Below are 70766 nucleotides of genomic sequence, written 5' to 3'. Positions count from 1 at the left end.
GACCTGCGGTGTGCCGTGTCGACTACTTTTCCTGAGTTCTTCCATGGGAACCCTTGGATTACCTGGTGGCCTTTGTTTTTAACCAAATTTGCATTAATCTTGACTGAAACCGGACATGTTCTTGGCTCTGCGGGCACCATTCTTCACAGACGCTGAGGTTAAACCATCCACTCCCGCACCTTCGGCCTCCAGTGTGCTTTCCAGTTGTCAGGAATGCTGAGGAATTAACACTTTGACTCTTAAATGTAATAATGTGGTTTGAAGACGCCTTTCAGAGTGAGAAAGGAGAGGGGCACGTTAATTTGTGTGAGTGGCTATCACTTCTCTTTGGTCTTATGTGTCCTAAGATTTGGAAGTGGCTCAGTTTTTTTTTAATGTTTGTTTATTTTGGAGAGAGAGAGACAGAGAGAGAGACAGAGCATGAGCAGAGAGAGGGAGACACAGAATCGGAAGCAGGCTCCAGGCTCCGAGCTGTCAGCACAGAGCCCGACGCGGGGCTGGAACTCGCGAACGGTGAGATCGTGACCTGAGATGAAGTCTGATGCTTAACGACTGAGCCACCCAGGCAGCCCAGAAGTGGTTCCGTTCTAATGCTGATGCTGGTATGAAGGTTTAGAATCCCTAGTAACTGAAACACTATCCTTCTGGCTCGTGTCACGATGGCTGCCGTGTACCTGCAAATGGCACTTGGGGTGTTGCGTTCGGTGACCCACGTTTGTGCTTGGACCACTCGCCAGACAAGGCGGTCCAGCGTTTGCGTGTGGCGGCCGTGAGCGGAGAGGACCCAGTAAGCCTCACATTTAAGTCTGGTCGCCAGGACTGGAGTGGGGGCCTCCCAGAGGCGGTGTTGTCTCGAGTGTCGTGATTTTTCCAGCGAAAGGTGGAAAATCTTACATAAATACGGAAAGGTTATGCTCCCCACATACTCTTGATGGGGAAAAGATTTTCTATGCTGACTCTGTCACGGCCATTACATCAGGTCCCTGTTCTAACCGTAGTTTGTGTTGTGAATGAAATGACAGCGTAATTACAGTAACAATCATAATAATAACACACAGTCCTATCAACACTGTGCTAAGTGTATTGCCATGTTAACCCAGTTAGTCTTTACAGGTCAGGGTGCATGCATTATCCCCATTTTATAGATGAGGACACTGAGGCATTAAGAAAATTGCTCACCGGAGCACGGTAAAGAGTGTGGTAGATTGATGTCTTATGCGTTACAGACAGGAAAACCCACAGATGTTTCCAGTTAATACATTGTGTCCACACTTAGAACAAAATGCAGGCAGAGTATCTTGGTGATGTTATTTTTTTAACTTGGAAACTTTCATTCACATGAATTTGGCCTCCATCAGGAAAGGGAGTAGGGTCTCTACAAGCTAGACTGCTGTCCAGATGAGCCTCGTGGGGGTCGCAGAGGGCCTTACGCTTAGAGGGACCCCAGCCAGTAGGGTCCACCCCAGTTTTAAGGCTCTGCCATTGGCCATCTTGAAATACTTAATTTTTGAATAAGAGGCCCCCACTTGTTGGGATGAGCACTGGGTGTTGTATGTCAACCAATTTGACAGTAAATTATATTTAAAAAAAAAGAATAAGAGGTCTTGGATTTTTACTTTGCACAGGACCCTGCAAATTATGTAACGGGTCCCGATCGTTATAATGACCATGCAGAAATTAAGTTTTATGTCTTTTATCCATGCATTAAGACTTGCTTTAGGGGCGCCTGGGTGGCGCAGTCGGTTAAGCGTCCGACTTCAGCCAGGTCACGATCTCGCGGTCCGTGAGTTCGAGCCCCGCGTCAGGCTCTGGGCTGATGGCTCAGAGCCTGGAGCCTGTTTCCGATTCTGTGTCTCCCTCTCTCTCTGCCCCTCCCCCGTTCATGCTCTGTCTCTCTCTGTCCCAAAAAAAAATAAACGTTGAAAAAAAAAAAAAAGACTTGCTTTAGCTTGGGAACATGATTTTATTAACAAACAAGATTTGCAAAAAAAAAAAAAAAAAAAAGTTCTGATTTGGAGGGAGTAATGCATGATGCCATTTACATTGTAAATATTCCAAAAATCAAGAGAGTTAAACTTGCCATCTTTTCAAATTGATGTGAGAGGAACCGGGATCCTCTTATCCCCGGCTCGTCCCTGTGTTCAGAAGAGAGATGGTTGTCATGGAAATGCATAATGGCATGTTTATTCAGGTTAAATATGAAGTCAGACTTTTTCTGACAGAAGAGAAGCTGATTTGGCTGATTAGTTTGACAATGAGTCGTGGTTTTGCTCATTACAAGAAGGTAAACATATGTCTCCGTGTGCCCAGGGCAGTGGTTCCTGATAATTAGCAACCCATCACCATCAGATTGTATGGTGGAGAACTTCCATAAATTGACGGAGTTAAATCTCCAGAGTTAGGATTATTTTTACTGCTCCCCCCCAGGAAGTACATAATAAATATATATCATCGAAACATTATATTAACAGTGGTGTATTAAAACTAATATTCAGAAACTTCTAAACCTTTCTAAGTATGTCGGGTTAAACAGAGACTTCTAAAAGGCAATCGACAAAATCCAGGGCCACTTGATGAGTCTTGATAAAGTCTTTTCAGTATAATTCAGAGAAACTGAAATTAGGGCAATAAATCCGTTTGCAAGTCAGACGGTTTTTAAATTTTTGTTTGTTTGTTTTCAACAACCTCAAGGAGGATCTAATCAGCTGATAGAGCATCATACCTAATTTTTGTGATGGAGAATTTGTGATGTGGGCCATGTAAGTTGGCAGGAGTTCAAAGAATTAAGTGTGAATGGGGGACAGGCGGGTGTGCTGTTGACCCCAGGGGTTTAGGAAGTCCAGCAAAACTGGCCGTCACATTTCATTAGATAAAGAGAGTAATCTCTGTGTACTTCCTGCCGTAAAATGCAATCCCCTCACTCAAAACTTGAAGTGAATTGCGTTTCCATTCCTTAAAATGTTCTGGAGCCCAGAAACTAAGGCAGTGCTCCAAACTGATAAATAATAACCCACAATGATAAGCGTATGTCAGAGAGACACAAGATCCAACCGAAAGAGCTAGAATAATTCAAGCAACAAAACAAAGAAGCATTGAATTACTGGAGAGCCTGCGTGGCTCAGTCAGCTAAGCATCCAACTTCAGCCCAAGTCATGATATATCGTGGTTCGTAGGTTCAAGCCCCACATCGGGCTCTACAAGGACAGTGCAGAGCCTGCTTGGGATTCTCTCTCTCTCCCTCTCTCTGCCCCTCCCCCATTTGCATGGGTGCTCTCTGTCTCTCAAAATAATAAATACATCAACTTTTTTTTAAAAAGCCTTGGATTAGAGCCCAAGGCATAAAATAAATACCTATGAATTCATATTGATATAAATAAAGGATTCGGTAAATAAATACGTAGGAGAAGAGACAAATATCTCACGCAGAAGAATTCCAAATGATTTTACACACACACTCCACGGCTGGGGCGGGGAGGGTTAGTGGGGTGGAGGAGTGTGACCCCCACCCCGGAGGTGTCACTCCCTTCCAGTGAGCATGGAGGAGTAGAGGCGAGGCGAGGAGGGCAAAGGCACAGTGATAAACTCAACGAACACCACCTCTGCCAGGTGGCAAAGTCAATAGACCAACAGTCACAAATCCCATCGCCGTCTGTACTCCTGAACTTGATGAAAATGGCATTTTTCCTCTGTGATCTTCCTCCCAAAACCCATAACCACAGTCTCATCACGAGAAAAATGTCCCAGGAATTCTAGCTGGTGAGGGCACTACCATCCATACACCAGACTGGCACTCTTCACAACTGGCCAAAAACCAGGAAGGTTTGGGGCGCCTGGGTGGCTCCGTCGGTCAAGCGTCTGACTTTGGCTCAGATCGTGACCTCGCAGTTCGTGAGTTTGAGCCCCGCGTCGGGCTCTGTGCTGACGGCTCAGAGCCTGGAGCCTGTTTCAGATTCTGTGTCTCCCTCTCTCTCTGTCCCTCCCCATTCATGTTCTGTCTCTCTCAAAAATAAATAAACATTAAAACATTAAAAGAAAAAAAAACAACAACACAGGAAGGTTTGTGAAACTGTCACAGCCCAGGGGAGCCTGAGGAGATAGGACGAGCAAATGTCATGTGATTCCTTGGACGCAGTCTTCCATTAGAAAAAGGACATTAAGTAAAAACTAAGAAAATCTGAATAAACCATGGACTTTAGGTAATAATAATGCATCAACATTCGCTCATTAACTGTAACAAATGTACCAGATTAAAGTAAGATGCTCATAATAAGGGAAGTTGGGAGTAGTCGGGGAATTCTTTGCATGGTCTTTCCCATTTTTCTGTAAACCTAAAACTCTTCTAAGATATAAAGTCTATTAGGAAAAAAATAGCAATAATAAAAATGAATGGAGCTTAACAATCAGAATATGTATCATTATTTTATTATCATTACTAAACAGGGACAAATTTGTACCTAACAATAACGTACAGGAAATACGGCATATGGAGGAACGTGGTGAATTATGTCACGGGGATTCAATCACTGAAGTAACCCAGTGTCTTCAGCAAACACATTGCAAGGCGGAAAGGTGACAAACAGGGAGACCACGGAGAGATTTAGGAGACAGGTAAACCAGGGACACGTGGGGGCCGTGTCTGGGTCCTGACGTAAACGGGACCTGCCCCCACTTTGCCGACCGTCTCGCCTGGGCCTCCCCATCCACCTGCCTGACACACTGCACCTGAGCCGGTGCCTCTGGACCTACGTTTGGAGAAGAAAACTCCTAAACACCATCGCTAAGTGTTCTACTCCCAGACATGTAGCCTCGGAAATAAGCCTGGGACCCCTTTCCCCAGCCCCTCAGTCAGCGAGGATCAAGACGCGGGAAATGTGCCTTCCTACTGTCTTCCTTTCTGGGCTTTCGAAAGAACCTTGTGTTTGTGCACAGGGAGGGGGAGGGGAGGAGGGGGAGGAGGGAGGAAGAAAAGGGGGAGGAAGAAGAGGAGGGGAAGGAGAAGGGAGAAGAAGGGAAGGGGAGGAAGGGGAGGAGGGAGAAGGGAAGAGGAAGGGAAGGGAGGAGGGAGAAGGGAAGGGGAGGAAGGGAGGGGAGAAGGGGGAGGAGGGGAAGGGAAAGAGGAGGAGGAAGAAGAGGGGGAGGGGGAGGAGGAGGGGAAGGGGAGGGGAAGAGGATGGGAAAGGGAGGAGGGAGAAGGACAGGGGAAGGGGAGGAGGGGGAGGGGGAGGAGAAAAGGAGGAGGAAGAGGAAGGAGGGGGAGGGGAAAGGCAGACATGTTCTAGAAGCTCCTACAGACGCCTCTTGTGCTTTTCGGTTTATGAAGACAGAGGACACTGGGAGTTGGAACCATAGACACAAGGAGAAATGAGGAGCCCTGGGAGACGTGGACGGGACATTACAATTTACTTGTGCGTGTCGGGGACCCTGACTGCTTCTTAAAGCTAACTCAGAGCCATTTCTCTTAGAGTGGCCACTGCGGCCAGACAATAAATCCGCCGATTCTCGCATCTGCCCTAACCCTCCTGGAGGTGTGCGTCAAAAGACTGTCTTCTTCCTGATTACAAAAAGATTGAGTAGAAACGATCATTTAATTAGAAACCAAGAAACCTGCACCATCATTGCCACATGGATGCTATCGCGCGGCAGACCCGGCAGTGAGTCACTGAGCCTCTCCGGACCCCAGGGTCCCCGTCTAGAAAACAGGGACTTTGCCCCGCAAGGCTTCCAAGACCCTCCTTTGTCTCAACCATCCTACAATTCTACCGTTTCTGGAGAGCAAACCCTCTCAAAGAAGCTGGTTCTTCTCAGGAGCGCACCTGTCCCCCCCGACACTTCCCGGGCAGGATGGACGGGGAGGGGCCGCCCTCGGTGTGGACGGCCATCCACACAGCCTGGGGGCCCCAGTGCAAGGAGCCGGCGCCCGGGCCACCACGGGACGTGGGGACACACCAGGGCCACCAGGCGACAGGACCACAGGCAGCCCGCGTGCATGGCGTTAGCTGCTTCTGGGACGAAGTGTCCACATCTCCATCACCTCCCTCCAGAGACTGGCTCTTGGCAAAGAGCCCGCGGAAGGGGCCCTGCTCCGCCTCCGGGATCAGCTCGCCTACGACTCCCCGCGACGGCCCCTCTTGAGGGGCTTCCTCACGGGAGGGTTTTCGGGCGCAGGGACCGCCACAGGGTCCAACCGAGCTTGGCTGCGAGCCACGTAGGTAGAAGACAGGGACACGGGATCTCTGTGACTCGTGAGAGGGACACACATGTACACACACATGCACGTGTATACATACTTACACATGCATGCACACACGTGCGCACACAGACACACGGTGCACACCCGCACACCCACACGCACTCACACGTGCACACACGTGTACACACAGAGACAGTGAACACCCCCACGCACTCACACATACACCTACGTGCACACGCAGACACACTGCACACCCACACACCCACACGCACTCACCTACACCCACATGCACACACAGTGCACACACACACACTCACACACACACCCACGTGCATGCACAGAGACAGTGCACACCCACACACGCTCACAGATACACCCACGTGCACACACCTGCACACGCACACAGTGCACACCCGCACACCCACACGCACTCACACATACACCCACGTGCACATGCAGACACACAGTGCACACCCACACGCACTCACGCCCACGTGCACATGCAGATACACATTACACACCCGCACACCCACATGCACTCATACATACACCCATGTGCACACACAGAGACAGTGCACACCTACACGCACTCACACGTACACCCACGTGCACCCACGTGCACACGCAGACACACAGTACACCCACACACCCACACGCACTCACACGTACACCCACGTGCACACACGTGTACACACAGAGACAGTGCACACTCACATGCACTCACACATACACCTATGTGCATGTACAGAGACAGTGCACACCCACACACACTCATACACCCATGTGCACACACATGCACACACAGACACACAGTGCACACCCACACACCTACATGCACTCACACATACACCCATGTGCACCCACGTGCACACGCAGACACACAGTACACTCCCGCACACCCACACGCACTCACACGTACACCCACGTGCACACGCAGACACAGTGCACACCCACATGCACTCATACACCCACGTGCACACACGTGCACACGCAGACACACACACACAAACACATAAACACGCGCATACACACGTGCCCACAGGTACCTCCACAGGCACACACACGTGCACCTGCACGCATACTAACACGCACATACGCACACATGCCCACGCGTACCTCCACACGCACACCCACACGCACACACATATAGACACGCACCGGCACGCACACAGTTCACCTAAGGGGTCAACACCGCGGTGCCTGGTGGCAGAGGACAGCGAACCAGCTTACGGTGAGGCCGCAGAAGACTCGCCCGCTGGAAAAGACCAGCAGAAGCTTTGTTAACTGTAGCTTGAGCCTCGTAAGTATCAGTTGATTCTTTAAAAAGCCCAGAAGCCACTCGCCTGAGGTTTGTGGGAGAAAGAAAGCAGCGAAGGAAAGTAACTTTCTCCCAGGGCTGAGGCCTCAGCCTGCGCCCCGGGGGTTGAGGAGCCTCAGTCCCCACCAACGATCGCACGGATCCCCCCGCCACCTTTCAGAACAGAAACCCTCTCCGCTCCTCGCCCCTTCCGACTTGCACGACAAGCTGTGAGTCATCGGCGCCACCAGAGAAGAAGCGAAGGGGCCCGGGACACCTGCGCAGGCCCCACTCCCCCTCGCGCTAGCAGGTGGCTTGCGTGGGTGGCCTGTCCTCAGGGCAAGTGTCGCTTCATTTTGCAAGGGAGGGAGGGAGCTGAGGCTCCGGTGGGATAAGTGACTGGTCTCTTCCAACAGGTCAGCGCCGGGAACAGACTGGAGGGAACAAGGGCCGGCAGCTGCGGCTTCTGCATCGCGGGCTGTGTCCCAACGTAAGAATGACGTCCAGAGGCCGAGGTGGGCCGCGTGGGCCAGACGGAGGGCTCCTGACGTGAAAACGACGGGAAATCCATCACTGAAAAATTAGGGCTTATTGTTTTCCCCTTGTTACGTTTTCAGAGAAATGACTCTGCGAATGCCAATGCCGACGGAATCGGCAAAGAGCAGAATCAACGCGTGACCGTGACTCACACGTGTGACTCCCCAGGACCCCAGGTCTCACAAACAACCTGAGGCCACCGAGGCGTCACGGGCCCCGCCTGCCAGTCGCCGCTGGCGGTGATGCGCCTCGTGAAGACGGTTGTGCAGACCCCCCCCCCCCCGCTTCTTCTAGGCCCTTCGACCACGTGAGAAGAGTAGAGGCCGAGCAGTGGGGGGTCCGGACACCCACGGGCGCCCCGTGTAACATCGTGTCTTTTCATTGTTCTCCCAGATCTGCTGCTTGCGAGCCTCGGGCCATGCCTCCTCGTTCTGCTGGGACCCTGAGGAGGTTTTGTGCCCTAGGTAACAACTTCCCACCTGCAGATTTCAGTCACGTCCTTCTCCGCCTTGCTCTCTGCAGCCTGAAGACTTCTCGGTGGAGGAATCGTTCACCATCACACGCGGCTTCTCGGAGGAGCCCCTCTCCCTGCCCCGCCGTGCTGGAGCCTGGGGAAGGGGCTTCTCCCAAGAGGCAAAGGAGGCCCTGGAACAGAGTAAGAGCTTGACCATAGCAAAGCCCCCAGGACCCTGCCGGCAGCTGAGCAGTGGGACCAGGCCAGCCCCCGGCTTTTCACCCCTCTGGGGAGCCACGCACATCAGGGCCCTGTGGTGGACAGCCCATCCCCCCCACTTCCTGCCTTCCAGGTGTAATATCCTTCAGTCTTATTTCTTCTGGATTTTCTAGGGGGAAAGATGCAAGACAAGGCAAAGACATGAATGTGTATTTTTTTTTTCCAAATATAGACTTTTGGGAAGTGTAGTGGGCGTGACTCAGCTTTACTCCAGGAAATGATAACGTTTGCCCCTGGTAACCCCGCCCCGTGAACATTTATAGAATGCGATTTGTGTACCTCAGAGAGTCTGATCTGTTCTCCTCTATACAACTGGAGAAGTCGAAAGGAAAATGCACAGACTCCTCTTGGCATTAAAAACAAAAAAAAGACGGTTGTTCCACTCACGCAACATCATGGTCGGATGATAGCATGCAGAGGACGCACATTGGCCAAGGAGGCTAGTGAGTGTGTGCACAGCGTGGGCTCAGAAGCACGGCGGGCACCGTGTCCGGAGAAATCACCTTCAGCTGTAATAACGGAGACCCGGATACAGCAGCCTAAGTGACACGAAGGGTTCGTTTTGTCACGTGAAAGCAATGAAAGACACAAGGTGCAGAGGAGGTATTCTAGTCCCACGACGTTATCAAGAACCCAAGTTCCCTCTAACCTGTGAACCAAGCGTTCGTATTTGCTGGCTTCTGTTCTCAAAAGCACAAGATGACTGACAAGATCTGAGCCATCATATCTGTTTTCAAAACTGGTGGGAAAAATATAAAGACTAAGGGCAGAAGTTTATGCCCCAGCCTTCTGCCCCCTTTCGAGGACCCTTCCCAGATGTCCCCCCTGAAGACTTCTGTCTAAATCCCATTGGCCAGACTTGGTTACATGGCCAAATGTAGCAGCAAGGGAGGCTGGGAAATAGAACCAGGGTTTAACTTCGAGGCAGAGTGGAAGAATAGATACTGAGTGGGCAAAACGCCAGTGGTTTCAAGGCAATACGTAATCTGTGTGGCGTCAGTGGGCTGGGTGGTGGGATCTGAACTGAGCCCAGGGGCAGCGAAACCGTCCAAGTGGCGAGGGGTGTGCGCTGTTGGAGGGAACTTCGTAGGACGGTGGGAAGCGTGCAGAGTCAGGTGCGAGATCGACAGAGTGAGGAGCGGTGCGTGATCTGGGTGGGTTCGGTGAGAGGGAAGGGTGTGCAAAGTCGGTGGGTGGTCAGACAGCTGACGTTGAGTCCCTTTGGCTCGTATGGAGGAACTTTCACAAAAGCCTTTCTACCCATCTTGCAGCTTTTTGAGACCATCGTCCTCAAGGACCACTCAGTAGCTGTGAGACAGGCCCAGCCGTCCTAGGGGGAGGCCACGCCCGCCCGTCCCCCTACAATAGCAGTTTGTAATCAAGGTCCGCCTTCCTCAGCGTGGATGTCACATTTGCAGGGCCAGGTGGCCCCTCTTGTCAGTCCCAAGCAGCCTCCACTTTGCTATTGTCCTTCTATGACCAAGTTCCTCAGGTTAGCAGGCTTCATACATCACAGCAGGCAGGTTTATGCACCTGACCCAAAGCCAGAACTGCCAGCAAATTACCCTGACATGTTGATTGCTTGCCTTATCTCACCCCGGAGGCCTCCAGAGTCCTCCTTCACATCACCAGAAACACTTCCAATTACCGCATTGGTTTATCAGGACTGTTCGCTCGCTGTTCCTGCTCTACTCCCTACAACCTTGGTTGTCTGAGTGATAGATCTTTTGAGCTGTTGCTACATCCTTCTTAGATTTGCCCCTGCTTATCTCTGCCTCTGTTCCTCTAGGATGAGTTTTATTGCCACACAGACTTGGCTAGTAGCCTCTGTTGCATCATCAGCGCCGACCATCACTGGGGTAACTCTCGAACACCTCTGGGTGGCCTCTGTGAGAGAGGTTTCCAGAAACAGAATGCCGAACACAACTCTCTGTCAGGCTTCTCGATTTACACAATGGGAGGAAACCTTTACTTAGGATTTGAAAGGACAACAGAGAATTTCAACACAGACCGGGAATAGGGCTCTGCTGTTGATCCAGTCGATGCCAGGCTGATTTCGGGAAGGAACCCTGGTGGTTCATACGATTGCCAAACCCTGTCCAGAGTCCTTCCCGAGGCCAGCATTCCAGCCCCATGGACCCTGCAGCTCAAAAACATGCTACAAGTGCAGTCGAGTGCGACATTGCGGAGATCGATGATTTTGAGAGCCACACCTAAAATAGCTTGATTTGAGTTAGAAATGTGGTCGATGGCATGCCCTTAAAGTCATCGCGAACTCAAAGAGTTGACTCATTGACCTCTCTGTCATAATGTTATAAGTTTAGAAACAAGCTCAATGTGAATTCTTAAGAACAGTAGTCTGAAAGAATCTATATTTGAGGACCCACCCTATCCTAATTTGCATCTGCCTCAATAGATTCCCAGAAAGTGGTAAGAAATTAATGCCCAAGAAATCAACCATGGTTATAAATTCTCAACAAACCTGTGAGACAAAGTGCCAGAGCTTTGCTGGGAATCAGATATTGAGTTTTGTTTTGTTTTGTTTTGATTTGTTTTTACTTATCCTGGATGGGAAATTTCCCTTCCTTTGATAATATCCTATCGAGATAAGTTGGGATTTCACACAGGTAAAGATACTTCAGAAATCTAGGCTCTGTGGGGACGCTGACTTTTGTTCGCTTTTAGAATGAGGAAGAAGCGATCGAAATTATCATTCATGAACCCGCATCACAGGAACATGTCTGGTCTTCTTTGGAGAGGTGGGCTGACCCCAATTTCAGGACACCGCAGGAACTCAATATAAATTTGGAACACTACGTTATAATTTATAGAGGCATAGCTAACTCAACAACTGGAAAGAATAACAATTACTGCTCCTTGATTACAAAACATTTCTCCTGTTCAAGCGTTCTGTGAACTCTTGTTACATATAAAATGGCTCCGTCATCAAAAAGGCCGTGATGATTCTGCCAGTTACGAGATGGTAACGTGAGGTTGTCGACTCTTCCGTGGTCCTCTTGTATACCTAGCTGTTCAATGATATCGAATCTCCCCACTGGGTCAGGATAGCTGCTGAGGAGGCATCCTGGACCAGGGTGGGAAGCCAGGCAGAAAAATAAAACAAATCTAAGAATTACAGGTAGGAGCTGGGCATCAGAAAAGCCAATAGGGCTTGGAAGCCAAATGACCACTCAGACATCCCGCGCCTATCAGGAGTCAAGATTAAGCGTGTAGGTTATAAACGAAGCCAGCAGTTAGGGACCAAGAAACCCACAGCCACCAGAGCCAGGCCACACAAGTCCAAGGGCCAGAAACCAAGTGAAAAGTCAACAGATTCAGAGTCATCCTCACGACGGTTTTGACGCTGAGATACCTGCCCCAGTTCTGTGGGAGCGGTCTAGGATGTGACCCTTCTGGGTTGTGCAGGTAAAGGCAGAGGGTCCGTGTGAAAAGGGATGGAGCGAAACGACAGAGGCACGTGTGTGGAATCACACTGAAAGATGCGTCGTGAACCCCCCCCCCTGCCCCCACCAGCGCAGTGCCTGGTGACGGTCAGGACTGTTAAGACAGTGTTCAGCTGACAATGTTGTATCGGGATTTGGGGGCACCCTGGCCAGGAACAGCCATGAGGGGTCGGGGCGGGGTGGGGGGTGTGGAATGGAAATTGAGAAATTTCACTCTGACACTGTCCCAACTCCCTCTCTACCGGTTCCGTGTCCCCACCTTCTGGCTCCCTTCCCTGCTGGTTCTGTGGTTCCAGTGAATCCATGCTGCCCATCTGTGGTTCCAAATTCTTCCTGGAAGGCATGGAAGTCACATCTCTCCATCCCTCAACATTGTCCAAGCTTAAAAAAAAAACAAAAGAACGCTTTTTTTTTTTTTAACTTGGAAGGCAAGTCACAGATGCTAAGAGGGAAGCAGGTGTGTCAGAGAAAACTCTAACTGAGGTATAAATGATGAATATGCTTAGTGCCCCTGAAGGTATTCGTACATGAAGGGAAGAACTAATTAATACAGAAGAGTCTCTGGGGCTCTGCCCCCAGCACTCTAGATGAATATGGGTTAAACAAAAAAGAAAAAAAAGTATCTCTTCTAAAAAAAGAAGAAGAATTACGTAAGCATATGACTTGAATTACAGCTTTTTTAAAACGTTGTTGGTTTTCCTTCACAATAAAAAGAAAAATCAAGACGTCTAAGGACTGTCTGAAAGCGATAACTGATTCGTCTCCCTTATCTCCCTTTTTAATCAAATATAGTTCTAGGACTAAACGCAGACAACTCGAATTTTAATGGTTTCCCCAAAATGATACTTGGCCATATAAAAAAAAAATCAAACATTTCTGTTTTCTAGAACAAGAGATAAATCATTACAGAGGCCACACTGCGCAGCAGAAAGAGCATGAACTCGGCCTTGTCCCCGCGAAGCCCCTCCTCCTCATCCCTGGCCTCATTTCGTCACAGGCACAAGGATGCACACTTTGCAGAGTTCTTGCGATGATTCCAAATCAGGCGTGTGCAAGTACTCGGCACACTCATGAATCCCAGCGATTGTTAATATGAGCTCACTTGCCTAAGGGGATGCCCAACTGCCTTCCACCGTAAACAGCTTTCTACCCGGTCCCAGGGAGACACTGTGGCAGGAAGGTGAAGCAGGAGAAAGTCCCACAGAAGATCCGCAAAACCGGGGAGCAATCCCAGCTTCTCACCACTTGGCTGTGGAAGTCTCTGCAAGATAGTTATGTTCTCTGGGGCCTCTGAGTCCATCCCTGAAAAACAGGATTTTGAACTACGTGATAACTTGTGTCACTTCCGGATCCGGGGGTCTGTGACCCCAGCACGTGACACTCCCAGGCAGAGAGAAAGCTGCCCATAGGCCCTTTCTGGAAACAGCGTAACCTTACGTGATCGGGTGTTTGCCCGGCGCACTTCTGCAGTCTCCCGTCTACACGCTCTTTCCAGCCCTGCCTTTCATCTTCAGACGCTGCTCAAGAACACAAACAGACTTCAACCCCAGAGACCAGCTAGAAACCCCTCCACTGACACTACCCTGAGATTTAGGACAATTTTCTTAAATCATCTGGTCCTCAGTTTTGTCCTCTGCAAAAGTAGAAGAGTACTATTCCCCTCCCCGGGCTGCGAACAGGATTACATGAGATACTGCGTGTGAAAATGATCTACTGGCCGTATGGCTCGGCGCAAAGTGAAGACAGCTTCTACGACTATTGATGCTTTAACACTGTTTCAAGCACTTTGTGGAAAGCGCCCCAAGAACTTGGATTCTGAGTCCAGACGCTTGTGGACCGCTGCCCTTTTAGGGTTTTGTGTGCCCAGAAGAGTCTGGCAGAATGGCATTGAACTTTGCCGTGATCAGACATTGGGGTTTTTTTTGCTGTTTCCCTACCCAAGAAAGGAAGTCTGTTTAAACTTTCACTTGTAGGCAGGGGGAAGGATCTCGGTTATAATGGCCGGGAGAAGTTTTCACACCATTAGTAATTTCCTACCCATCTGACCCCGGGGTTTTCCTATTTCAAAAGGCAATTGTGGAATTTCAGGAAAGCCGCCGATTACTAGTTGTAACACATCAATCAGGCACAGGAAAGGACTTCAGACTCATCCCCACGGAGCCCCACTGGGAACCTCGCTGGGCGTCCTGCCCACGGAACACCAGGCTCCCGTGGTCACAAGGAGGCTCCAAGAAACGAAGGGCAATCGAAGAAGCAGCCAAGCACACACCATTGGACTCCTCAGACGTGTCCTGAAATGTCCCGTTTGCAGGGTTACTCAATGCTGGAGGATCTCTTCCAGCCTCCTCTCCATTTTGAAGTCTACATGCTAGTTGTTGATAAAAGGTTTTAGGCAGTCCCCTCAGAACAAAGTCCCATGACTTTTGTTGGGTTTTCTGAGCACTCAGCTCTGGGGAAGCTTTAATTAGCATCTGTCTCTCGCCCTGAGTCCATCCCGTCCACGTGTGCAGGTCGCATGCCCTTGGACAGAGCTGGTTTCGTAAACACAAGAGTAAGCAAGTACTCACGTAGCATAATGTGAGATGTGTCACCGTCTCTGCCGCCCAAAATATCTTCCCTGCCAAATGCCGCAGTGCCTCGAATTCCCAGCATTAAACCCACCGCCGCTAGTCCTGTCTGCCCTTCACCCCACCCTCTCCCCGGGTATCTACACTTGAGTCACACCCCCCTTCCACGCCTGGCTCCTGGCGCTCTTTCGTGGAGCCTCCCATGGTCCTCTGCTTGCCAGTGATCTCTCACCACTCTGAATCCATACTTCCCTCACGATGCATGTCACTTTATGTCTACACATGTGTGCTACTTCCCACCAGGCACAATCTTGAGGGTCAATCCCTCAGGGAGGTCTTCTTTACCTTTGTACCGCTGTCCCAACTCCAGAGCGGGCCCTTGGTAAGGAACCAGCGTCTGACCGTGAGCGCCACGTGGGTGATGGGGTGGTAAGACAGCCTCACCTGAGCTGAGGCTTTGCTGCCCAGCAGCCCCGTACCCCTCAGCCATCAGGCCCTCATTTCCTTCCTAGGAACTAAGGCCGCCTGAGAGTTATAAACCGCCAAGGCCCTCCCCGCCATCATCACTAACCCATGGGCTGAGCTTGGAGCTCAGGTCGGTTCAACAAATGCCCAACACACTGAGGGGGGCACTTGTGGGGATGAGCACTGGGTGTTGTATGTAAGCGATGAACCACGGGAATCTACCCCCAAAACCAAGAGTACACTTTACATACTGTATGTTAGCCAATTTGACAATAAATTATATCAATCAATCAATCAATCAACTTTTTAAAAGAAACAAGGGGAAAGGGGATAATAAGATGAGGCCAAAGGAAAAGTAAATACACAGAAAGAAATTCTCTACAGCCCTACTTAGTTATAAAGGTGGGGCAAGAATTCACCTTTGAGCCTCCTAGCAACCAAAGCAAAAAGGTATTAAAGTAAAACTGTATTCGTTGTCCAAAAACGGGCAGCTCTCGCTGATATTGAGGTCTAAGAGAAAGTGATACAGCAGACTTTGTCCTCAAAACAAGCCAACAATGAATACGCCCAGGGCTTTAATAGAACAGTTCCCTGCTTCATTCTTTTGTGCAAGGGTGCTCCAGTGATCCAGTGCTATGCCACAACCCCCAAAAATAGCAGCTAGAAAACAGGTGAATAAAATGATAGCAATCATTTATTGTTATTATCTCACTGCGGACTGACTGGGCTCAGCCAAGCAGTGTTCACTCAAGGTCTCTTCCAGAGCCGCAGTCAGACGAAGCTGGGTCTGGAATCATCTGGAGCCTAAGAAGGAGCTAGAACAGCTGGGCCTCTTCAGATACTGTAGGTGGTGTCTCCACAAGACTTCAGCATGGTAGCCGTGGAGCAGCCAGAATTCCTGCAGGGAAGCTCAGGCTGAGAGGGAGAGGGCCAGACGCAAGTCGCTAGGGCCAGTCCCCACTCAAGGGAAGGGTGATGAGTCCCCATAGTTTGATGGAAGCGTGTCCAAGAATATGAGGACATGTTTTAAAACCACCATAAATTACACAGTAGAAATCTGCAGCCCAGGGGCACCTGGGTGGTTCAGTCAGTAAGCGTCCAACTCTTAATTTGGGCTCAGGTTGTGATCCCAGGGTCGTAGGATTGAGTCCCGAGTCTGGCTCCACGCAAGGAGTCTGCTTGGGATTCTCTTTCTCGCCCTCTGCCCCTCCCCCCCCACTCTCTCCCAAAAACAGAAATCTGCAGTCCGATAAATGCTTTTCTTTTGAAAGCCAAAGAAGAGACGGTCTGATTTAATCGAGGGATAAAATCTAGGCTATCGAGAGTTGCACTGTCCAATGGGGTAGTGGCATACCTGGTCATTTAAATTAATTAAGACGAAGTTAAAAAGCATAAATGCCATTCTTCTCTGTGTTAATGGCCACATTTCAAATGTTCGGTGACCACGGTGACTAGTGCTGTCATTCTTTATGGCACATTTATAGAGCATTCCCATCATTGAAGAAAGTTCTCCTGGTTATTGCTGGTCTGGAATAACAAAAGAACTGTATATCCTTTGGCCGCCAATCAGAATTGCTCATGCTTCTTATTAAGGGCCTCTAGACCTTGGGCAGCAGAAATGTCCAAATTTTAACATGTGACAGGCGCATGAACTGCATGAAATCTGTATTGCTAATGAAGGAGACTCCCATACAACTTGCAAGCCAATAGGACAAAAGATAGTTTCACTCCCTTTAAAGTAAATAAAAGCTCCTAGCCAAGACCCAGATTGCTAGCCATCCCTCCTTCAAGTGGGGGTTTTCAGGAGAGGCCAGCAAGACCAAAACGTTCCTCTAGACCGTTCCCAAAAACCGTCTCCTGAAGTCAGTGAGGAGAGAAAGATACAATCCAAGCTATAAGGGAGTTCCCTCACTCTCCCATTCAGCCAGCATTTACCAAGCACGTGTGGATGCTACCCTGTATACCTGAGAACATTTTCAAAACATTTTATTAATGTCCTAGGCCACACAAACAAACAAACGTCAATAACGCACCCAAGAAATATCTACTTTAAAATTCTTTTCTAATGTTTATTTATTTTTGAAAGAGACAGAGACAGAATGAGAGTGGGTAGGGGCAGAGAGAGAGGGAGACACAGAATCCGAAGCCGGCTCCAGGCTCCGAGCTGTCAGCCCAGAGCCTGACGCGGGGCTCGAACCCACGAGCTGTGAGATCATGACCTGAGCCGAAGTCAGACGCTCAACTGACCGAGCCACCCAGGCGCCCTGAAATATCTACTTTTAACAGCATAATTTTCTAGTGAAACCACCAGAGAAAAATGGCTGCAAAATATACCCCTTAGTAGCTGAAAGAGTTGGCCGGCTATATATAATCATCAGCGATAAGCCAATTAAATTGAAAATGCTAACTGCCAAAAACGATGATCTGGGATTTAGAAAAGTCGAAGTGAAGCCGCTCTGTCTTGCGGTAAGACGGAGGGGCCTTTTCTGGTTAGTGACAATAAAATTATTTCCCCAGCATCGAGAATAGTTATTTTTAGACTCTGCATAACAGGGGTATGCACAGCCAGATCATGCGCAAATTGTTAAAATCATTAAGAAACAAATTAGAAAGAAGCATCGGACGAAGCGGAACACTGTCCCATTTTTAAAGGCTGGAATTATTATCTGATCTTTTAGGAGGCCATTCTCAGGAAGGCTTTCGTTGGTCTAAAGCTCAGGTTGAACATGAGCATTAGTTGTTGGGTCTGGATCTTGCACCCCAGCTGTGCGGAAAGTCTTCTGTTTGGCCTCCCCATACCCCAGGCCCACCTCTGCTCTGTGCCCCAGGAGGCTGGCCCTGTGGGCTGTAGAAACAGGCTCCCTTGCCCCCAGGCTTCTGGAACTCAGCCAATGGGTGATACCCGCAGGAGACTGAAGATGGGAGGACAGAAAAGTTAGGTTCTCTGTCCGCCCAGCTCCCTCCCTGCCCGGCCACCAAGGCTGCAGCTCTTGTCTTCACAGAGTGGCACTCTTTGAATGCCACGTTTATCCCAAGCTGCAAGATGCAATGGCTTCCAAGGTTCCATACCAACCCCTGCGGGTCTTCCTCAACCTTGCTTACACCTTTGTAGAGAGCCCCTTTTATTAACCTCTCTTCATTTTTCCGGTTTGTGTGGGCTATTTCCTGACAAGCCCTGATATGCTAGTCCATTACTAGCTTTATGCACAAAGACCAGGGCAAGGTCGATTACATTTATAAGTAATCTTCAAGGTATTCCTGACAAAATTTTCCAACACATGATAGTGTAACATGGTTAATGATGGAATATTATACCTAAGTCCAACCCGTTCCTCATAGAAAATATCAGTCAGAAAAAAATCCGGGACTCTAATTTATGAAAGACAAAACCAGCACAACATTTAAGTGAGAAGTCCCCCAAAATAATGGTTCTATGATTTGATAGAACAATACTGTCCTTTACAAAAAAAAAAGGCAGAGCAAGGAAGGCTTCAACCAGATAACATTAATAAGAGTAAACAAATCGGCTCTGAATTAAAGCAGAACTTGAGCAGTTCTGGTAGTGAGAAGTCTCCAGAAGGCACTTTGCAATCAACAGGACTTATGTGACGAAGGAAAACCAGAATCCAATCAGTGAAGTGACCCATTCTCCCAGACATAAGTGCAGTCTTTCTTGAGTTAAAGGCAGTGCACCTCAGGGGCACCTGGGTGGTTCAGTTGGTTAAGCATGTAACGCCTGATTTCAGCTCAGGTCATGATCTTATGGTTCGTGAGTTTGATCCCTGCATCAGGCTCTGTGCTGACAGCATGGAGCCTGCTTGGGATTCTCTCTTTCTCATTCTCTCTCTGCCCTTTCCCCACTCATGCATGTGTGTGCGCTTGCTCTCTCTCTCTCTCTCTCTTAAAGTAAATAAACATTTAAAAAATGTAAAAGGCAGTGCACATGGAACTAATATAACACTATATGTTAACTATCCTGGAATTAAAATAAAAGACTTAAAAAAAAAGGCATTGCTATTGCCCTATGCCCCACCACCATGTTGCGGTGAATGAACAGGATCCCCAAAGTCAGGCAGATCTGCCCTCAAATCTCTCCAAGTCAATATCATTTATAAAGTGGAGAAAACCATACCTGCAATGTAGGGTAGGTATGGGGATTCAGGAAAAGAACACATGTAAAATGCCTAGTACAATATCTAACGCATTTAAGTTTGTTCAACAAATGGAAATTCAAAGACAAAACCAACAAAAGGAAACCAAAGAGTTATTTCCTGATACCAGTCTAAAAATCAGCAAGATCAGGGGGAAAAAAAGGTGGGGAGGAATAGGTTGACAATGTATCCCTCATCTACTGTTATGTACATTTTGAAGACCTTCCTGATAGATGATTTCCCTTCGCAAAGGGACTGTAAGGAATAGTAATCTAAGGGAATTTTCTCATTCCCTGCCCCAGAAGGGCTGCAACATTTTTCTTCTTCCACCATTTTATGTTTTGAAGTCAATCAACACTTTTTCCCCACTGCGCCAGAGTGATCATTTCTTGCTAGCACAAACTATCTTGGTGGCCAGCAGAGTCGAAAGGGGATTTAGACTGAAGTAGACAACCACTGGCAACCACAGTGTTCTTCCAGTTGGCCAGGGGTTCCCTTGGCACCTTATTCCAGAAATGTCCTGAATGCAGTGCCCAACTGAGTCTTCTGCTTGGTTTTTGGGGAGCATCTCATCTGAGATGGCAGCATTGCCCTTGCCTGGGTTGACCACATCCCAGACCCAGAAGTAAGGTCCTCATTGTCTCATATAAGGGATATCTTCCTTTATATGCCATGGGTTGTATCAGAGACATGTTACTGACTCTATTTCTAGATGGAATTCATATCTTGACAGTAATTTATAAGACAAAGAGGTACTTCAGCAGGACCCTAAGGAAGCAGGACTGAGGACAGAGTATTTTCACAGGTGAGAGAGGAATAGAGTTCCAGGGACTGAGCCAGTGCACAATGTCAAGAAGACTGAGAACATCACATGTGAGAGAATCCTGAAGACAACTCAGAAATTCTCCTCTGTCCCTAGATTGGCTTGCAGATCCCCAATCCCGCCATCATGGCCCAGTTACCCTCATCCTGGAGTTGCTGTTCCATCATCCCCAAGGACAAGGTCCCAGTGGACTCCACAATGAAATGCTGTGTGGTGAACAGAGAAAACTCAAGAAGAAAGAGATTGGCATACAGTGCACACCTTCCACGCCCAAGGCACTGCAAACATGTTTCTGTACATATTATCACAGTTAATCTTGATAGCGATCACCTACATTCCTGTTTCACAGGCACAGAAGCAAAGACTCAGAAATTCAGTAACCTGCCCAAAGTTAACTCACAGAACTACAATTGCACTGGGTCTCCCTGTTTCCTAGACCACTTCCATTCCCTTCTACCCTGTGTTCATCAGGCACTCTACCCATTATTCAGCGTCTTTACCTACAGCTGAGACTTTTAACACCTACCCTCACTCCATCACCAATCCTCCATTCTGTACACAAAGTTGCCAAGAGAACATCAATGACTTTCAGAAAGCCATGTGTCCCAAGTGGATAGCATCCTCCTATTCTACCATTTCCTAGGTGTAACTGGGTGCTTAAGAGGGGACACCTGTATCACTAATCTATTGCCACATGATACACCATCCCAAAGTGAGAGGCTTAAAACAACAATATTTGATATCTTGTGATGCTGTGAGTCGAAGCCACATTTAGCTGATGGGTTAGCCAGGTACTGGGCTAAACTAGGACTGTTTGGGGCGACAGGGCCTCTCTCCCCATGTGGTATTTCATCAGACTTCTTCACAGCATGGTGATCTCAGGGCAGTTTCAAGAGGACAAGGTCAGAATGAAAGCACTTTTCAAGCCTGTCTGCATCACAGGTGCTGAGGACCATTGACCAAAGCAAGACTTATGGCCATGCCCAGAGCCAGTGTGGGAGGGGGCTACACACAGCGTGGGTACCACAAGGCATAATTCATTGAGGGTTAGCACTGTAACATGTGCCATGGTCTCCCCTCTGGCCCCAGTGATTCATGTTTCCCTCATTTGAAAAATGCACTACCCCTCCCAAACCACCAAAGATCTCATCCAATCATGGTGTCAAGCTTCCAGTCCAGCATCTCCTTCTCCTGATCTGTCTCAGGTCCAGATGTGCCTGAGGCTCCTGAGGTGCATTTCTTCCTGCAGATTCTTGGGTGTGACTTCTCATCATTCAGAACACCTGGACTAAAAGAAATTTAATGTGTTCCAGACATATCAGCACACAATTTTAAGATGGAACACCCAATAGACACTCCCATTTTAAAGGGGGAGGAATGGGGAGCCACATAGCAGTCACTGTGGTCCATAGCGATTTTGAAATCTAGCCAGGCAATTGTTGCAGGACCTCCTACTCTGAGTGCAGGAAATCGTTCTTGCATAGAGCTGGTTCTGCTCCCTGGAGGTGTCTGACCTCGCCCTCTGAAATGGTCTTCCTTTGCAATAAGAGAGAGCCTGTAGCTTGCAGCTAACTGATTTTCTCTGCTGTCTCCCTGCACCATTTAGTCTAAGCTCATCCAATTCCCTTATAAACTGTGTGGGCTTTCTACATACCAAGCTCTGGTCCATTTCATTACACAAAGGCTATACCAACAACTATTTTTGGTCAGCATGTCAAGGTGCTATGAAAAAAAACAATGCCCTTAAGATTCTTAGAGGCCCTTTTGTCTTGCTAACAGAGTGCGATGGACATCACTTTACATCTTCCTGTGGTCCCCACAAAGTCTTACAGCCACTCTTGATTTGATCTATACCCTGAGGTCATTCCTCATTTTGAGAATCTTTTGCCAGTTGCAGAGACTGGAAACGTGAAGTGGTTTTATTTCCCAGCCCAGCATATCCTGGACCCTGCATATTGACTTAAATTCTGCTTTTGAACAAAGCAGTTCTTTCTTGAGTGCACATCTCTCTCTTCCCATACCCTATTAAATACAACTTTTTAAGTTAATTGACCTCTTCAGCCTTCCAAATGGAAAACTTAAGCAACAGCCACAACTTCATGGTGCGCATTTTCTATCTTACAGGTCCCTGGTGGTGAGCGTGCTGCTCTGGGCTCCACCAGAAGTCTGCTCGTGCTGCCCTTACGGCTTCTGCCAGCCACTCGGTCCCAGAGCCAATTCCACATAGTGTAGGTTTTTATTACAGCAACAAGCCACTTCTGGGTACCAATTTTTAGAGCTGCTTTCCATCTCTGTGTAATAAACCACCCCCAAACGCAGTGACCCAACAATTCATTACTTGTCATGATTCTGTGAGTTAGCTGGGTCACTCTTCCACAGGTCATGTCTTGGATGACTTGTGCAGCTGCATTCAGCTGAGGGACTCTTGGGGGCTGGACCCAACAGCCCTTTCCTGCCAGCTGGTATTGAATTCCGAGCTTCCTCATAGTACAGTGATCTCAGGGTTCCTGGCGGACAGGGTTCGTTGTGAAGGTGCTTATTAATCTTCTGCCTCCGTCACACTTGTCTATGTCTCACGGGCCAAACAAGTAGTGTGGCTGAGCCCAGTCTTAACACGGAAGAGGAATACATACGGGTGTGGCTACTGGGAGGTGAGTTTCACTGGACTTGTGGCTGTGATGCGCAGAGCACCAAAATGTAAGTTCTGTGTTTTTCTCTGTATCGTCATTTAAGTATATAGCCTAATATTTTGTGCACCTAGGCATATTTGGTATATATTTGTATAACTGAGTTGAAGAAGCACAGAGTTTTCAAAATGCAAGGACTAGAAAGGCTAGGGCTACTACAGCCTTGGAGGCCCACTTCAGCACTTCTAGCTGAAGGTCTTTGGGTATCATGAATTTCAAATAAATAACTCGTCGACCTTGTTTCTGTAATGGTCAGAGGCAAGCCTAGAAATAAATTCTATATGAATTTGAAAAATTTCTGATCCTACATAACTATTTGAACATCTCAATAATCACACAATGTCTATTCCTCCGTATTTGGACAAGAGAAAAGGAAGTGAATAGAATTACTGGCATTTCAAAGCCCGTATTTGAATTTTGCTAAGATCAGACATGAGACTTGATTTGTCTTTCTCATCTAAGGAAAAGGTATGTTTAGTTTTTCACTAAAATAAAGAGAATAGTGAACGTGTCTTAATGGCCTCACAAGCTCTCTTTCCATCAATCATTTTCTCTAGAATAGGTTGAGGTTTCCATCAACAGTAGTGGGTAATGATGAACACATTTTGAAACTGCCTCTTGATTAATGATGTCTTGCGTTCCTGGATTGATAGGTCATAAAATGCTGCTAAAAGACACATTCTTCCCTTGCTACCCGTTGTGATTCTAAGAATCTAAGTATGTTTGCACTGTTTTTCCCCATGAAGCAGAATAGCCCTTCAAAGTGTGACGAAGGGATTCATGAGAATTAGACTTGCCTGTGCTGGTTTTCTGTTCTGTTTTTTGTCGTTGTTGTTGTTTTGGGGTGGGTTTTTTTTGTTTGTTTTATTTGTGTGTGTGTGTTCATTTTTTGTCTGTGTCCTTGTTATGTAATTAACTCTCTGCCTACTTTTCCGACCCCAGCTCTGCAAACGATGCTCCTACGCCCACCTGGGGAACAACAGGGAGAGTGCCTGAACCTATTCTTTGGGACCAGATGGGGGCGGAGGGGAACGGACATCATTCCTACTACCAATTAGTCCTGGTAAATACCTAGAGCCTCCCGTGATGATGATGAGAACAAGAGCCGGCATTTATTGATTTCTCACTGTGCCCAACGCCGTTCAAAGCACTTTGCGTGGATTAACCTGTGTAATCCTCACAATCCTATGAGGTAGGTGCCATGATTATCTCCACCAAATAGAGGAGGGTGCTGCGGGGGGAAAGCAGTTTATGTCTCTAGCTTCAAATGGCAGCCCTAGGATTCGAACCCACCACCAGCTCCTCGGCTTCAAAGATGCTAGTCTTGTCAAGAATCCGAAATTCCTTCCCGCATCCATGACCTTGGGGACCGTCCCTTCGGCAGCAGGTCACATTTATACGCTTATGATGTTCGTGGACCCAACTTTCTGATTCGCACAAATGGTTGACAGAAAGGCGATTACAGAAGCTCTCACCGGTCGCGTTAGGCAGTGAATCTCAGGCTGGGTCCTTTTCCCTCGGGCTGTCTGGCCGTCTACAGTCTCCCGGGACTTGAATGGAGTTGCTACCCAGAGCTGGGACCCCAGTGCCAGGCGCCCTCCTCAATCAATCAAAATGTTTTTCTGAGGACTTCCTACAGGCCCCGCCCCAGAGCCAGCACAGACAGATAGACCTGCACTCTGGAAGCTCTCGGCCCCCACAGCCCTGACTCCCACTTGGAGAAACACGATTAATTGGAGGAAATACCAACCTGGAAGTAATTGGAGGGGATGTTTTAAGAAGATTCAAACTACACCACCTTTGTGGGCCCTTCCAACCCTACCCCCATCCTGCTGATTTCTCTCTAAGGCAAGCATTTATTAGTTTGATTTCAACACACACCCTGTACCTGTAATTACTATATAATGTCTGTTTACTTTTTTTAAATGAAAATGAATTTAAATTAATCTTGTTTTGTGAATTTCAAGGCACCCCCTGAGATAAATGAAGACACTCCAGGGTGTCATCAAAGCAGTGCTGGGAATCCTTGCTCTAAAAAGTAGAGAAGCAAGCTCATTAAACCTTCAAGGAGCCAGAGGGGAGAAATGTATAGAGATACACAGATAGAGCACAGTAAAGGAAGGGCTTTATATGTCTATTATTCACCTATATACACACACGCACACAAATACCTGTGAAAGGTGGTGCACCAAGATGTGGTTATCTTTAGGTGAACTGTCTGTTGTAAACCTCCCAGCAATGCCCCTCGTTATTAAAGCCTCTGCACCACAGAGGAGATGCTGGGAACAATGTTTCCAAAGGAGAGAAGAGGCCATTATTTTCCAGAGGTGGGCAGATGCATAGAGGGGTCCACACAGCATCCAGGTGAATCTCTTGAGACTCTCCACATTCAGTGCTGCAGACTGAGATCATCGGTGGGAATTTTCCAGACATTCTTCAGCTTCGTAGCAGAGTGGCTTCCAGGCAAGGTCTTTGAGAGCCTCTCACGCACACGTCCCAGGCTAAGATCAATCATGTGGGACCACATCCCATCCCACGGGTATGTAAACCTCTAGAGGCTTTGTATTGCTTCCCTTCATACTTGGAAAACGTACAGCGGCTTCTCCTTGAACGCCAACTCATATAATTAGGTAAGAGGTGATCAGTTCTTTTCTTTTTTGTGCATCTATATTTTTAATGCCTTTGGACTAAAAACACCTCATTTGTATGGTAAAGCAATAAATGCTTCAAGATGTTTTAGATAGGTAACGTAATAAAAGTTTTGATAGAGATAACTGCAGAAGCTCAAAGAGAGCTACAAAACCCGATCGTGTGGGTGTGGGGAAGGCGTCCTAGAGAGGGTGCTGTGTTCCAAAGTGGACCTTGAGGGAGGTGAGGAGTTGCAAGGTGAGCCCAGGACAGCTAACGGGAACAGCAGGTGCACAGACGGGCAGAGAGCTCTGCTTCTCCAACGACCCTTACTTTACGAAGTCTGACAGGGACACATTGCTGCAGAGAGTGAGGTTGAGGTGGGGCTGAAGAGAAAAGCAAGAGGCCTCATCCCAGAGAGCTTTCTAGGCCAGTCCACAATTGGGATTTGTCTTGAAGGCCGTCAGGCGTTCTCGGAGAACTGGAAACGTAAGATCTCTGTTCTGTGAAAGTCACTGTAGCTGCACAGAGGGGAAACGTGTAGAGGCTGGAATGGTGGAGGCCAGTCCAGACAGCCATGGGGCTGATGGGTCCTAAGAAGATGCCAGAGGGACGGGGTCTGGGTGGGAAGAGGTCTGTTGGAGGGCTGCAGGATGTGACAGATGGTGGTCCGTGGCTCTCTTCCCCTTTTCCCCAAATTGCAGGGAGGCTGGGGGCGGGGGGGGGGGATGATAAATCAGGCAATTTCTGTCATGCCTGGAATGTGCTGTTAAGGTGGAGAGAGTGGAAAATGATGTTTCAAGAATGCCTCCAGAAAGGAAATCTGAGAACCAAGCCCTTCCTTGAAACAAAACAGGAAAGCCACAATGTACATCTAAGCATATTTTTCTTGGACATCTGCCTAACTTGTAGAGAAAGCAATAGATTGTTTCCATCAGGGACTGTTCGGTGTTACTAAATGACCTCGGGCTCCTACCCAGGCCAGTCGGGCCTCTTCGAGGCCTCTGTCTGCACTGGTTGGTTCCTCTGCCCACAGACCCGCTCAGTCAAAGCTTCCCAGCTCCAGGGAGGAGACACCTAGAGATGTCCCCTCGTGACCAAGCCATGTTTTAGGTGCTATCAATGACTGTCAAGCAGAAGAGGTCCACAGAGCCGCAGAACAAAGCGGACTTACACCGGGACTTCTAGGCGAAGATGTGCATATGAACCACCTGGGGATCCCACAGGTCTGGGGCGGGACCTGGGTCTGTACTTCTCAAAGCCCCCCAGGTGACACGCAACTGTGGGCCCCACTCTGAGAAGGACTGATTCCAAAGCGTTCAGAAGAATGGCCAGGAGGTTGGTCAGGCGACCAGAGGGAAGAAGATATTGACTGGTCCTGAGTTCCATTGATTCACTATGTTTGCTGCCTCTGCACTGGGCAACGGACCTGTGCAGTTTACAGTTTTGGACACTGGGAGACTTAAAACAAGGGGACAAGACACAAGAAATAAGACAGCAATTCCGAAGCCTCAAAGATCTACTATTGCAGCCAGCATACTAACAATAAGAAAAGAAAGAAAGTCAATAGGGCATCTGCGTTCGTGGTCTATTGCTACATCACAAACCGCCACAAACTTGGGAGCTAAAGAGATATCCAATTACAGCCTAGCTAGATCCTCTGCCCAGGGTCTCATGGGGCTGAAATTGAGATGCCAGACGGGCTGTGACTGTCATTGGAGGCTCAGGGTCCTCTTCCAAGATCATTCAGACACAGGATTCACTTCCTTGCAACTGTAGGACTGAAGTCCCTGCTTTCTCGGTAGCCATCAGCCGAGACCTTGCCTCAGATCCTCAGGGCCACCTTGCCATGTGCGCCCCTCTGGCCGTGCAACGAACATAATCATGGGAGCCACATCCGCTCGCCAAAGGGTGTGGGCCTTTGGACCTGTCTTAGAACTCTGCCAACCACAGCATCTCACGAGTGTGTGTTCCACATTGGAGCTATTTCAGCATAAGTGTGATTACTTCACTTATTCTCATCAGGCTCTGAATCACCTGGGATAATGGTGGCATCACCCTCCATGCTGTGAGCACCAATGATGTGCAGGCACTTTGCTTAGGTACTTTACACGTTCCTAGCATGTTCAGCCCTCTCGATAATCCTTAATGATCAGTATTCTTGTAGACATCTATATTTTGTAGGCGAGGGGACTGAGACCTAGAAATGTTAAGTAACTTGGTCTAGCTACACAGTTTCATGACCCAGTGACTTCTGATAGAATGGATGGGGTCCCCAGTCTGGACCACCCATGAGTTTCCTCACCTAGAAATGGAGAGGTAAATCCAGGAGAGCTCTGAGTTTCCTTCCAGTTTTGACCTTTATGCCATGAAAACTGCAACGTGGAGATTTTCAGGAATCTCTTCCATTCAGATTCAAGGCAAAACCAAGGCTGTAGCAGCATGAACCGTAGATGTGAGAGAGCTCACCGAGAGGGTTTCCATCCCGCAGGTGGCTCTTACCTACGTGAGCGTTCCCACTCCTCTGACTCGGCTCTCTCACCTGCCTGGGTTGGTAGCTTTGCCAAGGACCAAAGCCCGATCCCCTGCCCTTGACCACCTCCAACGCTCCTGATCACAGCTTCTGGTATAAACACCGTGCCCCAACATCTCAACCTAGAGTCTCAGTGAACTCCTGGAATGCTCTAAAGGAAAAATTTACAGTGTCATGAAGGTGATGGAATTGTCGGGAATACAAGGCATCAACTGGTGAATTGGGAGGGTCCAGTCATGGAACGTTCTGTAACAGTATACGAGTCGGAAATTTTTCAACAAGACGACAAAGAAAAACAAGGAAAAGCTATCAGTGCCATCTTGTGGAAAGACCTGTATTGAAATGTCCAAGGTAATCTGGCCACACCCAGACCGTGTGGAAGCCTCCACACTCAGTGCTGATGAGCATCCAAGAGAGAGTAGGGTGGCTTCACTCTTTGTTTACAACCACGGAGCTGATTGGTGGAGGGTCTGTTCTGATAGCTTGCTTCCTTTGCCATGGGCAGTAATTAAATAATTTGTATATCATCCCTAACTATACGGATACCACATAAGCCCCCATACCTCCAACACCACACACACACACACACACACACACAACCCACACTCAAGCTGTTCAGCCTTGATCCTGTACCCAGCCCGGCTCTCTAAATGGGATATTGGCATTGATCTACCACGGCACCTTATCCCCAAGAAACATGCACATACCACACACTTATAGACCACAACTGTTTATGGTATAACTTTTTCTTGTAAAAACAAATCTGATTTTATTTTACATCTTGAGTTGATTCGATCTGATTCTATCTGGATATTCCCCCTCGTATTAGTTACCTGTTGCTGCAGAAAAATCACACCCAAATCTGATGGCATAAGAAATAGTTATTATCTCCCGGTTCCCATGGGTTAGGAATTCGAGAACAGTTTAGCTGGGTGGTTCTGGCTCAGGGAATCCATGAGGTTGTCAAGATGCTGGCCATCTAAAGTCTTGATGGGGTTGGAGGATCCACTTCCAACAGCTAGCTCCCTCGCGTGATATGACCATGAAGCCTCAGTTCCTCACCTCATCTCTCCATAAGGCTCATTGAGTGTCCTCACAACATGGCAGCTGGATTCTCCAAGGCAAAACCACAATGTCTTTCATGACTTAAGAAGTCACCCGCCATCATTTCCACAGAATCCTGCCGGCTACACTTCTGTCACTGTGGGAAAGGACGAGGCAAGGCAGGAGGTGGTTCACTGGGGCCACCTTGGAGGCCAGCATCACACCATCCCTTCTTAAGCCCAATCACCAAATCATCAGGTTCCAGGTATGAAATGTGTTTACACAAAGGAAGAGCAGCATACTTAAGATGCTGAGAATTCTGACTGCAATCCAGGGGCCCAGCCCAAGCAGTCCTTTGCCTTGAGGGGACACAGAGGCTTACTTGGAGCAAGGAACTCTCTGACTCTGGCTTCATTTCCAACTGCCACCGGCATGAAGCCAGTCAGGGAGCTGAGATCTCAACGTGTAAGAGTAGGTCAAAACATTTGTATGGACTGGGGAAGGGGGAGCTAGGGTACAGGATGCCCCCAAACTGTTCTGTTGAGCTTGTCAATGAAAAGTTACTTCTAATATATTTTTTATTTTTATTGTTTTTTTTTAATGTTTATTTATTTTTGAGAGAGAGGGATAGAGAGAGGGTGGGGGAGGGGCGGAGAGAGAGGGAGACAGAATCCCAAGGGGGCTTCCCAGTGTCAGCGCAGAGCCCAACATGGGGCTCGAACTCACAAACCTCGAGATCATGACCTGAGCCAAAACCAGGAGTCAGAGGCTCAACCGACTGAGCCACCCAGGTGGTCCAATGAAAAGTGACTTGTAGGATTTCGCAATGGAGGGAACAAAATGTAAGGTCACAGGACTTTCTGGTGATTCTAACCCAGGTTTATCTCCCCCCCCTCCCTGACTTCTTTGTGCTTGTTTTTACTACACAATTAACGTTTTAATATATATTATCTGATTATCTTTGATGAGGAATTTAGTGCTTCATTATACGAGAACAATGACATTTGAGTCTAAATCCTCGCAAGTATGTTGTAAATTCCTTCAAGTCGGGGAAATTAAGCTTCTTACTCAGCTCACCATCAGTGTCAACAGAACATTCTCCGGGAATATGTCCCCCCCCCCCAACACACTCACACACACACGCAATCACACACACGCGCGCACAACAGGAGAGGAGCTCTAAAAAAAACCAAGGGTTATTTATCCTCTTTAACAAAACTAGTAATTAGACTTAGCCAGGATCATACCGACACAGGTGTTCTTTCCTTAAAAGCACAGACACGTAAAAAACACACCGTAAGGAGGTGTTACAGGATACCCAATACGGTCCTCAAATCCGCGCGATTAAGAAGCGACACATCACGCGTTGTCACAAAGTCCCAGAGACTCACGTACGCTCCCAGAAGTGTGTCTTCTCAGTCTGGCCTATGCACTCTTTTTTTCTCCCCCATTCGTTGGTTCACTGCACACTTTTGAGCACTGCGTATCAGACTCCACGTTAGATCTGTGGAATTCAAAGACGAAATTCAAAGACGGAATGATGCAGCCTTGGCTTCAACACAAAGAGGTAACCACAATGCAATAAAATAACTGTTGCCTGGGAGTACATATTTATACAAGGTGAGAGGTGAGCCCAGAAAAAAGAAAAAAAAAAAGCCTAAATCTTCCTGAGCGTCAGGTAACACCTGAAGGAAAACCAGTATCATACGGGGCGTGCAAGGCGCTGACGTGGTTAGTGGCAAGGGTCTGGCCCAGGAAACCATCACAGAGGGGTCTTCCTTTCAGTCTGAGACTCCCGAGGCCCAAGACAAAAAGTTAAACAGCACCCCTGGCCATGGGACACAGCCCAAGGCAGGGACCCTGGGCCCTTTTCATGGGGGCTCTGTTGGAAGGGAAGGGCACAGTTGTAGAGAAGAAAGGAGTTCCTACAGGCTCTCCATAAGGGGGCCCAGGCAGGTGGGAGGATGCACAAGGGGAGAGTCACTGTTAGAGGCTCAAGGGAGAAGGGAATCTCTGTCTTCCCCAGAAATAGCTCCGGAGAAGATAGGCTTTGAGGTAGATCTCAAGGAGACAAGGAAGGGGCACCGGGTGGCGGGGAGGGATGTGGGAAGTTTTCCTCTGACGAGTGAGGGCTGCAAAGACAGGAGAGCAAGACAGGGGGACCAAGAAATGTTCAACCCCAGGAGCCCTGGAGACTTCTCTCCACAGTCAGTGCAGCCAGAAGCCCTGGGAAGCCACAGCTGGCAAGGAAGGGATGGATGGATGGGGATAGGCAAGAAGAGTGATCAGGAGTTGGTGGGAAATGTGAGTGCCAAAAGGAAGAGCCTCATCAAGGCTCGGGTTGCAGGGAAGGCGGGGAAAGGGGAAATGGCTCAGCTCGTGGCACCCAGCGAGCGAGGGGGAAGCAATGTTCAGCCTTGTCTGGGTGAACGGTAAGTGCATCTTCCGCAGGGTCAGCAGAGCCTCTGAACTTTGGGGGAAGAAAGTTCCTTTCCATATTGCTGGAACCAGAGCTTTCAATGGCCCAATGTGTGTATCAGGGGCTGGAGGGGACAGGGGGAGGAAAGCGCATCTTTATGGCTAAGTGTCCTGGGCTTGGGCTCAGGGAGGCCGGCTCAGCCAGCCCAGCCACATACTGGTTGAGTGTCCTTGACCAGGTTAACCAACTTGTCTAAGCCCCAGATTACTCCCGTACAAGAGGGACATAAAAATACCGTCCGCGTGTTGTTCTTCCAGAAAACGCCTGGCACAGGGCCTGGCACATGAGCAAATTCAAGGAGGGTTAACTATTTTCACGATTATAATTAGTCTGCATCACTAGCAAGCGCATTGTCCAAAAGAGGATGTGGGCGGGTCAGATCACAGGGAAGGCGCTGTGCTCAGAGCTGGGTCCCCACCTTCTCCGAGCAAGGCTGATGAACTCTGGTCTCCCCACCGGAGGGTGACTCAGCCTGGAAGTCATGAAATATGAAAAGAAATTAAGAAGTGCTGCACTTGCTTCACGCAGATGATTTGGGAGTGTGGGGATGGTTATGTGAAGAGGCAGCATCCTTTCATTTAACTTGAGCAAACAAAACTGGGGCGTTAAAGATGCCGGCGCCAGGATGTCTGGTTTCAAATCCCCGGACATTAGTCATATCGGTGGCATTCCTGAACCTCTCTGGAGCCTCAGTTTTCTCACCTGTAAAGCAGGGTGCATTAGATTACCCACGTCATAAGATTATGGTGGCAATTAAATCAGTTCCACAGGTAAAGTGCTTAGAACACTGTCTGACATGTAGCAAATGCTCAATAAACGGTAATTCTTATGCTGTGGGTTGTTATTATCATTGGACTCTAATTCCTACCCGGGTAAGATTTCAGGGCACCAGGTGGCAGCCCCGTAGTTTTTTGAAGAATTCCAGCAATAGAAAATGATAAGAGTCCCCGCAGCGTTGATCGCCCCAGCTGGACGGGTTCACCAAGTCACTGAAGAGACCAGTCGGTCATCATAGAAGGGGTTCCTCCCCGGAGGCGGAAGATCTGCTAGGCGTCCACTGTGAAGAAAGACTCCCTGAGGCCAGGCCCTGGGGTTGCAGGGGCAGGGGACACTGGTGTAATAACTGCCACCGGCCGCCAGGGAGCAGCAGAGCCCGACCCCGGGTGGCGTCGTGCGCAGAAAGCAATTCATCCCGGGCTCTAGGTTTGCCTCCGGCTGTTTGAGTAGCTGCACCAATCCCCGTGAGCACCGCTGCGGCAATCCCGCCCATTACCGGCTACCCAACCAATCAACGAGCGCGCTGCTCCGGACTGCGGCCGGCTCGCGGCGCCCGTCTTCTCGGTCCGGCGCCCCGGCCCCGCCCCCGAGGCGGGTGGGCCAATCCCCGCGGCGGGACGGGGCGTCGCCGGGCGGGGCGCGGAGCCCACGTGGTACCAGGGCGCGGGTGGGTGGTGCCGGGCCCCGGGGGCGGGCGGGGGACAAGGGGCTGGCGCTGTCGCGTGCCCTGCCGCCGCCATGGGGGTGCAGCCCCCCAACTTTTCGTGGGTGCTCCCGGGCCGGCTGGCGGGTCTGGCGCTGCCGCGGCTGCCCGCGCACTACCAGTTCCTGCTGGACCGGGGCGTGCGGCACTTGGTGTCCCTGACGGAGCGCGGGCCCCCGCACAGCGACACCTGCCCCGGCCTCACGCTGCACCGGCTGCGCATCCCGGACTTCTGTCCACCAGCCCCCGAGCAGATCGACCGCTTCGTGCGGATAGTGGACGAGGCCAACGCGCGCGGGGAGGTCAGCGGGCGGGGAGGGGCCTGCGGGGGTCAGCGGGGGGCTGGGAGGGGCCTGCGCGGGGCGGGGCGGGGCGGGGCCGGGCACCGAGGAGCCTGCAAGCGTCAGCGGGGAGCAGGGCGGGGCCGGGCAGGGAGGAGCTCGCGGGGGACTGGGCGGGGACAGGGCGGGGCTAGGGCAGGGAGGGGCCTACAGGGGGTGAGCGGTGGGGGGGACAGGGAGGAGCCTGCGGGGGGGCTGGGCGGGGCCGGGCAGGGAGGGACTTCGCTGGACTCCGGGAGCAGAGGGAGCGCCCAGGGGCCAGGACGCGAAGACTGGCGGAGGCGCGCAGTGCGGGGTAGGGCCCGCAGGGAAGCAACGAGTGTTGTGAGCTGAGAGGCAGAAGGGTGGCCGCTCTGGGGCGACATGCGGGTGGAAGTCAGTGGCTCGTGAGCGCTCTCCGGAGCCACACTTAGTCCAAATATAACGGAGCCACATTTGCAATTTTAAAGTTTCTAGCAGCCACATTTTGAAAAGGTAAAGAAGAATGAGGGGAAACTCGTTTTGATGATGTAGGTTAACCCAGTAAGTCAAAAATATTACCATTTCAGCATATAATCAATATAAATTCTTCATGAGATATTTTAATACTTTTTTGTACCACGTCTTCAAAACCTGGTTGTACTTTATGTCATATCTCAATCCGGATGAGCAGCGGCTCGGCGCTCCGCGGGGGGTGGGACAGGGGGGAGGCGGGCGGGGGGTGGGGGTATCACTGGACAGCGCAGGTAGAGGGTTGTGGGCGGGCAGGCCAGGAACCCGGCTCTTGAACCAGCTACTTGGGGTGTGATTGGCAGCCTCCAAACCACGAGGGACGGGACAGCCCTCCCTGACTTTGATGTCACTTCTCCGGCCCCTGAGAGCCTGAGCCAGGGGCCTGAGCCGGCCTGTGAGGTCCTGGGCCTCACCCAGAAGCAGCAGCTGCAGGGAGAGGGAGGGGTGTAAGGGAAGGGCGAGGGTGGTGGGGGAGGGCACCAGGCTCCACCCGACCAAGCTGCTTCTTCGCAGGCTGTGGGAGTGCACTGTGCCCTGGGCTTTGGCCGCACTGGCACCATGCTGGCCTGTTACCTGGTGAAAGAGAGGGGCCTGGCCGCGGGAGATGCCATTGCTGAAATCCGGCGCCTTCGACCCGGCTCCATCGAGACCTACGAACAGGAGAAAGCCGTCTTCCAGTTCTACCAGCGGACTAAATAAGGGCCCCCGGCACCCGTCTGCCTGGCCCATGCCCTGACCTGCACTGGAAGCACCAGGCCCTCCCGCTGGCTCGAGAGACTGAGTGGCCCTTCCCTGCAGGCAGGCCTTGACCAAAGAGAGGGCTGGGGCTGCACTGCAGGGGGGACAGGGGGGCCTCCGCTGCTTCCCCGAATAAATAACTTCAAAGAGCCAGCTCGCAGTGCATAGCCCCGTGCAGTTTACAAAGCATTCCCACATGCCAACTAACTGGAGCCTCACGCTAGCCCTGTGACCCAGGAATGACAGCAGGGCCATCGCTGTTCTTTGGGTGAGGTAGCTCAGGCCCAGGCCCAAGGCCAGGCTTCTAGAAAGTGGAAGAGTGGGCCGGGACCACAGCACACATCTTCAGCCCCTGAAAGATGCTGAGACGCTATGTGTCTGTTCCCTGACAATCTTTGATGTCTCTCCTGGGGAGCCGGTCAGCGAAAAGGTCACAGATCCCCAGGGGCCCGGGGTCTCTGATGCTCACAGGCCGGAAGCGTCCTGTGGACACAACCCCTCAGTCTGGGCCCGCATGCCCCTCCTATGTCATCCTGTCCACCCTCTCGAGACAGAGAAGGCCTGGGTGTTGTGCACACAGATAACTACTATCGCCAGTTCCCCAGGACCAGGCGTCTCTCACCAGCCGTGGGCTTCTGGGCTCCCCCGTGAGCCCCTGCCTGTGACGCTGTCCCCCAGCCCCAGGCCCAGGGAGGCTGGAACCGAGCCAGCCTGGGCGGTTGTGTGGAGAGGGCTATTTGATGGTTAGATGAAGGGATGCGGGGCCATGACTCTTAGCGTGTTTCTCTGATGTTCCCTTCCCTTCCCGGTTGGAGACCATTCTAGAAGGCCCAGAGCCTTTGAGACACAGGATGAATGGGGTAGACCAGCCACATGGACTCTTTATTGTAACTTCTGTCTGAATCCCCATCCCCTGTTGTGCGGCAGGCCGGGCTGCACGAGGCAGAGGTTGGTCCTGAACCGCGTCCTGAGTGCTGTGCATCCCCGGCCTTGTCAGGTGCGGAGGCTCCAGCTGAGTGAGATGACTCCCCACCTCCTGCAGGGACGGGCTCGCACAGGGCCGCAGCAGGGACAGGGGCGCTGGGACAGACCTGCCTTCCAGATGCAGTGGACACAGAGGAAGGAGGCCAGCCCCCCACCGCGGACCCCGTCCCGTATAGCCTAGGCCAGAGGCAGGCCCAAGCCGCCCGCTCCTGACCCATCTTTCTGCTCTCTCACGCAGTGTTACGGCTGGAGTCTTGCCGCTGTCTCCGGAAGGGAGACAGGCCGTTAAGTTCCAGTCCTGCAGCGGACTAACTAAGGGCCCCTCTCCGCTGAGGACTATCAGAGCCGAGTAATCCGTCTTTCATCCTGCTCCCCTGGGTCCCCACCAGCCCGGCCAGGCCGCGCGTGAGAGGCACCCACAGTTGCAGGCACTCAGGCTGCAGCAGAGCCGGAAGCGGCTGGGAGACCGATGCACCGAAGCCCGGCCACCTGTTCCACCTGCCGCCTCACCGGAGGCCTGGGCCTGTTTCTCCACGTGCACCAGAGCCCCCTTCCACAGGGGAGCGTCTGTGTGTGCATGTGTGCGCGTGTGTATGCCAGAGCCCCCTTCCACAGGGGAGTGTGTGTGTGTATGCATGCGTGCGTGTGCCAGAGCCCCCTTTCACAGGGGAGTGTGTGTGTGTGTGTGTGTGTGTGTGTGTGTGCGTGCATGCATGCACCAGAGCCCCCTTCCACAGGGGAGCGCGTACGTGTGTGTGTGCACACACGTGCGTGAAGGGAGCAAGCCTGTGGATGGCCTGCTCCCCGGACCCCTCCCCTCCACTTACCAGGATGGGAACAGGGAAGTGGGGGCTCGAGGCTGCACCCCAGGGTTCACGTCTGCTCTGATCCTGCCGTGCCCTGTCGAACAGCCAGTCCTCAGACTCCTGCCCTCCGCTCCCACCCCCCTGCATCCTGTCCTCTGGACGGCAGGAGGGGAACCTGCCCTTCCCTTCCTCCCGGGGCTCCTTCAGAGGAGACGGAACATTTTTCTAACCCCGTTAGAGCCCCCTATGCAGCCTCCATCCCCATAATTTAAGCAGATCTCTGCTGCCTCAAGAGTTCCTCGGGGAAATAAACATATAATTATGTGCTTAAGGAAATCGGTTTTTAAATAAGAGTTGACTTGAGATGAAAAACTCTGCCCGTATCCTTCCACCTACCTGGGGAGGTTAGCCTGAGGCGCCTTTTGGGCGCACCCCCACCCCCAGATATTTGGGGATTGGGAGCAGAGGCCTGCTCGCCTCTCCTGTGACCACCAGGGAGGGGCTGCAGGCCTCCCTTCCCCGTCCCACCTTCACTGAGATGACAGGTGTGAGGAACGGGCCACCCCTGAGGACACGGAGCCCGTGCCCCTCCTCAAACCAGGGTCCCTCCAGCTCAGCACCGCTGGCATCTGGGGCTGACGCTTCTCAGTTGCGAGGCCATCTGTGCGCCGTATGGTGTTTAGCAACATCCGTGACCTCTCCACTCACCAGATGCCGGTAGCATGCCTACCCCCCCCCCAAAAATGGGACCTCGAGAATGCTTCCAGGCTTTGCCAAATGTCCCCCAGGAGGACAAAATTGGCCCCAGTTGGGAACCAGTGCCTCAGCCCAGCAAGCACCAAAGGCAACCATGAGCTTTCGTTCCATGAGCTTTTCGTTCTATAGGAACATGCTTGGGCATTTCTCCTGTGGACGCACACGTCTCGAGGGGGGAGAAAGGGCCAGACGCCCTCAAACGCGTCCCTCTTGCAGCGGTTCCTGCTGCCCGCTCCCAGCCCCGCCCCCTTGCCCAGGGGGGCTTTCCAAGATGGTGACAGACACCGTTCACTTTCAACGTCTGCAGTGATGTGGACTCACACCCCCGTGTCTTTAAAGCTCACGTTTATGGCCTGGCAGGCGGCTTGCCATCCCTGCCCGATGGAGGCTGTTCTAAGCGGAAGACATCCGTCCACGTCATTCGGGTTCTGCGGCCGGCGCCGTTTCGGTTCCTCTCCCGGAAAGCTGTTCGGATGCGCGAGCCACCAGAATCGGGACAGGAGGCGCACGGGCCGCTCTCTGAGACACTCCTCCCTGGTTCTTCCTCCTCTGCTTCGCCTGCCGCAAGCCCCACGGGGGTACTTCTCCGTGGGCTCTTCCCAGGCCATGTGTCCCCGCCCTGGGGGGGGGGGGGGGGGACACGCGTCCTCCTGCTGCAGAGATCCGTCTGCATCATGTATCCTGCACCCACCGCGTAGGGACCTGTCCCACAGGGCGGCCCCTCCTCCCCCTGGTGAAGGGAGTCCGCTCCTCGTGCCCGGGCCCCCAGGTCTCCCCAGGAGAATGATGAGCACGTCACGGGGCCAGGGATTTGATCCAGGTCACGAACCATTTCCCAGAATGAACCGCACTCCTGCGCCGAGCCTCAGACCAAAACTTCTGCTGTCTGCGTTGCCATTTTTCCTAAGGAAACGAATTTGGTCTCACCGGACTGCTGCGTCGCGAAACAGCGTCAGTGACCACGAATGCATCTCACGCTTTGTCGTGACTGAACCGTCACATTTATGAAGCACCGACCGCGTAGCAGCTGCTTTACACACATCGTGTTATGCCTTCTTCTCCTTACAACCACTCTGCGAATCAGGTATTTTTCCCTTTTTATAGATAAACTGAGGCGTGCAGAGCTGGCTAGCTTGCCCACATTTGCAGCGACGGAGCTGGGACCAAACAGGGACCCTGCTCCCACTGCCCGACCTCCCCCCAGCCCCAGTCACGTGTGGCAGTCTGTCTTCATGGTCAGAGCTCGGCCTCGAGGGCCGTGTTAACACAACCTCTGACGTCCCTCTGTCCATCCTCCGAGGAGGTCAGGGAATAAACTGCACCTGACGCTGAAGCCAATGCATCCGAGCTGTGGCTGTTCCTTAAAATGCAGCCCCAGCATTTAAGTCCCGAATAGGGAAGCCGGTCATCAGGTCACCTCTGTCACAGCTGCTACTACAGGACTCGGAGCTTGTGATGTCCTCGCCCAGCAGGACGATCTGGAGGCACGTGTGAATGTCATTGAGCCCTTGAAAATATCCGATGATTTATTGAAGACTCGAATCTCCTTTCTGGCTTTGTTGTCGTTATTGGAGCCCTTAATGGGTGCCAGGCTCCATGCCAAGTGCTCGACAGACATTATCGCAGCCGATCCGCAGAGCGACCCTACGAACAAGGTCATGATAATGACCAGTGCACGTTATGAGTAAACTGAGGCCCAGAGAGTTTGAATAACATGCCCAGTCACATAGCTAGACCAGGACTCAAACCTGGGTTTCTCTAACTGTAAATGCCTTGTCTCTCAGGCGTGGAGAGGGGACATTGTTCTCATTAGAAAACACACAGCAGCATCTCGTGTTTCCCCAGAAACAAAGTATTTGGACCGACAGGCTCCCGGTGGAGCTCTGGGATCACGCACCACCACCACCCCCCCCCCCACCACCACACTCGGGCACCGCCGCTCTGTCCTGGGAGTGTTGACCTGCCTGACCGGCCGCCACCCCAGCCGGCTTCCGCCTCAAGCCTCCTGCACCATCAAAAATATAGTCCCCTATTGATTTAGAAGTGAGTCACATAAGCACCTCTTCCATTACTTTAAAATTTGTCTCCGCTATTATGGACTCGAGGCGTACTCTCGAGAAGGCCTGTGCTTGTGCAAGTGAGCAGAAATCTGAGAAACACTTGGTGCACGTCTATGCCTCAAGTTGATGACTTATTTGCAACCTTGAAAACCGAATCCTTTGTGCCAACAAATTCCCTGAATTGCTTCGGCCACCCTCTCACCCTATTTTTCCCTTGACTCACTCTGTCACCCTGGATATGTGATCACGAAACAAAGTGGTGATGTCACCTCTGAGCTTTCGGTGTGTGGGATTCAGCACCGCCAACAGCTCTGGGATGTCCCCCCTGCCTTTTATACTAAAGACATCACTGTGTCCTCCTCAGCGATGCGTGCTGAGTAGTGAGTCTGCTCCAAACCCAGGGTGGGACAGATGGGGAATAACCAGTGTAGATGCCCCACGTGGTGGCACTGCTCACCTCCTGCAGTGTGTCTTCTGTGCCGCTGGGCTCCCCGGGCCCACGCCAAGCAAATTCACCAATTTGCGCGTTTAGGCAGCTGTTGTGAGGGCTGGTTGGAGCTGGGTGCAGCCTGGGGCGCGGAGTAGAATTGAACAAAGTAACCACACTGGGATCAAGTGCACAGAGAGAACAACGCCACGTTTGACCCTGATCTCCGAGGCACCAAAGAATCCAGTCCTTTTCGGGGTCCCCAGGACCACTCTTGCTAGAAGGACTGACAAAAAAAGCTGTCATATTACCAATTATATTATTGCAGAGAGAGGACACAAATGACGATCAGCACAGGAGAAAGGCACAAGGGACAGAGCCCGGGGAAACCAGGCATGGGCTTCCAATGGCATCACACGGGCACACTTATCTCCCCTGGAATTGTGAAAATGCATAAATACTGCCTGACGGCGAGGTTCACCGGAGCCTTAGTAGTGCCCAGGGGGTTTGCTGGGGGCAGTCACAAAGGCACGCAGCCCTGGCATGACTGACCTGCGCCGCTTGCTCGGTCTGCAGCCCCAGAGGGCAGAGCGAGGCCGCCCGGCCCCAAGCAGCCTGGCGTCCGCACAGTCACGTTGTTAGCACACATCCTCTGCCCAGCCCGGGGTCTCAGGTGCCCAAAGACGTCCTTATGAGGCAGGATGTTTCAAGAGCTCAGAGATCACCTCACAGGAGCCAGTTGAGGGGCAGGCCTGACGACCTTGGGAATGCCTAAGGTTTGGGCCACCCCGCCTGCTGAGCTGACCCCGTCCGGCGCACGACCAGGTATCCCGGGCTCTGCCCATGACAGCCTGGGGGGTGCTGTTCCCTCTGCCAGTGAGGCTTTGTCCCCAACTGTGCCCAGCTCCCAACACCCGCCCCCGCCCCCGCCCTTGGTCTGGGTTTAAAACCGTTTCTTGGGAAAAGGTTTCCAAGCGCCCCCCACATACGCTCACACATATTCCCGAAGCATCTGTCCTCCCTCACGGGCCCTTGCTCACCTATGATTCCTTTCATTGTCTCTCTCTCCTACTAGAGTGTCGGGACCTCGCCATGCTGCCGGCGCCCAGCACAATGCCTGGAACCCGGGTGCTCCGTAAACACGTGGCAACCGACTGACCGGGTACCTGCCCCGAGACGCAGAACCGGGAAGAATAATCCAGGGCATATAATCTAGTGGCGGATCCGTGGCACGCGTGCCCCGAAGTGTGACGCAAAGATGGGTACAGGGCGGCGCACAGGGAGCCGACTGGCGCCGAGGCGCCCCCAGCGGGCGGCGGAACACACGTGGGTAGATCCGCTCGGTGAAGAGGCCGCCGACACTCCTGCCGGAGGGTCTGGGTGGGTTGCATCCGATCGCCAGTGCGCAGGCGCCACAGGCCTCGGAGCAGAGGCCACCCCGCCGGGCTCCGCGCGACAGCAGGGCCCCGTCGCCGGGCGGCGCTGCGGTGCTTTGTGATTTCACGCCTGCCAAAGAGAGACAAGGCCTCACGGCTGCTGATCCTTTCGACGTTTCAGAAGATGCGAGTTAAGTAAGAACCCGCTTTCCCCGCTTGCTGAAAGTTAATGACGTTAACGCGTTGCCAAAGAAAGTAAAGGGGTTGTTCCAGCGTCTGGGCTTGCGGGTTGTGATTTTTTAATGCTTTTCAAATGCGAAAGGACCTCAAGCGAGTGTCGCGCCCGCGTGCTAGAGATGCGTGTCTTTCCCACGGCGGCGGGCACCCGCTCCCGCGCAGCCACGGCCCTGGCCAAGTCGCTGGTGTCGCGTTTTAAATCTCGGGCCGCTGCCCTAAGCCAACTGACCCTATTCTAAGGTCCGCAGCGGTGGTGGCCCCAATTCTGCATTCAGTCCAGTGCCCTGGCGTGTCTCCCTAGTGCCCCAAGGCCAAGGGTGCCCCATGAGCTCAAAGTTTCCCCTGCTCCCCACCCCTCCCGTGATGTCTGTCCCCTGACCTTCATACTTTCTTCCTTTTGTCAAGTGGTGGTCAATTTGTCAAGTATAGACGAGCAGACAGACCAGATGGTATGTTCTCCCACAGGTTCAGGGCACGGTGGGTGCCAAGGAGGGGCAGTGCGGGGGCTCCAAAGGCCGCCCTCGCCCCCAGCGCAGGAACACGCAGATTCTCAGTGGAGTCGAGGCAGCTGTGAACACCAGAGCACCCCTGGGCCCCACCTGGAGGCCTGGAGAAGAACAGACCAGCACGGGCACCCAGGGAGCCCTCTCCTGCCCTGCACCGGAGCCTAAGTCTGCACACTTTACTCCTCAGTCCTGCGGGTCCTGGGTCTGGCCTGGCAGGTGCACTCAAAACCCTCCGGGAAGGGAAGGAGGCTGGGGATGCATGGAGAGAGCTCCAGGCCCACGATGCAGGCGTCAGGCTGCACCCTTGAGAGCTTGAGGGTGACTGACCTTCAACCCGCCCCAATCCACTTCTGCTCATCTGATAACCCAAAAGCTACAGAGGAAATCATGGCGGAGGGGTGGTTGGAAAGGAATTAGGGGAGTGCAAATTAAAGCGGCAATAAGATATGAGTTTATATAGGTCAAGCTGGACACACATACACCAAATCTCAAAGCACCAGAGCTAGCATGACTGGGAGAACGGGAGCTTACAAGTTGCTGAGGGGTATGTAAATTGCTCCAGTATTCTTCAGAGAGTCATGTGGCCAGCTCACCTGGAAATTCCAGGCACTTCACGCCGGTATGTATATTCTGGGCAAATTCTGCATGTGAGCCTAGAAACGTGTGAGGCTGTTCGTTTATTCATTAATCTCGATACAGATGTGCTGAGCACCTAGCATATCGCACGCTTCTAGGAGCTCAAAACCGAGCGTGAACAAAACACGAAAATCTCCACCCTCACGGAGTGTATATACAGCATTGTTTAAATGGCCAAACCCTGAAAACAATTTTAAAATATGTCGTTAGGAGAACGGATGAACACTGAACTGAGTACACAGGCATGGACGTGGCTATGCCGTGGGACCAGTGTTGGGTGTATAAGAAAGAAGCTTGCGGGGGTGCCTGGGTGGCTCAGTCAGTTAAGTGTCCGACTTCGGCTCAGGTCGTGATCTCTCGGTCCGTGAGTTCGAGCCCCACATCAGGCTCTGTGCTGACAGCTCGGAGCCTGGAGCCTGTTTCGGATTCTGTGTCTCCCTCTCTCTCTGACTCTCCCCCGTTCATGCTCTGTCTCTCTCTGTCTCAAAAATAAATAAACGTTAAAAAAAATTTTTTTTAAAGAAAGAAGCTTGCAGAATATTAGGTACAGAACCATTTGTGTGAATAAAGGCAAACACTACTATATAATTGCTTATGGATACATACCTGTGTTATGAAATTAATGCTTTGGCTAAGCCACTGCTCAAACCCAGGGGCTTAGCTGCCTGCTGGAGGGGTGCGGTGTGGGAGAGAGTTTAAGTGAAGGACTAGGGAGGAGAACTCCAAGCAAACTCTGGAATGTTAAATTTCCTAAAAAGAAAACATCTGAAGCAAACATACACGTTAAGATGCTGGCATTGTACTTTCCGGGTGTGAAACACACAAATGTGTGTTTTCACATCCTGGGTCCTTTACAGTTTTAGTTCAAGGTGGGGAAGTTTTTGTTCTGTATTGCTTTCACTTTCGAAAAGAGTTGGTTGAAAGAAGGATTAAGGCCACATCCCCCCCCTCCCCCCTCAGCGACCCGGGGCCACAGAGCGCCCGCCGTCGCTTCTCTGGGATCGGACCCTCCGTGGGGCACCAGCAGGTGCAGGCGCGGTCCAGGCGGCGGCGGCGGCGCGCGTCGTTGCGCCCCCTGGCGGCGCGTCCGAGCGCGGCAGCCCCGACGGCGCCCAGGCCCCGGCAGGTGCAACCGCGGGGATGAACACCTGGCGCCGCCTGGCCGAGTGGGAGGGGCGCCTTCGCTTTTCTTCTGAAATGCTGCTTTTAAGGGTCTACCCTAGGGAAACTCAAATACGTGCCAAAGGAGACGTGGACAAATGTTCTTTGCAGCTGCGGTTAAGATGGCCAAAAATCGAAACCTGTCACCGCTATCCATCATTAGGAGAACCGATCAAGTTAGACGTAGGTATCCGATGAAATGAGGGCCAAGGTGGCGGTGACAGCTAGAGCCACGTGCGTCAGCGCGGACCCATCTCCCGAGCCATACGCGATCCTCCCACAGTAAAATACCGTTTGCATCAACTTTACATGTGCCCCAAACACTAGATATAGTTGAGGGACAAATACGTGTCGTGAAAGTACAAAAATAGAGAGGGCAACGACAGATACCAAATTCAGGGGTGACTTCTGGAAGGCACAGCGGGGGTGGGGGCGGGGCCTCGGCTGATTCTGTATTACTGTATTTAAAGTAATAGAGCTGGATGGTGGGTACCCAGGTGTCTGTGCCACCTGCTCTGCCTTCCAGAATGTTCGATGCCATTGTGCACACACACGGCAGAGCCCAGAGGCGAGGGGAAGAGCAAAGAGGAGGCCCCGAGGAGGAAGGAGCTGGAAGTTGCTCGAAGAACTGAAGGACACACACCCCTCACCCCCCGCAGGGACGCACAGACAGAGAAGGCCGCAGCCTCACAGGAGGCCTGAGAGGCAGACAGGGTCCAGCCTGCGGGGCATGACACAAAGGGGTATGTTTGATGCTCTGGAGGTGGAGGCACAGTGGGAGTTTTAAGCAGAGGCGTGTTGACATTGTGTCTGTTTATGTTCTGGGTAGGTCACTTCTTTCTTCTGTGTGTGACACGCACGGGAGGCCAGAGCAGAGTCCGGGAAGAGAATTTAAGAGGCTTTCACAGCAGCGTAGGCAAAAACCGTGGAGGGTCCCCGGAGGCAGGGCCGGCGAGGACGGGGAGAGAAAGGGGGGGTCTGAGGCACACTTTGGAGAGGAGCCAGTGGAACTGGGGGCGAGATCAAGGTGACCCCGGAGTTTCTGTTGGAGTCATTGCTGGCGGTGTCTGCTGAGGCGAGGCCACCGAGGAGGAGGGGGGCAGGGGTGCTGCAAAGGGCGGTGGGCGTCTTGGTCCACTGCCACCAAGAAGGACAGGGCGCAGCAGGTGTCCGAGAGAGCTACCCAAGGGGAGGGGGAGAGGCTTCCCATATATTCCAGCCTCAAGTCCACCCGCGAGGTCAGTCGGTCAGGGATTTGGGGGCCACCACGCGTTGTTTAAAGCCTTGGGACTGGGGCACAGTCAGTTGAGAGGTGTGGCCAGCGGAGCCAGACCCTCCACGACGGGACGGGGCGTGACTCCAGCAGAGGACGAGGTAGACGTGGGCCACCCTGGGGAAGCCGGGCAGCGAAGGGAGGAGTGAGGCCAAGGGAGAGGCCGTCTCATCGGGGATGACGTCTGGGCGCCCCCGCACATCGGCACCGAGAGGGACGGGTGGCGGGAGGGAGGAGGATGAGATCCAAATTCTACGGATGCAGCCGAGCTGGGGTTCCTGTCTGACCCCGAATGCCACGCTCCTTCCCAAATATCTCCCGGCCTCTTGACAGCTTGTGCCTGCTCACCGGCATCCAGCCCGGGGCCCAGCGTGTGAAATCCTTCATCCACCGCCTCTCAGCACGCACGGCTTCCGGCCTTTCCGCTTCCATGTGGGGGCCGCGTTGGCCCAGGGAACTGGAGGAGAAAATCAGCAAACCGCAAAACATGAAGTCTGACCCATTTTATGCATTTTGTATAAATGTGTGAAATAGATTATGTTTGACGGTGGTAAACAGAGAACCCAAAACAATCCAATTCATCACTTGAATTATGTATGCTTTTCTTCTCCCATCTCCAGGGAAGAACGCAGCTCCGTCCATTCCCAGCCCCTTCTGGGCAGGGCTCCTCCCTATTTTCTTTCTTTTTATTTATTTTGGGAAGGGGGAGGAGCAGAGAGAGAAGGGGAGAGAGCGTGAGAATCCCAAGCAGGACATCGCGGAGCCAGAGGCGGGGCTTGAGCTCACAAACCATGAGATCATGACCTGAACGGATATCAAGAGTCGGAAGCTTAACGGACTGAGCCACCCGGGCGCCCGACCTACTTTCTAAGTCTGTTGTTGGTGACCCGAGGCTTCGGGTCCGGGCTGTCTTCCCTGGAGCACACCTGAACACCAGTCACGTGCTGCCAGGACCACACGGGCAGGGAAGAATGTCACGGGCATGCACGACGGGCAGCAGAGCAGGGACAGAAGCTGCAGACTGATTGGCAGAACCACCAGTGAGGAGCAAAGGTACTGAATTGTTTGGATGCTAGGCTCACTCAGGGTCAGCCGAGCACCCTTATGCCGGGGAATCTCACCTAAGATCCACTGATTTGGGAATAAGAGAAGGAGAGGGTGGGAAGGCCTGAAGGAGAGCCCATGAGACCCCAGTTAGCAGCCCTCCCACCGCACCTGCAGGGGAGCAGGGCCCCCCGGGCTCGGCTTCCCGTCTCAGTCTCCACCCTCAGCCATGCTCCGTGCCAGACACTGAGGGTACAGAAAAGCACGAGACAAACACGGCCGTGCCCTCCGCAAGCCGGCAGTCCTGGGGACATGCGTGCGAGAGGCCACGCATGCGGGATGGACGTGCTAAGAGCGGGGACAGGATGTGTGTGCACCTGACCCAGCCTGGGTGGGGCACAGCGGTCAGGCTGGGGTTGTGTGGGAATGTTCTATAAACTGAAATCTGGGACGTTACCAGGATTTTAGCCAGACTGGCAGTGGGGGCAGGCGGTGGGGAAAGTACGAACAACAGAAATACAAAGCGTGTGCTCTCTCTCTCTCTCCACACACACACACACACACACACACACACACACGCACACACGATAGCTGCTATCCCAAAGGTGCCATTCATGGGAACATTTTTGCTGAGCTAATTTGCACTTTGGGGCAAATCAGAGTGGTGACAGCAGGTTTCTGACTTGCACAGCAGGGTTGTGAGTGGTGCTGCTGACCGACCAACGCAGGAAGCATCAGGAAAGAACCAGGCTGGGAGGCAGAGGCTGGGTGCGGTCTTGACACGCGGAGTTTAAGGAGCCTCCGAGCCCCCCACGCGTGATATCCCGTCACCCGGTGTTCCGTTGAAATGTGATTTTCTCCAGGTGCCACACAGCCAGACGCATTGGGAAGCACGGCACTGTGTGTATTTCTATGCTAGTGAATCTTAGGCGAGATTTTCCGACATAAAGGCGCTTGGTTGACTCTGAGTTAGCCTGGCAACCAAATAATTCACCACCCGTATTCCTTCCTCCGTGACAGGAGGGGACGGTCACTTTCTTTGGCAGGAGGCCCACTTAGCCTGCGTTGCTCCTTTGAATCGCCACCCCGAGATCCGCCTCCGTGTGAATCCCATCAGCACGTCCTTACTCTTCAAGTCCTGCACGCCCATTACAGCTTAGCCCCCAGGTAAGTTGGTTCACGTCCCAAAACAGGGGGTTACCGCCTTCTCTGGAAAGACACATTTGGGACTCTTGCCTTAGAGGCCATCATTCAGACCCATGGCCACAGATGAGAATAGCTAGGGAGAGAACATAGAGAGAGCAAGGGCCCTGGGGCCTGGGTCTGTAGAACTCATCTAAAGCTCCCAGAGGAGGGAGGCTGAGAGCACGGGAAGGAGAAGCCAGGGAATGGGGAGGAAAACAGGACAGGCGTCCTGGTGTCCCCGTGCCCCATGTTTAAGGACGGACAGGGTCGTCTGCGGTAACAATGGGAGCACACAAGCAAACACAACGGGAACCTGCCCGCCAGATAGGCCTAGTCCACGGCGCCTAAGAACACGTGGGGGCGGAATTCACTCTCAGGCGGAGGGACGGGAGTCCAGATGCTGTGTGTGTGGAAATGTAATCCCCCCCGTGATACTAGAAATCTGACCGGTTGTACAGCGGAGGTCAGTGACACTCAGTCGCAGCCCGGGGTCCCCTACTTAAGAAGCGGCAGAATCTGGATTAGAGCCCAGATCTTTCTGATTCCAGAACTCCTGACAGTTACACTTCGATGTGTCTAGAAGCTCATAGCGTGCGCGGCCTGGAGACACCGACAGGAAGTAGACTTAGCCTCGCCTCTGAGGAGGTCACGGCCTGGAAGTCGAGAAAGGCAATGAAACAATCATGATGCATCGTGACAAAATAGAATAATGGAGGCATTTAGGAACTACTGAAAGGGGCACCTGGTGGCTCAGCCCCACTTCGGCTCAGGCCACCATCTTGCAGTTTGTGGGTTCGAGCCGCACGTCGGGCTCTGTGCTGACAGCTCAGAGCCCGGAGCCTGTTTCGGAATCTGTGACTCCCTCTAGCTCTCGGCCCCTCCCCCGCTCTGTCTCTCTCTGTCTCTCAAAAAATAAATAAACGTTAAAAAAAAAAAAAAAAAGGTAAAGAAGCACAAAGATTGTACCGAGTATAAGCCCGTCTCTTCCCGAGCTCCCCAGGCAGGGCTGGGCTGCGCACTGACCAAGAGCTGAACAAAGAAAGCTGGGTGGGTGGCGAGCCACCTTCCAGGACGAATTCCCTGCTGTCCATGTGGCCACAAGGGGTCGCTGCAGACCTGATACGCTCTCTCCACGGGCCCCTCGGCCTCTCTCTTCAGCTGCTGCCAGAAGGAAGAGCAAGAACAAGGCTGGGAGGGAGAGTGTGGTGACCAGATGCCTCCCGGCGAGTCCTCCCCTACAGACCAGCTCGGACCTCCGTCCTCCGTCCGGTTCCATCCTCATCGACTCCTGGTCTTCCCAGCTTCTGTCCTAAGGACTAGGCTTCCGACCCCTTTCTGCAGCTTGCTGTTTTTCAGACTCAGGAAATGGCTCCGGGTCTTGCCTTGGGCCTCCGGTCGCAGCCAGGGATGCGGCCCGGATCCTGGCAGGCTTCGTGGCTGAGTACCTTCGCACACATCACCCCACCTCTCTGGGACGCGCTAGTAAAAGCCGACGGGGGAGGCAGGGTCGGGGGCTCAAGGCTTCCGGGCTGGCTCCCTCTCTGATCAGACAGCCCAGAGAACAGCTCCACCGCCACAGAAAGCTCTGGCAGCACGAGGGGCCTCTCACGTTTTTGTCTCACGGAACCTTCACAACAACCCTACGATGCAAAGGTAACCATGCATCCACCGGAGGTACGGACCCGGAGATGCACAGAGGTTGCAATCGCAGCCCGGCCCTCAGCGGGTTGGGGTCCAGAGCGAGGATTTAAGCTCAGATGGGTAGTTTCAGGGCCCAACACGCTGTCTCTGCACCCAGAGCTGCCCTAATCTGGGCTGTGGTTCTCTCCCCCCAGCCTCCTATGAGTGGGACTGACCTTCTGGTCCTCAACAGCCACTGTCCCTCACGGCTGACCCTGAGTGATGGGGACACTGAGGTTTAAGCACCCCCCACCACCACTTTTAAAACTGAAGTGGGAGTGCCTGGATGGCTCAGTCGGTTGGGCGTCCGACTCTCGACTTCGGCTCAGGTCATGATCTCACAGTTCGTGAGATGGAGCCCCCCGTCGGCCTCTGCACTGACAGCACAGAGCCTGCTGGAGATTCTCTCTCTCCCTCTCTCTCTCCGCCCCTCCCCTGCTCATCACCACCCGCCCCCCTCTCAAAAAAAAATTAACAAATTGAAGAGTAGTTGACAAACAAAATTATACTAGTTTCAGGTGCACGACCTAGACATTATGAACTGATCACCATCTGTGGTTGCCACACCGAGTTGTTACAAACTGTTAACTGGATCCCCCGTGCCGCACATGGTACCCCTGTTGTATTTATTTTATAACTTTAAGTTTGTACCTTTTAGTCCCCTTCCCCTATCTTGCCCACCTCCTCCCCCTCTGGCGGCCACCGGACACTTCTCTTTCTGAGTTTTTTTCTGTTTCAGGTTTGTTGTTGTCCCTGTTCATTTGTTTCAGTTTTCAGATTTCAAACTTAAGTGAAAACGTGCTGCGTTTGCCTTTCTCTGACTTATTTCATCTAGCATGATGCTCCCTAGGTCCATCCACATTGTCACAAATGGCAAGAGTCCCTTCTTTTTATGGCTGAGTAAGACTCCAGTGGGTATATATACCACAGCTTCTTTGTCCCTTCATCTGTCAGTGGACACTTAGGTTGCTTCCATAGTTTGGCTCTTGTAAATAATGCTGCAATAAACATAGCGTTGCGTGTATCTTTTCAAATTAACGTGTTGGTTTTCTTCAGATAAATACCCAGAAGCGGAATTGCTGGACTGTAAGGTCTTTCTATTTTCAATGTTTTGAGGATGGTCATCCTACAGGGTCATCCACAGCGGCTGCACCAGTCTGCATTCCCACCGACCGTACGTGAAGATTTCCTTTTCTCTTCGTCTTTGCCAACATTGGCTATTTCTTCTCTTTTTGAGAAGGCCCTTCCAACCAGGTGTGAGGTGGTATCTCGTTGTGGTTCTGATTTGCGTTTCGCTGCTGATGAGTGATGCTGAGCATCTTTTCATGTGTCTGTTGGCCATCGGGAGGTCTTCTCTGGAGAAATGTCTGTTCAGGTCCTCTGCCCATTTTTAAATTAGATTGTTCGTATCTTTTACGTATTGAGTTGTACGAGTTCTTTATGTATGTTGCATATTCGCCACTTATCAGTTACATCATTTGCAAGTATCTTCTCCCTGTAGGCTTCTTTTTCATTTCATTGATGGTTTCCTTTGCTGTGCAGCTTTCTAGTTTGATGTAGTCAAACTCTTTTGTTTTTGTTGCCCTGGCTGGAGGAGACACACCCCAAAAAACATTGCTGAGACTAATGACCCAGAGCTGACTACCTGTGTTTTCCTTTAGGAGTTTTATGGTTTCTGGTTGTACATTTAAGTCGTTAATCCATTTTGAGTTTATTTTTGTGTATGATATAAGAAACTGGTCCAGTTTCATTCTTTTACAGGTAGCTGTCCAGTTTCCCAGCACGGTTTATTGAAGAGATGGAACAGAGATGGAAGAGAAGAAATGTCTTCTCCCCATTGTATGTTCTTGCCTCCTTAGTCAAAGATTAACTTGACAAAGCGTGGGTTTATTTCTGGGCTCTCTATTCTGTTCCACTGCCCTCTGTCTATTTTTGTGCAAGTACTATACTGTTTTGATGACTGTAGCTTTGTAGTATCATTTGAAATCAGTGAGCATTATGTCTCTCACTTTGTTTTTCCTCAATTTGCTTTGGCTCTTCAGGGACTTTTGTGGTTCCATACAAATTTTAGCATTATTTTTTCTAGTTCTGGGAAAAACACCATCAGTATTTTGATAGGGCTTGCACGGAATCTCTAGATTGCTTTGGGTAACATTTTAACAATCAATGAGCACAATACATCTTTCCATTTATTTGTGTCTTATTCAGTTCTTTTTATCAATGTTTTAGAGTCTGCAGTGTATAGGTCTTTTGCCTCCTTGGTTAAATTTATTCCTAGGTAGTTTATGCTTTTAGATGTAATTATAAATAGGATTGGCTTCTTAATTTCTCTTTCTGATAGTTCCTTATTAGTGTATAGAAATGCAACAGATTTGTGTGTGTTTATTTTGTATTCTGCAACTTTACTGAATTCATTTATTAGTGCTAAGAGCTTTTTGGTGCAATCTTTAGGATTTTCTACATCTATGCAAATAGTGACAGTGTTGCTTCTTTTCTAATTTGGATGCCTTTTATTTCTCCGTCTTGTCTGATAGCTGTTGCTGGGACTTCCAATAATATGTTGAATAAAAATGGTGAGAATGAGCATCCTTGTCTTGTTCCTGATCTTAGAGGAGAAGCTTTCAGCTTTTTACTGTTGAGTATGATGTTAGCTGTGGGTTGCTTATAAATGGTCTTTATTATTTCGAGGTATTTTCCCTCTATGCCCACTTTGCTGAGATTTTTTTTTATCATAAATGGATGTTAAATTTTATCAAATGGTTTTTCTGCATCTGTTGAGATGATCATGATTTTTTTTATTTTTTTAAATTCAAGTTAGTTAACATATAGTGTAACTTTGTTTTCAAGAGTAGAACTCAGTGATTCGTCACTTACATATAACACCCAGTTCTCATCCCAACAAGTGCCCTCATTAATGCCCATCACCCATTTAGGCCATCGCCCCACCTGACACCCCTCCAGCAACCCCTACTTTGTTTTCTGTATTTAAGAATCGTTTATGGTTTGCCTCCCTCTCTGTTTTTGTCTTATTTTTCCTTCCCTTCTCCTTCTCCTTCCCTTCTCTTCTCTGTTTTGTTTCTTAAGTTCCACATATGAATGAAATCATAAGGTATCTGTCTTTCTCTGACTTATTTCACTTAGCATAATACACTCTAGTTCTATCCACATTGTTCCAAATAGCAAGATTTCATTCTTTTTGATTACCAGGTAATACTCCACTGCATATATGTATCACATCTTCTTTTTCCGTTCATCAGTCAATGGACATTTGGGCTCTTTCCATAATTTGGCTATTTGTAACAGCATTGCAATAAACATTGGGGCACATGTGCCCCTTCAAATCAGCATTTTTGTATTCTTTGGATAAATACCTTGTAGTGCAATTGCTAGGTTGTAGGGTAGTTCTATTTTTAATTTTTCGAGGAACCTCTGTACTGTTTTCCAGAGTGGCTGCACCAGTTTGCATTCCCACCAACAGTACCAAACTGTTCCCCTTTCTCCACATCCTTGCCAACACCTGTTGTTTCCTGAGTTGTTAATTTTAGCCATTGTGACAGGTGTGAGGTGGTATCCGTTGTGGTTTTGATTTGTATTTCTCTGATCGTGAGTGATGTTGAGCATCTTTTTATGTGTCTATTAACCATCTGAATTGTCTTCTCTGGAAATGTGTCTATTCATATCTTTTGCCCATTTCTTCACTGGATTATTTGTTTTTTGGGTGTTGGTTTGATAAGTTCTTTAGATTTTGGATACTAACCTTTATCTGATGTGTCATTTGCAAATATCTTCTCCCATTCCATCAGTTGCCTTTTTGTTTTGCTGATTGTTTCCTTCACTGTGCAGAAGCTTTTTATCTTCAGGTCCCAGTGAGGGAGGCTTTTGTTTCCCTTGCCTCCAGAAATATATCTAGTAAGTGGTTGCTGTGGCCAAGGTCAAAGAGGTTGATAATTTCCTGTCTCATGTTTAGGTTTTTTATCCATTTTGAATTTGTTTTCGTGCATGGTGTGAGAAAGCACTCCAGTTCCATTCTTCTGCATGTTGTTGTCCGGTTTTCTCAACAAAATTTGCTGAAGAGACTGTCTTTTTCCCATTAGATATTTTTTCCAGCTTTGTCAAAGATTAGTTGGCCATACATTTGTGGGTCCATTTCTGGGTTCTCTATTCTGTTACATTGATCTATATGTCTGTTTTTGTGCCGGTACCACATGGTCCTGATGATCACAGCTTTGTAATACAGCTTGAAGTCTGGAATTGTGTTGCCTCCAGCTTTGATTTTCTTTTTCAACTTTACTTTAGCTATTTGGGGTCTTTTCTGGTTCCATAAAAATTTTAGAATTGTTTGTTCTAGCTCTGTGCAGAATGCTGGTGTTATTTTGATAGGGATTGCAGTGAATGTGTAGATTGCTTTGGGTGGTATAGACATTTTAACAATATTTGTTCTTCTGATCCATGAGCATGGGATGTTTTTCCATTTCTTTGTGTCTTCTTCAATTTCTTTCCTAAGCTTTCTATAGTTCTCAGTGTACAGATCTTTTATTTCTTTGCTTAGGCCTATTCCCAGATACCTTATGGGTCTTGGTGCAATTGTAAATGGGATCTATTCCATGACTTCTCTTTCTGCTCCTTCATTATTGGTGTATAGAAATGCAACCGATTTCTGTATGTTGATTTTAGATCCTGTGACTATTGAATCCATGTATCAGTTCTAGCAGTTTTTGGTGGAGTCCTCCAGGTTTTCCACATAAAGTATCACGTCATCTGCGAAGAGTGAAAGTTTGACTTCTCCCTGCCAATTTGTATGCCTTTTCTTTCTTTTTGTTGTCTAATTGCTGAAGCTAGGACTTCCAGTACCATGTTAAACAACAGCGGTGAGAATGGACATCCCTGTTATGTTCCTGACTTTACAGGGAAAACTCTCACTTTTTCCCCATTGAGGATGATATTAGCTGTGGGTCTTTTGTATATGGCCTTTAGGATGTTGAGGTATGTTCCTTCTATCCCTACCTTATTCAGGGTTTTTATCAAGAAACGATGCTATATTTTGTCAAATGCTTTTTCTGCATCAATTGAGAGCATCATATGGATCTTATCCTTTCTTTTATTAATGTGGTGTATCACAGTTGATTGATTTGTGAATATTGAACAAACTCAAGATGATCATGATTTTTGTCTTTCATCTTGCTTATGTGATGTATCATGTTGACTGATTTGTGTATATTGAACCATCTTTGCATCCCTGGAATAAGTCCCACTAGATCGTGGTGAGTGATCCTTTTAATATATTGTTGAATTTGGCTTGCTAATACTTTGTTGAGGATTTTTGTATTAATGTTAATCAGAGATATTGACCTGTAATGTGTGTGTGTGTGTGTGTGTGTGTGTGTGTGTGTGTGGTGTCTGTCTGGTTTTGGTATCAGGGTAATCCTTGCCTCATAAAATTAGTTTCGAAATGTTTCTTCCCCTTCAATTTTTTTGGAATAGCTTGAGAGTAGGTATTAATACTTCTTTAAATGTTCAGTAGAATTCACCCATGAACCTGTTTTATCCTGGATCTTTGTCGGAATTTTTTTTTTATTACTGATTCAATCTCCTTACTAGTAATCAGTCTGTTCAGATTTTCTATTTCTTCATGATTCATTTTTGGAAGATTATATGTTTCTAGGAATTAATCCATTCCTTCTCGTTGTCCCATTTGTTGGCATATAATTGTTCATAGGTACTATCTTATGACCCTTTGTATTTCTATGGTGTCAATTGTAACTTCTCTTTAACTTCTGATTTTATTTATTTGGCCCCTCCCTTTTTTTCTTGATGAGTCTGGCCAAAGTTTTACCTACTTTGTTTTCTTTTCAAAGAACCAGCTCTTAGTTTCATTGACCTTTTCTATGTTTCTGTCTCTGTTTCATTTCTTTCCACTCTGATCTTTATTATCCCCAATCCTTCTGCTAACTTTGAGCTTTGTTTATTCTTCTTCTAGTTCCTTTGGGTATAAGGTTAGATTGTTTATTTGAGATTTTCCTTGTCTCTTGAGGTAAGCCTATCATGACTATGAACTTCCCTTTTAGAACTGCCTTTGCTGCATCCCAATGATTTTTGAAGGTTGTTTTCATTTTCATTTATCTCAATGTATTTTTTTATTTCCTCTTTGATTTCCTCATTGACCCATTGACTGTTTACTTGCATGTTGTTTAGCCTCCATGTTTATGTTTTTTTCCAATTTTGTCTTGCAACTGATCCCTAATATCATACCATTATGGTCATAAAAGATTTTTGATATGATTTCAATCTTCTCAGATTTATTAAGACGTGTTTTGTGGCCTAACATGTGGCTTATCCTGGAGAATGTTCCATGCACACCTGAAAAGAATGTGTATTCCGACATTTGGGGATGCAATGCTTGATATGTATCTATGAAGTCTATAAACCCATCTGGATGAGAATTACCTCGCCCCCATTTTCCTCCCCACCTCCTTTTAATTCCGAATTTCCCTTAGAGTTTTAGTATTATAGGTTTTGATCCCTCTCCCAACCCATTTCCATCTCAGTTCAAGGTCAGTCTGGGTTCTGGATAATTCCTAACCTAGCAGCATCCCACCTTCATCCCCAAAGCAATGGTATGCAGCCAGCTCAGCTTGGAGAGCAAATCCCACTAACACCTTTAAAATTGCAGCAACATCTGGGGCTCCTGGGTGGTTCAGTTGGTTAAGTGTCCAACTTTGGCTCAGATTATGATCTTGCAGTTGATGGGTTCGAGCCCCACGTCGGGCTCTGTGCTGACAGCTCAGAGCCTGGAGCCTGCTTCAGATTCTGTGTCTCCCTCTCTCTCTCTCTCTGCCCCTCCCCCACTTGTGCTGTCTCTCTCCCACTCTCTCTCTCTCTCTGTGTCTCTCTTTCTCTGTCTCTCTCTCTCTCTCTCTCTGAAAAATAAACAAACATTAAAAAAATAAAAATAAGATAAAATAAAATAAAATTGCAGCAACATCTCACTCTTCAAGGGTAGAGTGAGAAGTCAGGGAGAGTTCACATGCCCAAACTGCTAGAACCTGGTGAAAATAGAAGCAGCTAGGGTAGAGGCCTCAACTGTTCTGCATGCAAAGCACAATAAGTGCTTGCAAGCTAGACCGTTTGCGGTTGCCCCATCTACTCTAGCTGCAGCCCTGCAGAGCTGCTGCCCCACACTCTGGACCTGCAGCTGAGCAGAGGTGGAGTGGAGACAACTCAAGTCAAGAGATCTGGTGGAAAGAGAACAGTAAGGGAAATGCATAAATGTTAACATCTTAGGGAGACTGGATAAGACACCGGTTTCCTACATTACTTCCTCGCTAAGTGCACCTCTCTCCCGATCAACAGAGTCATGAAAGAATTGCCTGTCATTGTCGGATTGGTTTCCCATTTCCAGTCAATCAGAAAATCTAGAACACAAAAAGTTAGAAAGGTCACACTCTCCATTCCTGTCTTTGGCAATAAGCACATGGAATTCTTTCCAGACTCCATGGAACTTCTCACCTAAGGACTTCTGAGAAAAACCTTCCTCTCAGAAACTGCTTCCTGGTATTTAACCCGGCCCTCCACGCTTCAGTTTAAACTCACATGTCCTGTCTTCAAAGGAGATAAGGGTTCATGGCCTCCTTCTCTGTTGAGGGCTCATTAAGTAGCTTCCAGATTTTATCTATGTTTTTTAATGTTTATTTATTTTTGATAGAGAGAGAGAAAGAGAGTATGCGAGCAGGGGAGAGCAGAGAGAGACGGAGACACAGAATCCCAGGCAGGCTCCAGGCTCCGAGCTGTCAGCACAGAGCCCGACGTGGGGCTTGAACTCACAAATCATGAGATCATGACCTGAGCTGAAGTTGGATGCTTAATGGACTGAGACACCCAGGCGCCCCTCCAGATTTTTATCTATTAAAAGTTATGCTGCAGTGAGCAGTCCTGTGTATGTCTTTTGGTGCCAATACATATGCATTTCTGTTCAGTATGTACCTAGAAGCAAAAATGCTGGGTCATCGGGTATTCGTATAACCCATTTAGGAGATTTTGCCATGCAGTTTTCCAAAGTGGTTGTACCAATTTACACTCCTACCGGAGGTCTACAAGAGTTCTGGCTGCTTTTTACATCCTCACCAGCACTTGGCTGTCTATGTTAACAGTGTTAGCCATTCTTATGGGGAATGTAGTGTTTTCATTTAGTTTAAATCTGCGTTTCTACAGTGATTTATGAAGTCAAGCTTCGTTTTCTGTTTATTCGGCGCTCAGGTGTCTGCTTTTGTAAATTACCTACCCAATTATCTTGCCCATTTTCCTAGTGGGTTGTCTGTCTTTTTCTTACTGACTTGTAGAAAGTCTTATATTCTGGATATGGGTCCTTTTTCAGTCATATGTATTGAAAATATCTTGTCACCCTGTGGCTTGCCTAATTGCTCTCTCAATGGTGTCTTTTTAAGGACTAGTTCTCAAAATAATAGCCTGACAGTCTTAAAACCTCAGATTCAGAAACTCTAGCCTGATCTACTCTGACCTCATCGATCTCTGAGCTCCTCTGATGGTCTTGTGGACCATTTTCAGGATTCCTCTTTTCCACCTCATTGCAGTGTCCAAACACATTTCTCCTTGGATAGGAAGGAAGCTTGGAGAACTGGAGGTCACTCGAGGTAGGGAACGGATCTTAGTGTATCCAGAACTGTGCTGCCTTGCAAGCTAAGTGATGCTGAAATCACACAAATTCTGGTAGTCTCTGGATCTTCCCATAGCCATGTCCCATCCTGGTTCACTAGCACGAGCTTTTCGAAGCCATGGAGAATGTTCAAAAGTGCTTACTAGTAAATTCCCTGACTCCTTCATGCTTCATGGTGAAGAAAGTTCACTTAAATAATACCCCCTCAACCAGAGAGGAAATTTGAACTTTTGAAGTTTCTTCCCCACTTCCTCTATATAGACTATGAAGCAGTAACACCACCTACGTCAGAGGGGTCACTCACCCACCCCTGGGCCTGTGGCTCAGAGCTCTCCCCTCCACCCCGACTTCGCGTCTGCCTTTGGTCGGACCTGTATCCCCGCTCTGTGCCAGGCCAGGCCCCATGCTGCTCTGCAGGGTTCTGCTGTTTTTCGGTAAGTCACCGAGCATGGGCTTTACTTCCTGGGCACCAAAGACTGTAAGTCATTTATGGGAATCCTAATTTCCCCCTTTCCAGGTTCAAGTGGGTTTTATGGCTGGAGCTTGAAATGAGTGTGTGCACATGGGGTGTGGTGGGGGGCTTCCCTGATGTTTCCCATCGCATTTTCCTGGCTCCTTGGTAGGGCAGGCCTTCAGTGTATCAGAGCTAAACTAAGGAGGCAGAAAATCACCTTCTGAGGCCCACCCACATGTTTACCCCATGAAATAAGGTTAAGTTACTCATCAGGCTGTCTCAAAAGGAAAATGAAGTTATGGAAGAAGGAAGGCTTTGGGCAGGGGTGGGCTGGAGGACCAGGGAAATGGGAGAATGCAGTTCTGTGCATTTTGCTCAGCAGTAGAAGGTGGGCTTTCACAAAAAGTATTTTGGGGGGCACCTGGGTAGCTCAGTCGGCTAAGCATCTGACTCTAGATTTCAGCTCAGGACATGATCTCATGGTTCGTGAGCTCGAGCCCCATGTGGGCTCTGAGCCCACAGTGTGGAGCCTGCTTGGGCTTCTCTCTCTCCTTCTCTCTGCCCCCTCCCCACTTGAGCTCTCTCTCTCTCTCCCTCTCTCAAAATACATCAATAAACTTTGGAAGAAATCAAAGATAAATTTTTATGAAACCTCCGCATTTTTTTAGAACCACTCTACAATGTCCAGGCTGCTCACCTGATTAAGAGGCTTTGTCCGGAGTGTTCAAGCCCTTTACAAACTGGCCATCCTCCTCCTGCCTCTCTCTATTGGGGATTGTGGTGGGGAGGTCTGTTTCAGGTCTGACTGGTCCTTGGGGATGGTTCAAAGAATCAAATCCATTCTCTCTGATCTATCTCTCTCTCTCTTTGAGCCACCTCCCTAGGGGCCACCCGTCACCCTCACCAGAGACTGAAGGGACTGGTCCTCCTAGGGTAGAGGATTATTAGAGTGGGGAGAGGGCCACTGGGCCTCCCTGACTCAACTCAGTCTCAGCCACTATCACCCTGCCACACTTAGAAGAAACAATTCTGGGCATATGTTTCACGTTACAATTTCTGAGTTGACTTACTTTTTATTTTAAACTTGTTCCCAATACTTTGTGTTTGTTTGTTTGTTCATTTGTTTGTTTGTTTGTTTGTTTTCATTGAACCAGAAAAGCAAACCATTCCTAAACGTGATCTCTTCCTGGACAGGATTTGTGGGTATTTGACCCTGTAAAGAAACACGTGTTCCTCCCAATGCTCTTCCTTCTCCCATCTCATTGTTACCCTGTGTGCTTACAAATGGCCATTTGGACAAGGGAAAAGGTCTAATGGTCATACTGGACAAGGTCAGGATGGCCTAGTGCCTGGATATATTCCAGAAGAAAGGTCATCATGGGCAAATCACCACCTTGTAAAAGGAACAGCCCTTGGACTTGACTGGATAAAGCCCAAGCGTTTGGAACCCAGTATCTGGATGGGAAAGACCAAAGCAAGAGAGGAGAGAGTCAAAAGCTGACTGACTAGGGGACAGAGTGGTAGAGGACCCAGATTCGACAGGGTCATGCGTGATGCTTGGGGACCCCAGAAGACCAGCCTAAAATGGAGACCCCATGGCTAGATGTGGAGGAACAGAGTTACCATAAGTGCACAGCTGCTATTTCCTCTTAGATGTGGGCAGAGAGACAGAGAAAACACCCTGCTCGGTAGTGCACACATTATCTCATCTAACCTTTCGAATCTTATTGGGTGGGTATTTTTTGTCCCTATTAAGCAATTGAGGAAACTGAGGTTCAAAAAGGTGAAGAGACTTGTGTAGAATTGCTCTGGCAACAAGAGCAAAACAGAAATACAACTCCAACTCCACTTGTTGCCAGACTCATGCTTTCTGCATCCCACCCGGATGCCTCGGGCAGGACTCTGGTTGGGTTCTAATCACGTAAGACTGGAAAATAAAACTCATTTAAAGTGCCTGGTGGGGCGTGTTCACACAATAAATGGTGCCCATTACTCTTACTGGCCATCAGGGACTCGACAGGCGAGGGGCCCCTGGCCCTGAACGTGCTGGGACACGGCCGTATGTTAAAGGTGATTTGAAGTTTAGGAGATGAGACTTAATTTCCTTCTGAGCTGAGCATCAGCCAGGTTCAGCCCCAGGACTGGAACCCACCACCCGTAGACACACACACCGTCCATGACAGGTGTCTCTGGGCTTCCACGTCACGGCCACCCCTAGCACCACGGAAGCCATAGCTTGGCGAAGCAGCGGGTTCCAATGTCCTAGAGCTCGATTGTGACAAAGTCCCTCACGCTTTGCTGAAATCTGCTTCCTTGGTCTCTCTCATTTCCTCTGAATTAGTCTCACTTCTACCTGAAAGTCTCTTCCCTCTTTTGCACTTAGCCCATCAAATATTTGGAGACTACTGTGTCCCTGCTTCCTCGAGTGGGGAATGGTTTCTTGGCCCTGCTCATCAGCCTGGTCTGCTTGGGCTCGATGCCCTTTGTCAGTGGACCAGGCGCTGTGCCTTCCCCTCCCCGCCCCCCACCATGGCCTGAGTAGTGCCAAGGTCAGCGGGGCTGCGGCCTCCATTGTCCAGGACTCTGTTGTGCAGCTTATTCAACGGCGGCTCTTGGCTGTGTTGTCGCCTCATCTTCAGCCCATGGCCCTCTTTGTAGGAAGTGCTGTAACGTGGCCGCTGCCCCTCTGCGCGCCCCGCTCCCCACTGCCTTCGTTACAGGCACCGGCTTTGCGGGCACAGCTCCCAGGTCTCATGGGGTCTGGGGACACAAGCTCATCTGAAGTGTCTCTCTGCTCTCTGGATGCCCCCTCCCTGGTTGTAGGGCTTCACTGCCCTCACTCCTGTTTACTCATCACTTTGAAGCTGCAGAGGTGTTTTGCGGGTGAGGAGGGAAAAGGAAGAGGGACATCACTATACTGCGAGGTATTAGTCACTCTGAGGTCAGGCCTCCTTTCTGTTTTCAGTCAACGCGGTAACCACTTTTCCAGGTGGTGGGTCACAGTAATCTACTCAAACAGTCTGCAGGGAAGAAATGGCTGTGACGGCTCCCACTGTGTAGACGGGACCAGGAATTCAAGGCTATTGGAATTTCAACGAGCTGTCCAAGTTCACATAGAAAGAGGTGGATTCACGAGTCCAGTTCAGGTCACGTGACTCCGAACCCTGCGTGTTTCCCACTGCACTAAGCCCAGGGAGGAGATGCGCTTAGGGGCCCCCCGGGGGGCTCAGTCGGTTAAGCATCACAACTCTTGGTTTCGGCTCTGGTCATGATCTCATGGTTCCATGGGTTTGAGCCCCGCGTCGGGCTCTGTGCTGGCAGCGTGGAGCCTGCTTGAGATTCTCTCTCCTCTTCTCTCGGCCCCTTCCCAGCTCGTCCTATGTCCGTCCGTCTCAAATAAATAAACTTAAAAAAAAAAAGTTTCCAAGAGATATGTTTAGATGGACCCAGTGGGAGATAGAGGGTTGACAAGAAAGACTCATAATTCTGCACACACTGAGCCTGTGGCTGAGCTAATCCCGAGCTGAGCAGAGAACTGAGGCTAAAAGCCTCCGTCTGGGTCCCAGGCCACATGGACAGCAAGGGTGACAGCGAGTGATTCAACACACCAAACAGCCACACCTCAAGCCCCTGGTGAGAGGGTCTTCAATGGCCCTCCCAAGGCCATTCCCACATTCCTCCATGTCTACATGGCACCTAGGACATGTCAGTGTGAAGGACACAGTAACTGCCTGAGGACGGCCGGCCCGACCACGCTCGCCCAATGCCACTGACTGCTTCACCCCTTGTCACACAGTCTAGAACACTCTCCACCACTTCACGCCCAGCTGTGCCTCCCCCCCCCCCATGCCATCCCCTGTGCCTTTCATACCTGTCTAACCTCATCTGTCATCACTTTGTGGTTTGGCCTCTCTTCCCGGGCCACCTATGCTCCTCAAATATTCATTCATTTAAAAGCATTCATACCATGGAGCGCCTGGGTGGCTCAGTCGGTGGAGCATCCGACTTCGGCTCAGGTCACGATCTCATGGTCCGTGAGTTCGAGCCCCGCGTCGGGCTCTGTGCTGACAGCTCGGAGCCTAGAGCCTGTTTCGGATTCTGTGTCTCCCTCTCTCTCTCTGCTCCTCCCCCGTTCATGCTCTGTCTCTCTCTGTCTCAAAAATAAATAAACATTTTATTTTTTTATTTTTTTTTTTAAATATTTTTTTCAACATTTTTCATTTATTTTTGGGACAGAGAGAGACAGAGCATGAACAGGGGAGGGGCAGAGAGAGAGGGAGACACAGAATCAGAAACAGGCTCCAGGCTCTGAGCCATCAGCCCAGAGCCTGACGCGGGGCTCGAACTCACGGACCGCGAGATCGTGACCTGGTTGAAGTCGGACGCTTAACCGACTGCGCCACCCAGGCGCCCCAATAAACATTTAAAAAAAATAAAATAAATAAAAACATTCATACCACATATAAAAGTCCAAGCATAGTGCGTGATGCACTGGCCTGTGTGTTATCCCCTCACCCGTCCCATCTGACCCGCCCATCCGGGGATTCCTCACCTCCCTCAGCCGTCACTTCCAGGCTCTACTCTCCAGAGCCGTGTAGACAGATCTGGCCGCAGGAAACGCCAGGTCTGCTCTCTGAGTTCTTCTGCGGGTGCGGGTAGGCGTTCAGACCCACTAGTGCAAGAGTCCACTCTTGTGTCTCCCACGTCGCGTGCCCTGCCCCACGTGGCTGGGCACAGAGGAAAGCATTTATTCAGTAGATGCTTGTTGAACACTGACCCTTCCAGGCACGGGTCCGAGACATAGGTGACAAGACCGTGAACAAGTCTCGCCTTGTGGGGCTTACGTTCCAGACAGAGTGAGGCAGCTGATAACAAGTAGGCAATTTAAAGAATAAGATAATTTCAAATAGAGATAAGTGCTCTGATGACAGTACAGTGGGGTGTTATAATAGGGGTTGAGGAGAAGTCCTTCAATGGGGAGCCCCAGAACCACCTAAGGAAGCGACATTTGAATGAGACAGGGAGCAGAGGGTTCCAGGCGCTGGGTCCAACGTAAAAGCTAAGTGGTTTGGTGCTTGGATGGCTGAATGGTTGAGGGACTGAAGGACTGAGTGGCTGGGTGGGTGGTTGAATGGCTAGGTAGCTGAGTGGTTGAGTGGCTGGGTAGTTGGATGAATAGGTGCTTAGGGAGCTGGGTGGTTGGTTTATTGAATGGACATGAGCACCCATGCCTGAGGGGACAGGCCTCTTTGTGAAAAGTTTCTATTATTTACCCTAATTCTATCACTCTGTTCTCTTACAGTTCCCTGTGTTGGGCAAAGTGGTGAGTCTTGTGTATGTCCCTTCCATCTCCAAGTGTGTCTCTGGACCAAAACTTAGTTGATGGGCCACTGGGTCCCCCGGAGGCGTCTTCACAACAGCATACTAGGCCCATTCCTCAGGAGCCTTGGCTGATACCCAGGCAGAAATGAGACCTGGGACTCCACTGTTATCAGGCTGAGGATAATTCTAGGTGGCTCAAGCCCCAGCAAGTGGCTCTGGGGCTCATCCTATTCCCTTGTAAGTGGCACTGGCCTCTGTCCCTCTCAGGGTGGCTCTGGAGCTCCTGTATTCTCCACTCAGCAAGGCCCTGGACTCCCTTCCATCCCTTGTATGTTCAGAGAAGGCAGCTTTGACCCTCAGCTCCTTCTGCCTTCTAGTCCATCCTGACCTTCACGGAGCTTTCTATCAAGTAGGAAGAAGCCTGACCTGTGAACATCTTCACCTCCAAGGACATGTTCTATGGTTCCGGAGGCAATGGGGGCTGCTGGGCAGAACTCAAAGCCATGCTCAGCGCTGCTCGACAGAACAGGAGTAAAAGCAAGGCTCGTCACTCAGTCACCCCGTGAGGCTCCAGGGGCGGGTCCTGAGGACTGAGGCAAAGGCAGGATATAGCGGAAGTCCCTATCTGATTCTTCATTATTGTTCTCAGTTTATCAGGCCTGGCTCCTGAGACTCTCTGGGACCAATGGTGTCTGATCTGTCAAAGAAGTATGGCCTAGGGACAGACTCAGGCTGGGGTTCCCGGGAGCTCTTCTCTTGTCCACATCAGGCCATAGAATGCATTTTAGGAATGAGGACAGACAGGACAGATCCCTCCCCACCATGGTGAAAATGAAACTCCCTGCTGGGGGAGGAGGTGGAGGCCAGGGGCCTGAAAGGAAGGCAGGAGCGACGAGCCCTGGCGGGCACTTCCTACATCCATCCATCTGGCTTCTGGCTGGCAGTCCGGGGCCAGCTGTTCTCAGAGGTGGACGCTGCAGAAAGGCTCGACTGGGGGAGCCAGGGGGCAAGTAACCAGTCTAGGGAGGTGAGGATTGGGTGAGAAGGAAGGAGTTAGGACAATGGATGGAAGGAATTCAACTGGACCCAAGCTTGGCAACGTCGAAAGGGCGAAGTAAAAGGGACGGAGGGGAAATGCAAGGGATAAAGGCCAAAGAGAAGAGGCAGGGGGAGGAGGGTGGGAGGGGAGTAGAGAGAAGAGGCAGGGGAGAGGAAGGAGGGGAGGAGGGGAGGGGAGAGGAAAGCAGAGGCCCCGCCCAGGTCTGGCAGGAAGGCCTGGGGGGCGGGCAGCTCAACAGGTGCCATCAAGCAGCCTGTGTCCCCAGGGGGAGACCTGAGGCGGGCTTGGGGGGGGGGGATGTGGGGACAGAGGGAGAAAACGGCCACACAGTGTGTGGCTCCGGGGCCACCCTGTTTCCCTGTCTCACAGCCTGGCTGCACCTCCGAGCCTGGCCAGACCCCGTGTTCGAGGGAGACGCCCTGACTCTGCGATGTCATGGATCGGCCAACAAGGTCCTGTCCCAGGTGAAGTTCTACAAAGACGGAAGATTACTCCAAACCCCGAAGACCAGATGGTCCCTGTCCATGGGGACGGCTACCCTGGAAAGCAGCGGCCAGTACAGCTGCTCTGGGAAGGTGGCCTACGTCCCATACCTGGGCAGACAAACCTCAGAGCTGGTCAAGGTTCAAGTCCAAGGTGAGTCACCAGTTCAGGGGGGTCGGGGGTGGGGCTGGGATGCTGCTCAGGGATCTGGTCTCTAGAGGTCAGCAGCTGTCCCTCTGGCTGCCCCTGATGCCGGGCGACCACAGGGCCCCCGTCTAGAGCCAGGGGAAGGAAGTGCCCTGAACCAGCCTGGGCCAGACCCTTCCCCTCTGGGGACCAGCTGACCCCTACAGCCCTCTGGCTTTGGCTCGGGACTCCAGAGAGGCTCTGGCGGTGTGGGTCGTAGCTGGGAGGCGGGTCCTGGGACACAATGACAGGGTCTCCCGTGGGGCGTGGGGCTGTGACCTGGGATGCGCTCTGGCTTGGACCCCGGCCTCTGGGGACTCAGGGTTCTGGAGGCCCCCCCTGAGCCTGGGCCCACGTCTCCCCAGAGCCGTTCCCGCCTCCTGTGCTGAGCGCTGTCCCCTCTCCCGAGCTCCGTGAGGGGAGCCCGCTGACCCTGAGATGCCAGACGAAGCTGCACCCCCAGAAGTCGGCCTCGAGGCTCCTCTTCTCCTTCCACAGAGATGCCAGCACCTTGCAGGACTGGGGCCCCCACCCGGAGCTCTGCCTCCCGGGAGCCCAGGAGAGAGACTCTGGGCTTTACTGGTGCCGGGCCACCCTTGAGGGTGGTGTGGCCCAGAAGCAGAGCCCCCAGCTGGAAGTCAGGGTGCAGGGTGAGTGGGGAGGGAATGGAGACCCTCCCCAGGGGCCTGGGCTTTGGGCAACGGGACCCGTGGGCCTATGGGGAGGGATCCCCAGGGGAGGAGGGGCCAGGGGCCTGGGTGGCACAGCTAAGCCTCCCCACTCTGTGCTGCCCCAGTTCCCGTGTCCCAGCCGCTACTCACCCTGAGACCTGGCCCCACCGGCCTCGCTGTGGGGGCCATGGTGGAGCTCCTCTGCGAGGCCCAGAAGGGCTCCCCTCCAATCTCATACTTGTTCTACCTGGACGGGAAGATCCTAGGGAACATCTCATCTCCCTATGGAAGAGCCACCTGCTTCCCGGTCACCGTGACGTCAGAGCGGGATGCCATTTACTCCTGCCGGGCAGAGAATTATGTTTCCGGAGAGACCAGTGAGCCCAAAATACTCTCCCTGGATGGTACGTCCTGTCCCCCAGCTGGGCTCTGAGCCCCAGCAAGCTGGCAGGGGGCAGGTCCCACCCCTCCGTGTGCCCCCCACCCACACCCTGCACGAAGCTGGGCCCGCAGCAGGCACTGCATGACGGAGCCTGGACGCTGCTCAGAGTATCCGTCCACTGGACCTGGAGGGAAAACAGGAGATCCTTGGTGGCGGGTGGGTGAGACGGCTGCCCGTCCTTGTTGGCGTCCTCGGGGCCATCCCTGATTCCATCTGCAAAGCTCCCCAGGCCACGCCATCCCCCCTGATGCTAGCCATTCTGCCTCTTTCTGTCCATCTGGGGTACAATTCTGAATTTCATCCTCAGCACTCATGGTCACCCCTACCCGGGGCTTGTCTGCCCCCAACAGCCCCCACTGGCTGGTTGCCGGGCTGTCCGCGAGCCTGCTTGGTGTGCTGGTCATCGCCACTGCGCTTCTGGCTTGCTTCAGACCCTGGAGAAAAGCTGGTCAGTAACCTTTTTGACTTTCTTGGTGGTTGAATCCCTATGCCGGGCATTACCCAGCCTTTGGAAGGCCTGCCGGGGCCAGCTGCTTCCTTTTCCGGGGTGTTGGGTGAGAGGAGGGACTTCTCTTTACATGTCACCCAAAGTAGTCCACGGAGGGACCCTTACAGCTTCCAAAACGCACACACACGCAGTCACCCAAGGATGTGCACAACACACGACTGCACGCTTGGGCATGAATGGAGGCACAAGCAGAGGAATTCTCACCCGCCAAATGCAAGCGCCATCAGATTCTTTCACTTTCGAAAGATAATCTGTGGCTGCAAATATAGCAGGGAAACCCCAGGCCTCCAACCCTCTGTCACTAAGCTCAGCAGAGGAGAGAGAAAAAATGAGAAGCCCGATGCGTGTCTGTGCACCTGTGCGCACACACCCCTCTTGTCCAGCGCCAAGCCCGAGGTGAGTGCCCAGGGGACATTCAGTCATCCGAAAGGAACACGGTGGAGAGGACCAAGCAATGGCCCGCTCCCAACACCACTATTTACTAATTCTGTGACCTCGGGCCAGTTCGTGAAGTGTCTCCCTCCCGGGGTTACTGTGAGCATTTTGGCTGATGACAGCTACCTGACAGGTGACGTGTTGGGCTGGCACTTGGTGGGCGCTCAGTACATTCTCCGTCTAGTCGACGCAGATTCCCCAGACCACCCCTTCTCCTGCCACACGTCCCCTAGTCTCTCCCGTCGGAACCGCTGAAAATAAGAAGCGTGGTTAGAATTCAGATGCAGTGGGACCCATAGAGAGAAAAAGGGAAAGCAATCAGATAAATGGCATTTCCAGGGAGCCCACTGATGTTGGGAGACCCTCCTCCTCTCCTGTCTGGTCATGACGATGAAGCAGGAACGGGGGCTCCCACAGCCATCACCTTGGGTGGCTCCACACTTATTCCTATTCTAATCTTTCTTCGCCTCAGGCCACATTTAAGGGAAGGCCTATCGGTGCCAAAGCTGTTTGATCCCAGCTTCCTCCTAGGCCTTCAAACCCACCTACTGAGACTCAAGTCCACCCCACCCCCTCCTCCCCAGGGACAGCATTTTTATTTTCCACTTGCCAAGGGAAAACGCGATTGCTCCCACGGACCTCCAAAGCTGGGTTTACTTATTCAAGTTGGCAGCTCCTTCTGTTAAGGAATTCACGATGAGTTTTTCGGGAGCCGGGCCAGACCACTCCGTGAGAAAGACCACCCAGTCATACACTCAAAGCATTCCTCCCTGAGCACCAGCCAGGATACCTGAAAGGGCCTCTCCCTAGCCCTGGACCCTCTCCCCTGCCTTAGGGCTCGGGCCAGCCTCCAACTTCCTCTCCCCTTGTTGACTTATCAGTCTTTGTCCAACGAACATTCCCTCTAGTCCTGAGTCAAGGTTCCATGCAGGCTATCTTGCTTTAAGGTATAGCTACCCGGATGGCAGGAGAAAGGTGGAGGCAGGCCCAGAGCTAGATGGGGAGGCAGCTGGAATAGCGGACCAACACTGCACGTGTGACTTCTAGCATCCCTGCGTCTACAACAAAACCCTCTGCAAAGGGCCCGGCCATTTACCTGGTGTTGGTAACACGGGTGTTTTTGTTTCTGTCCACTCATCTCTGGGTCAGAACATTAAAGACAAGGCAGTGCAGTTGGGGGTGGGGGGAGTCGCTGGGGAGGGGTCCTCAAGAGGAAGAAGCCTCCCTCTTCACGTGGAGGTTCTGCCCCTGCACGGTCCACGCTCCCCCTCCCCCAACCCCCACTGCCAACCCGGGAGCAGCTGGGTTCTATTGTATTAAGGAACCTGTCGCCGGAGAAAATAGGGCTTCTGGTGGCGGTCCTCCTATCTCAGAAGCTCAGCGACACAAAACGTTTAGAGTATCACACGGAAGACCACCTCCAGGCCCGGTTCCAAAGCTCCCCGAGAAAAGCTGTAGATCAACAGCTTCATCCCCCACACCCTGTTCTGGAAGATTCTTAACCATCTCCAGATAACCTAGCCACTTCTTCGACAAGCAAAAACCATGCCGCCACCAAAGATGCCCAACGGGCTGCATCTCGCAAGGCAATTTTCAAAACATGAAAATTCTTGCTGTCAGAGCTAATGGACATTTCCTGGGCACCAGGTGTGAGCAGGTGCTCTAAAATCCACATGTGGCCCAATTCCTATCCCAGGAGCTAATCTCTAAGGTTCTGGAAGCACCCGCTTTCACAGAGGCAGCACGCCAGTGGAGAAAAAGCATATAAACCTGGATTGAGATTCTGTCCCTACCCCTCACCTTGTATGACCTTGGAGAGGTCGCCTCTCCCAGCCTCAGTCACCTCCTCCATAATACTACGTATGATACCGTGATATCACAGGGTCGACCTTTGCAAGACGGTTGTAAAAAGACTCTCAGACCCCGAAGGGTTAGGAAGGGAGGCTCTTTTGCCGTCCAGCTATGTGCTGGGCACGGGGTTAGCCACTGTGCCGTGAAGTAGACATCGTGTTTGGACTCCCTGGCCCAGTGTCTCGCACATAGTGGGTGGTCACAGTTATCAGCTTCTCCTTCTTCTGTAAAGCAGCCTGACTGGTGAATCTGGGCCCTCTCCGTGCAGGGGACGTGACCCATCCTTGGGGACCCTACTTCCTCCCGGCTTGTGATTCCCATGGGGCCATGCTACCCTCTAGGGTATTTTTCAAAGGAAACATCCCATAAAAATTAACCGTGTCCAGACCTGTGAATTAGCCCTCGTAAACAAACCAGACTCAGACCTCCAGCAGCCTCCACCGACATTCTTTCTCTCAGACTCTCTACCCCCTACTTTCCAGCACGCTTTCTCAGGGAACTCAACAAATTGCGCCTTTGTATCTCCCAGAGTCCCTTCCATCTCAGAATCTACCCCCAGCGCCCGGTGGAGAGCAGGACCTACTGTATGGTGAAGGTAAGTCCCTCCAGAAGGACCACGCATGGTCTGTCCCGGACGGCAGAGGAGGGCCTCTGAAGGGGAGCAAGAATGAGCCCCCCGGGAGCCCCCAAGTCTCAGGAATCGGTCATCAGGGAAGGAAGTGGATGGTTTCTGGGGAGAGCTAGAGGGGACAGTGCCACGAAGCCGGTGGAGGCACAGGGAGGTAGGAGGGAAGCCCGGCCTCCGACGAGAGGGCGTGGAGAGGTTAGACCAACGGTTGGCAAACTCTGGCCCGTGGGCCAAATCTAGTTCACCACACAATTTTGCATTTGTGAAGAACATTGTATATGTTTTGTGTATGGCTCCTTTCACACTACAGAGCTGAGTGAAGGCAACAGAGGCCGTATGGCCTGCAAAGCCTCAAGGGTTGACTCTTTTTTACAGAAAAGGAGTTTAAACCTCTAGTTGGGGCTGGTGAAGCTACTGGAACCTGCTGTGGGGGCGGGCACCTTCTGCCAAGATGGGTATCCCACATTAATGGCTGCCACCCACTCCCAGCTACCGCCATGACAGAGCCCCCGACTGGCTTCCCTCCATAGGTGTCTTCAGGACACAGGGGTCTTGAGGTGGGAGAGCAGGTGGGTCCTATTCGAGCCCCATTCCTTCTTTCAGTTCGTTGGCAGAATGAGAATGAAGATGATGATTACTCTATAGTGTATGCAACCTCCCGGAAGAGTAAAGGTGAGTACTCTTGGATGAAACTGGACATTTTTGCCAATGTAAAGGGGAAGTTTGGGGCCTGGAGTGAAGTATCACTATCAACATTACCGCTGTGCCATGACCACGATTATCATCATCACCTCCTCCCCCATCACCACCCCCACCATCACCACCATGCCCCCCAAAAACGCTACGTCCACCATAATGACTGTCTTCCACATCATCTCCACCACCGTTGCCACCCTAACTAGGGAGTGTTTCTGCCTTTTTCTCAGCACTGTGGAGGAACAAAGAAAAGAGAGAGAGAGAATAACACAGTGTGCCTTTGCCCCAGAGTAAAAGTCTCAGCAGGACAGTCCCAGCTCTTAGAGGAGCCGAGACCCTGAGCTCCGGCCACTGACAGCAGAATCAGATGGCAGGGACAGGGAAAGGCTAGTCATCCCTCCAACGGGGGTGGAAAGCAACATGGCGTCATGGGGAGAGTATGGGTTTCTGAGTCAGTCGGATCTGAGTTCGAAACTGGACTCTGTGTATTCACTGTGCTGCTACCGGGCAAGTTACTTAAACTCTCTCTCTTAAGCTCTCTAGTGTATAAAAAAATGGAGATAACGCTTAATTTTGCAA

The 70766-nt window shown here is 50.9% G+C and overlaps 2 protein-coding genes across 2 annotated transcripts; both read left to right on the top strand.

Moving 5' to 3' along the window:
* Positions 1-33033: 33033 nt before the first annotated feature.
* DUSP23 (dual specificity phosphatase 23) lies at positions 33034-34802 on the top strand. Its single transcript, XM_043567743.1, has 2 exons — positions 33034-33380; positions 34425-34802. The coding sequence occupies exons 1-2, from the start codon at positions 33114-33116 to the stop codon at positions 34608-34610; spliced, it is 453 nt and encodes a 150-aa protein (XP_043423678.1). The 5' UTR covers positions 33034-33113; the 3' UTR covers positions 34611-34802.
* Positions 34803-41414: 6612 nt separating this feature from the next.
* Positions 41415-66585, top strand: FCRL6 (Fc receptor like 6). Its single transcript, XM_043568070.1, has 6 exons — positions 41415-41480; positions 43398-43563; positions 64657-64923; positions 65322-65606; positions 65753-66031; positions 66377-66585. The coding sequence occupies exons 1-6, from the start codon at positions 41415-41417 to the stop codon at positions 66523-66525; spliced, it is 1212 nt and encodes a 403-aa protein (XP_043424005.1). The 3' UTR covers positions 66526-66585.
* The last annotated feature ends 4181 nt before the right edge of the window (positions 66586-70766 follow it).

The sequence above is a fragment of the Prionailurus bengalensis genome, chromosome E4, assembly GCF_016509475.1.
Source record: "Prionailurus bengalensis isolate Pbe53 chromosome E4, Fcat_Pben_1.1_paternal_pri, whole genome shotgun sequence".
Taxonomy (NCBI): Eukaryota; Metazoa; Chordata; class Mammalia; order Carnivora; family Felidae; genus Prionailurus; species Prionailurus bengalensis.
Note: the sequence above shows the minus strand (reverse complement) of the source record. Positions and strands in the feature narration are given on the sequence as shown.

What these genes read in the sequence shown, in the direction of transcription:
- FCRL6 (XM_043568070.1), top strand. Translation starts at nt 41,415, where the DNA reads ATGCGTGTCTTTCCCACGGCGGCGGGCACCCGCTCCCGCGCAGCCACG. An exon ending in CGGCGCCCAGGCCCCGGCAG is followed by an intron (nt 43,564 to 64,656) that starts GTGCAACCGCGG and finishes CCTGTCTCACAG; the next exon opens with CCTGGCTGCACCTCCGAGCC. An exon ending in CAAAATACTCTCCCTGGATG is followed by an intron (nt 66,032 to 66,376) that starts GTACGTCCTGTC and finishes TTTCATCCTCAG; the next exon opens with CACTCATGGTCACCCCTACC.
- DUSP23 (XM_043567743.1), top strand. Translation starts at nt 33,114, where the DNA reads ATGGGGGTGCAGCCCCCCAACTTTTCGTGGGTGCTCCCGGGCCGGCTG. An exon ending in AGGCCAACGCGCGCGGGGAG is followed by an intron (nt 33,381 to 34,424) that starts GTCAGCGGGCGG and finishes GCTTCTTCGCAG; the next exon opens with GCTGTGGGAGTGCACTGTGC.